This window comes from Apium graveolens, chromosome 5 (genome assembly GCF_009905375.1).
Source record: "Apium graveolens cultivar Ventura chromosome 5, ASM990537v1, whole genome shotgun sequence".
Classification (NCBI taxonomy): Eukaryota; Viridiplantae; Streptophyta; class Magnoliopsida; order Apiales; family Apiaceae; genus Apium; species Apium graveolens.
The window spans coordinates 55,700,284-55,772,372 of NC_133651.1; the positions used below are offsets into that span (position 1 = coordinate 55,700,284).

The following is a 72,089-nucleotide window of genomic DNA, read 5'->3' on the forward strand; positions in this document are numbered from 1 at the left end:
TCCTTCAACGAATGAAGTCATCAACGGATGAAAGCTTCAACGGATGTTCTGCTAATTAGCCGTTGATAAGTGGTAGTTGTACCTACAGACAGAGGCACATGGGTTGACAGAGAAAACTGAGATGTGGTAGCCGAATTTCAGGATCAACAGAAAAAGCAGCCGTTCTTCTTTAGTACAAAGATGCAATAGTCAATAAAGTACTTGAGTGAACAGGAAAAGAAGCAAGTGAAGAACTTATTTTACTATTGTAATTTTATATTGTTTTTCACTTGTACACTTGGTAATATATAAACCAAGAAGAAGCTAGTAATTAGAGAGAGATTTTCCAGAGCTGTTAAGAAATATCTTGAGAGAAAATTCATCTAGTTTGTACTAGGATGCAGCTGTGATCAACATTGTTGAACACAGATTTTCTAATATACCATCTCTGGTGGAACAACAAATCCACCAGAAAAGTTTTTAAAGTTTGTTGTGTTCTTTACATTTTGTGTTTGAATATATATCTGTCTGCATTAGCTCAAAGCAATTCATACACTTGTTCATCTAGAACACACTGCTTTAATAAACTTCTCAAAACTTGAAAAAGTTTTGAGATTTACATTCAACCCCCCCTTCTGTAAATCTCATTGTTAGTCCTCTAGGAATAACAATTGGTATCAGAGCAAGCTCTTGACACACAAAGAGTTTAAAGATCTTGGAATCTAACAAAGATGAGTAAGAAGGATATTGGAGTAAAGATCCCAGTTCTTGACAAAGACAGTTATCACCACTGGAAGGTGAAAATGCACCTTCATCTACTCTCCCAAGATGAAGGTTATGTAAACTGCATTGAGAATGGTCCTCACATTCCCCACAAAGTAGCCACAGTTGCTACGGCCACAATTGCTGTTGGTCAATCCATTCCAAAACCTAGAGCAGAATGGACAATGGAAGACACAGAAGAAGTCCACAAGGATAAGAAGGCTATGAACATTTTGTTTAATGGTCTTGACAAGGATATGTTTGATAATGTGATAAATTGTTCAACTGCCAAAGAGGTTTGGGACACAGTTCAGTTGCTGTGTGAAGGTACAGAACAAGTAAAAGAGAACAAAATGCAGCTTCTCATTCAACAGTATGAGTACTTTCATTTTGAAGAGAATGAATCTTTAAATGACACATTTAATAGATTCCAAAAGCTGTTGAATGGACTGAAGCTGTATGGTAGAGTGTACCAGGTGAAGGATTCAAATCTTAAATTTTTGAGATCCTTACCAAAGGAATGGAAACCCATGACTGTTTCCTTAAGAAACTCTCAGGATTATAAGGACTTTACTCTTGAAAGATTATATGGAATCTTGAAGACTTATGAACTAGAGTTGGAACAGGATGAGGTATTGGAGAGGGGGAGAAAGAAAGGAGGTTCAGTTGCATTGGTAGCTGAAAATGAGAAAGAATGCAGAAAAGAAACTGTGAGATCTAAATCAAGCTCCAAAGATGGTGTAAGAAATCCAGAATCAGACAAGGGTAAAGAGCAAGTTGCTGAAAATGAAGACAACTCCAGTCAAGATGACTCTGATGGTATTGATGAGCATCTTGCATTTCTGTCCAGGAGATTTGCAAAGATGAAGTTCAGGAAAAACACTAGAGCCACTAAACCCTATAAGAACATGGTGGACAAATCCAAGTTCAAGTGTTTTAATTGTGGTATAAGTGGACACTTTGCAAGTGAGTGTAGAAAGCCAACCTCTGAAAAGAAGAAATTTGAACAAGTAGATTACAAAAAGAAATATTTTGATCTACTCAAACAGAAGGAAAGGGCTTTCATTACTCAAGAAAAGGACTGGGCAGCTGATGGAGATGAAGAGGATGAAGATGTAGATTATGTCAACCTTGCTCTCATGGCTGATTCTGAAGAAAACGAAGTTAGTTCATCAAGCAATCAGGTAATCACTACTGATTTAACACAGCTTACTAAAGAAGAGTGCAATGATGCTTTCAATGACATGTCTACTGAATTGTATCATTTGCGTGTGTCTCTTAAATCTCTTGCTAAAGAAAATAGTAGGATCAAAGAGAACAATCTGTTTTTAAGTAATAGAAATACTGTGTTAGAAAATAAGTTGATTGACCTAGAGAAAACCAAATTGCATTGTATATCTGTTGAAAATGAACTAGCTGAATCTGTTAAGAAAGTAGAAATACTTTCCAATCAATTAGAGAAAGAGCAAGAGGTGATTAAAGCCTGGAAAACATCTAGGGATGTAAGTGCTCAAATTGCCAAAGTCCAAGGAATTGAATCATTCTGTGAAACTGCCTGGGATAAAAATAAAAAGAAACTGGAATTAATTGATGGACTGTCAACGGATGTGGAATCAACGGATGATGAAAGTTATCCGTTGAAGGAAGAAAAGGAACATCCGTTGAAGGTTCCTCAATTAAAACAGGCAGATGTTTCTAAAAGAGAAAATCTAAAGAAACTCAACAAAAAGTTTGGTTCAACTTCAAAGAACTTTGTCAAAGAAGAAGCAAGCACATCCAAAGATGTCAGAAAGGTGAATGTAGGGCACATGACCTTAGAACAGTTAAACAATAGGCTCAAGATGGTTGAGGATAAAAAGGAATCCAAAAGGAAATCCAACAGAAATGGGAAGGTAGGAGTTAACAAACATAACAATTACACACCTGACAAGTATGCTCCTAGAAAAAGCTGTGTGCATTGTAGTAGTGTTAATCATCTATCTGCTAATTGTAAATCTATTAAGAAATCTCCCATAACTGTACCCTCTTCCATGCCTAACATGTCTGTATCACCTCTACATGCTATGCCTGTTATGTCTCAACAAAATCCTTATGCACATTTTGCAAACATGCCATATTTTAACAATCCTTATCTTGCTGCATTCAGTATGCCTCAAATGCCATACAATATGCCAATGTGGAATAACATGTATGCACAATCCATGCCTAATAATTCTATAAATGTGCTGGATAATGTTGTGACTAACCCTACACCTCAACCAACCACATCTAAGACCAAGGTTGACTCAAACTCACCTAAGTCTAAAGATGCAGGAGGAATGAAGTCTAGGAGAAAGGCTAACAAGAATGGACCCAAGGAAACTTGGGTACCAAAATCAAATTGATTGATTTTGTGGTGTGCAGGAAAATAGAAGAAATCTATGGTACTTGGATAGTGGCTGTTCAAGACACATGACTGGAGATTTCTCCCTGCTCACAGAGTTTAAAGAGAGAGCTGGCCCCAGCATAACCTTTGGAGATGACAGCAAAGGGTTTACTATGGGATATGGCTTGATTTCAACAAGGAATGTCATCATTGAAGAAGTTGCATTAGTTGATGGTCTCAAGCACAACTTACTGAGTATCAGTCAACTATGTGATAGAGGGAATACAGTTTCCTTCAATTCTGAAGCCTGTGTTGTCACTAGTAAGGAAGACAACAAAGTGGTTCTAACTGGAGTTAGAAAAGGAAATGTGTACTTAGCTGACTTCAACTCTACAGATGCAGAATCTATTACTTGTCTCTTCAGCAAAGCAAGTTCAGTTGAGAGTTGGCTATGGCACAAGAAGCTATCCCATTTGAATTTCAAAACAATGAATGATCTAGTCAAAAAGGACTTAGTAAGAGGAATTCCTCTTGTTGAATTCTCAAGGGATGGTCTGTGTGATGCTTGTCAGAAAGGCAAACAAAGGAAAGCATCATTTCAGAAGAAGCTTGAAACAACAATTGATGAACCATTACAGCTGCTACATATGGATTTGTTTGGACCAGTCAATGTATTGTCAATAGCAAGAAAAAGATATTGCTTAGTGATTGTAGATGATTTCTCAAAGTTCTCATGGGTCTGTTTTCTTGGATCAAAGGATGAAGCAAGTGAAATCATTATCAATCACATCAGGCAAGTCAATAATCATCCTGACTTGAAGGTAAGAAACATCAGGAGTGACAATGGAACTGAGTTCAAGAATTTGACATTAAGGCTGTTCTGTGAAGAAAATGGAATCATGCATGAGTTCTCAGCTCCAAGAACACCTCAGCAAAATGGGGTAGTTGAAAGAAAGAACAGATCTTTAATTGAGGCTGCCAGAACAATGCTTGAAGAATCAAAGTTACCAACATATTTTTGGGCTGAAGCTGTTAATTGTGCCTGTTTCACTCAAAATATTTCTTTGATCAATCAAGCTAAAGGCATGACTCCTTATCAGTTGTTCAAGAAAAGAAAACCAACTCTAAACTTTCTTCATGTCTTTGGATGTAAATGTTTTATACTGAGGAATCAATCTGACCATAAAGGGAAGTTTGATGCAAAGGCTGATGAAGGAATATTTGTTGGTTATTCAGCTGGAAAATCTTATAGGGTCTACAATCTAAGAACCAACATTGTTATGGAATCTGTGCATGTTGTGTTTGATGATAAAAAGATTGATGGACTAACAGATGAGGGACATAATGAGAGACTCAAATTTGACAACATTGAGATATATTGTGATGATAGTGAAGAGGAGACTGATGGAGATGACACTTCAAAAGGGATTCAAAACATGCCCCTGGATAATGCACAAAATACTGCATCCATTGATAGAAGCAATGCAGTATCCGTTGAAAGACATAGTGCATCATCCGTTGAAGTACAAAATGAAGCATCCGTTGATCATAGTTCATCAACGGATAATCGATTTACATCATCAGTTGATAGAACTCCAAGTTCCCTGCAAAGGACCAACAACTCAGGGGGAGTTTCAACTAGTCAACACTCTGTCTCACATCATGACAATACTGAGGCCACCTCATCTAGAGCACATCTTCCACCACAAAGGAAATGGACCAAGAATCATCCCTTTGAACTGATCATTGGTGATGCATCATCTAAAGTGCAAACAAGAAGAGCTACTCAAGATGAATGTCTGTATAGTAGTTTTCTATCTCAGGAGGAACCTAAGAAAGTGGAAGAAGCTCTATTGGATCCAGATTGGATATTAGCTATGCAGGAAGAGCTAAACCAATTTGAGAGAAACCAAGTTTGGAAGCTGGTACCCAAACCAAAGAACAAGAGTCCTATTGACACAAAGTGGGTATTCAGAAACAAGATGGATGAAAATGGCATTATCATAAAGAATAAAGCCAGACTGGTTGCTAAAGGCTATTCTCAGCAAGAGGGAATAGATTTTGATGAAACATATGCTCCTGTTGCAAGACTTGAAGCCATCAGAATATTTCTAGCCCATGCAGCCCATGCCAATTTCAAAGTCTATCAAATGGATGTCAAGAGTGCATTTCCAAATGGGAAATTAGAGGAAGAAGTCTATGTAAGTCAACCTCCAGGATTTGAAGATCCAAATTTTCCAGACTATGTGTATTATCTGTTGAAAGCACTCTATGGACTGAAGCAAGCACCTAGAGCCTGGTATGAAACCTTATCAAAATTTCTTTTGGAGAATCACTTCACTAGAGGTACTGTTGATAAAACTCTCTTCTTTAGGGATGTTAATAGCTCTAGTATACTTGTTCAAATTTATGTAGATGACATAATATTTGGCTCTATAGATGATAAACTTTGCAAAAAGTTTGCTAAGCTAATGCAAAGTAAATATGAAATGAGCCTAATGGGAGAACTAACCTATTTTCTTGGTTTACAAGTTAAACAAGTTAGTGATGGAATTTTCATTAGTCAAACTAAATATATTCATGATCTTTTAAAGAAGTTTGACTTAATGGAATGCTCATCTGCAAAAACTCCCATGGCCACTGCCACCAAACTTGAATTAAATAAGACTGAAAGGTCTGTGGACATTACAAGTTATAGAGGCATGGTTGGTTCACTTTTATATTTAACTGCTAGCAGACCAGATATAATGTTTGCTACATGTCTGTGTGCTAGATTTCAAGCTGATCCTAGGGAGTCTCACTTAATTGCTATCAAGAGAATTTTCAGATATCTCAAGGGTACACCAAATTTAGGAATTTGGTATCCTAGAGAATCTGGCTTTGATCTAATTGGTTATTCAGATGCAGACTATGCAGGTTGCAAAATAGACAGGAAAAGTACAACAGGCTCCTGCCAATTCCTGGGAAACAAGCTTGTATCATGGTTTAGCAAAAAGCAAAATTCAGTCTCTACTTCTACAGCTGAGGCTGAATACATTGCTGCTGGAAGTTGCTGTTCTCAAATGTTATGGATGAGGAATCAACTCCTTGATTATGGACTTCATGTTGATAGAATACCTATCTTTTGTGACAACACAAGTGCCATAGCCATAACAGAGAATCCTGTGCAGCACTCAAGGACCAAGCACATTGATATTAAGTACCACTTCATCAGGGAGCATGTCATGAATGGTACAGTGGAACTACATTTTGTTCCAAGTGAACAACAAATTGCTGACATATTTACCAAGCCACTTGATGAATCAACATTCACAAGATTGGTAAGTGAGCTAGGTATGCTTAATTACTCTTAAAATTCATGTCTTCTTTGCAATTTGATGAGAAGCCTGAAATATATTAGTTGCTAGAACAAATTTGACTTTTAACAAAGTTTATTCCATCAACGGATGTTCCCTATCCGTTGAAAGTCAAAATTGCTCTATCAACGGATATTCATTATCCGTTGAAAGACAAGTATATCTCTGGAACTTTTATCCGTCAACGGATAAAGCTGAAGTACCTTTCAACGGATGACAATTTACATTATCCGTTGAAATGTCACATCAGACGTTTGAGGTGTTTCACAGCCGTTGATTCTATTTTCTTAACCGTTGATACCATACATACATCTGTATGTATTGGTTTTAAAGGTAGTTATTAGAATACTTACAGTTTATTCTTAAACGGCTGAAATTCACTAACACCTACTTATTGATTAATCCTTTATTTATTTCTTTTTCTTTGAAAGCATATAAGCCCTTCTGATTGTTCATTATTACTTTACGCTTTCTTAGAATTTCAAGCATTTACCATTTTCTCTCTGCAAAACCTTCAAGTTATTCTCTGCAATTTCTACTCACAACAATGGCACCAGTCGTGAAGATTATGTCTCAATCTGGGTTCATCTACGAGAAGAACAATTTCATAGCTCTGGTAGAAAAGAATGAAGCCCACTCAGATTATCACAAAATGATGGACTTCATCAAAAACTGTAAACTTAGCTATGCAATGCTGGAAGCCCCAACGATTTTCTGTGAAGTAGTTGAGGAGATTTGGACAACTGCTGAGTTCAACTCCATGGATATGACTATCTCCTTCACTCTCAAAGGTAAAAATCACTGTATTAACTGTGATGACTTACAAGCATGTTTTAAATTACCTGAGAACAATGCCATGACACCACACACTGATAGTGATGTATCCAGCATGTTAGATTCCATAGGTTACTCTCTTAACTCTGCTAATTTAGGGGGTATTAGACGAAAAGGCCTTAGGAAAGAATGGAGTTTTCTTGGGGATGCCTTCATAAAGGTTTTCTCTGGGAAAATTAGTAATTTTGATGCCATAACTTCATCTCTTGTTAATATGTTCTATATGCTTGTTTCTGATAGGTACTTTAACTTTAGCAACTATGTGATGCTAGAATTAGGTACTAGATTAGGTAACAAAGCTAATAGACCTAATAACATCTATTATGCTAGATTCTTTATGTTATTGGCTAACCATGTTGCTGAAGGTTTAGTCATAATCAATGAGAATAATAAACTCAAGTGCTGGGCACAAGAGAAAAGAGTTCTTGCAGACTTGAAGAGAATGGATCTTAACAGCAGTGTGCAATTGGTATATTTACCAATCATGAATGCACCCCAGGTAGGTGAGGTAATTGCTTCTACAACTCCTACTTCTTCCATCCCCTCTATTTCTTTATCTTCTAGTGTGGCCATGAAATCTGTGTCAATGCCCCAACAGATTTCTACCAAGGTCACCAAATCTAAACTTTCAAAATCCAAGACAAAGAAAACCACCTCTGTTGTTTCTCAAAAGACAACAGTTGTAACAACAACCATTAACCCTGAGGGAAGTGAACAGGGTGTGAGTGGTGAGGGGAGGGGTGAACATCAAAGAAACCCCCAGGATAAGGAAGGAGAGTTGAGTGCTTCCCAAGCTAGCCAAGCCCCAGTTTCTCAAAAAGCTGTGGTGGTTGAAAAGGTTTCTAGCACATCCCTAGTAGCATCCTCCCAAAAGGATGTTACTATTGAAAAGAGTTCCCAACCAGGAACACAGAACAAAAGAGGGAGGGACACTAAAGCCAAACACTCACCTACAAAAGCTTTTATTAGAAGAAAGAAGGCTAGAACCCAATCTTCTACACAGGGTGCACACACTGCACAGATACATCCATCTGTCTCTGTGCCTTCTCAAACTCAGTTTGATGTGACTCCAATAAATGTGGAGTCACAGCCCCATTCTCTCACAATAATCACACATCAATCACCAAACACTTCATCACCATCTCTGGATGTGGATATGTTATTCCCATCAATTCCTGATTCTCCCTCTTTACAACTCAGGGAGGAGCCCCACTCAAATACAGGTGATCATCATCTTTTAGATGATTTGTTGGATCACCCGCAAATTCTTTCAGATATAATTGAAGGATCTGTATCAACACATATCAAATCAATCTATACAGATTCAACAGTTATATCACTTTCAATTTCATCTTCTTTTCCTTCTTCAACGGATATCACTCATCCGTTGACAAGTGGTTGCTCTTCAACGGATAAGCTTAACAGCAGTTATCCGTTGATAACAACAGTTTCAACTTCAACGGATATTCCACATCCGTTGATAGTCTCTACACAAATAACTGAAATGATTCCAAGTGTAGAAGACATGAATACTGTGCAATCACTTTTAGGATTGAGGGCAGGGAGTGAAAATTTGAGTGAGAGGCTGGGTTGCTCCCAGGCAAAAGGAGAGATTGAGAGCACAAAAATGCATGCTATTTCTTCCAGCATGGCAAAAGTCAGTGAGTGGAGTACCACCTTAGAAGGTGAAGGTGAGGGAGTGAGATGTGTGAGCCAGGGGGAGCCCCTGATGCAAGAACATAGAGAAAAAGAGAGAAAAGCAGGTACAGTTGATACAAGGGTGGAACCAGCCATTGCTCATGAGTCAATGATTGTGGATGATGCTGAAAAGGAAAGACAATTTCAGCAACATTACAAAGCTGTAATTGATAACATTTCCTTGGATGCTAACACTTTTACTCATCCTGTGACAGCCTATCAAATGTTGGCTGCTCAGGGCAATGAGAAGGCAGAAAGGACACTACATCTAGTGCACTCAACAGAATCTCTTCAAAGGGATAAAGCTGCTATTAACAGGATGCCTTCTACAGCTGGTGAGCCATCTGAGGAATTTGGAGTAAATTCTGATGATGATGACTCTATTTCTTCTGATGGAAGCATGAACATAGGGGGAGATGAAGACCCTAGTTCCATTCCTAATCTACCTGAATGGGCCCTGACTAAGGAGCATAGAACAGGTGAATTCAATGTCCACTTGGTCAAACAAATCATCACTATTCAACAGGCCATTCAGAACACTTCAAATGCAAATATCAAGGCTATCCTCCAAGCTCACCTGGACTCACTGCATCTCATGAAGTTGCAGAAAGTAAAGCAAAATATGAGTCTAGATGATCTCAGGAAAGATATTGCTGACTTGAAATCCTTCACTTCAGAAAAATTGGATTCAGTCATGCCCTATGGTACTTTACAGGACTTGGTTTCGAGATTGAAAAAGGAATCAGTTACTGAACAAAGGCTGGCCAAGTTGGAAGACAGAGTTCAAGGAATTGAAGACTCTGTGGCCACCCTTCTTCTCAACCAACAATCTCAAACCAATCTCCTAATGCAGCTGGCAAAAGCACAAGGCTTGACCCCTCTCCTTGATGATAACAAAAAGGGGGAGAGTAAAAGGGAAGGGGAAGGAGAGCCCTCTACAAAAGTTAACATATCTAAAGTGCTAGTTCCTGCCATCACTACTTCTCCAATCATTCAAATCAAGGGCAAGCCTGATGGAATTGATTTGATTCAGCTAGCAGCAGCTGAAATTCAAGTGAAAGAACAAAGGAGGAGAATTGATGAAAGGTTGCAACTGTTGTTTGGTTCTACACAAGACAAATCAACATCTGTGAAATACAGCACAAAAATTGAACCAATCAACATGGAGCTCATGCCAGTAGGGAGTCATAAGGATGGAGAAGCTTCTTCCAAAGAACTACAAGCTATAATTCTCAAGCCCAATGAAAGATCCAATAAGGACTCAACAAAGAATCTTTTAAAAGAAGTGGACTTTCCTCCTCCAAAAGCTGATGAGAACAAGATTTTAGGCAAGAGTATTGCTTATCTCAAAAAGACCATGGATGAGGCTGTAAGGAGAAATAGAGCTATTATCATTAGAGAGGGAAAGAGCATATGTGTGATGCAAGGACATCCCAAATTCTCAATAGCCAAGAAGGAAGAAGACAAGCAATTAAAGGCTGACAAAAGAGCACAAGCAAAGCTTGAACAACAGCTAAAGTCAAGTCTAGTTGAAAAAGAAGAAGGGATTGAAGTCAGGGGTGAAGACAAGACTACAAACCTAGATGAGGTTTTAGGGAGTATATTTGGTGAGAGTGTGGAAGAAAGAGAGGAATGGCAGAAGGGAAACAGAAGAAAAGCCAAGGCACACAGAAGGAGTGAAGATAACCCTGAAGATACCAAATCTATATCTAAACCACTACCTTCCATACCTGAACCTTTTGTTGCTGATCCCTCTATAAATATCCATGGTGAACCAATCATTCCAAAAGAGGAACCTATTGATTGGGACAACATCACATTGCCTACCTTTTTAACCACTCTACCACTACCAAAGAAACAGAAAAGCAAATCTAAATCTACACCTCCCCTAACCTCTAAGAAATTCACTCAAAAACAAAAACCTAACCCTAAGCCACCCATTTCTAAAGATGATTATGTTCACATCTGTGACATAAAAGAAGCTTCAGACATTAATCTCTATCTGGATGAGCTGGAGGAAGTAAGGGGAATAGCTGCCTACAGACAGCTACCAGAGAGATTGGTGATCAGATATAAGGGAGCTGGGGAAAGAACATGGCCTCTCTACAGGATTCTAAATGAAGGCTACTCTACCTTGATCAGAGTCTTTTCAGCCATCAAAAAGGATTCTGGCTTTACCAGAACAGCCAAGACTGAAATTCTCAACAAGATTGCCAACATAAGGAAGACTTGGAGGGAACCAAATGCTTTGCCCAGAACCTTACTCATACAAGAAAGGGGAACTAAAATTCACAAATCACCTCATTGGTTGATGGAATTTAGAGATGACAAAGGAGTCAGAAGATTTTTCAGACTTGAAGACCAACTCAAGATTGCCAGCAATGAAACTCTCAAGGAAATGCAATCTAAGTTGGATATCAGTGATGAAGATGAAGCTGAATTCTTCAGAAAACTCCAACTCCAAATTGAGGAAAATGACAAAGGGCTAGGAAAGAAAACCAGGGAACAAAGAAGAAAATGATGATTTGCTCAGGCTAGAGGAGCACCCTTGGAAATACTGTAAATCTTCAATTACCTCCTAGTACATACACTTTTGCAGCACTTTTTATATTTCTACTTAGTTTCAATTCAAATATTTGTTAAGTGTTTTGTTATCATCAAGTTAACCCTGAATTTATGCCTACAGTTCTTATAGACATAAATAGGGGGAGATTGTTAGGAATATATGTGCATTAGTTTGATGATATGTTTAACAAAACACTTAAGTAGAAATTTAGTGTCAGTAGCCTCAACGGATAAGACCACTTTGGCTATCCGTTGATGGTGTAGCTTTACTTAGAAATAAGTCTAGTATTGTAGCATATTTCAGTCTCTGTATTTAAAATGTAATTCTTAGAAGTTGAGAGAAACTATGAGTCATGTTGACTACTAGATGATATGCAGATAGGAAGGCCAATTGTAAATATTTCATGCCTTGTAATTTTGTATAAATGAAGTGGTATCAACGGATGACTTAAAAACCTTCAACGGATGAGAAGCTAAGCTTCAACGGATGTCTCTAAAGCTTCAACGGATAACATCCTTCAACGGATGAGAGCATCAACGGATAAATGCATCAACGGATGAAAGCTTCAACGGATAACATCCTTCAACGAATGAAGTCATCAACGGATGAAAGCTTCAACGGATGTTCTGCTAATTAGCCGTTGATAAGTGGTAGTTGTACCTACAGACAGAGGCACATGGGTTGACAGAGAAAACTGAGATGTGGTAGCCGAATTTCAGGATCAACAGAAAAAGCAGCCGTTCTTCTTTAGTACAAAGATGCAATAGTCAATAAAGTACTTGAGTGAACAGGAAAAGAAGCAAGTGAAGAACTTATTTTACTATTGTAATTTTATATTGTTTTTCACTTGTACACTTGGTAATATATAAACCAAGAAGAAGCTAGTAATTAGAGAGAGATTTTCCAGAGCTGTTAAGAAATATCTTGAGAGAAAATTCATCTAGTTTGTACTAGGATGCAGCTGTGATCAACATTGTTGAACACAGATTTTCTAATATACCATCTCTGGTGGAACAACAAATCCACCAGAAAAGTTTTTAAAGTTTGTTGTGTTCTTTACATTTTGTGTTTGAATATATATCTGTCTGCATTAGCTCAAAGCAATTCATACACTTGTTCATCTAGAACACACTGCTTTAATAAACTTCTCAAAACTTGAAAAAGTTTTGAGATTTACATTCAACCCCCCCTTCTGTAAATCTCATTGTTAGTCCTCTAGGAATAACAATTGGTATCAGAGCAAGCTCTTGACACACAAAGAGTTTAAAGATCTTGGAATCTAACAAAGATGAGTAAGAAGGATATTGGAGTAAAGATCCCAGTTCTTGACAAAGACAGTTATCACCACTGGAAGGTGAAAATGCACCTTCATCTACTCTCCCAAGATGAAGGTTATGTAAACTGCATTGAGAATGGTCCTCACATTCCCCACAAAGTAGCCACAGTTGCTACGGCCACAATTGCTGTTGGTCAATCCATTCCAAAACCTAGAGCAGAATGGACAATGGAAGACACAGAAGAAGTCCACAAGGATAAGAAGGCTATGAACATTTTGTTTAATGGTCTTGACAAGGATATGTTTGATAATGTGATAAATTGTTCAACTGCCAAAGAGGTTTGGGACACAGTTCAGTTGCTGTGTGAAGGTACAGAACAAGTAAAAGAGAACAAAATGCAGCTTCTCATTCAACAGTATGAGTACTTTCATTTTGAAGAGAATGAATCTTTAAATGACACATTTAATAGATTCCAAAAGCTGTTGAATGGACTGAAGCTGTATGGTAGAGTGTACCAGGTGAAGGATTCAAATCTTAAATTTTTGAGATCCTTACCAAAGGAATGGAAACCCATGACTGTTTCCTTAAGAAACTCTCAGGATTATAAGGACTTTACTCTTGAAAGATTATATGGAATCTTGAAGACTTATGAACTAGAGTTGGAACAGGATGAGGTATTGGAGAGGGGGAGAAAGAAAGGAGGTTCAGTTGCATTGGTAGCTGAAAATGAGAAAGAATGCAGAAAAGAAACTGTGAGATCTAAATCAAGCTCCAAAGATGGTGTAAGAAATCCAGAATCAGACAAGGGTAAAGAGCAAGTTGCTGAAAATGAAGACAACTCCAGTCAAGATGACTCTGATGGTATTGATGAGCATCTTGCATTTCTGTCCAGGAGATTTGCAAAGATGAAGTTCAGGAAAAACACTAGAGCCACTAAACCCTATAAGAACATGGTGGACAAATCCAAGTTCAAGTGTTTTAATTGTGGTATAAGTGGACACTTTGCAAGTGAGTGCAGAAAGCCAACCTCTGAAAAGAAGAAATTTGAACAAGTAGATTACAAAAAGAAATATTTTGATCTACTCAAACAGAAGGAAAGGGCTTTCATTACTCAAGAAAAGGACTGGGCAGCTGATGGAGATGAAGAGGATGAGGATGAAGGAATGGACCGCCTTAGCGGAACTTCCAGGCCATTTGGGCCAATATAATAAGGCTGGGCCGGCGCTACTCGGCCACTTACGCCACTCCTAGTTCAGATGAAATCCATGACTCTGAAACGTAAAGCTCGTCCCCACTTTCCCCAAGTAGAAACTTGTTGATACGGCTCCACCAAGAAGTCGTATCTATTTGGAAAGGAGAACTCACCGATATTTCCCAGGTGATGCCTGTTAATGGATTAACTTGTTCCAAGAATTTTACTTCCCGAGTGTTGGGTAAGTAATCAATTCATTTATCAAAACAGCAACCTTGTTGCGAATATAAAACACACCACAGAGCCGGATCCCTCAGGTTTTGAGCGAGTATTTAAATCCCCTTAAAAAGGAAGATCTTAAATATAAAAATGAGTTTTGGGATCCGCTCTAACTTTTAAAAATCATTTTGAAGACTTGAAAACACTTTATAGAGTGTTTGGAGTAAAGCTGATTTAATGAAGTAAATCAGTCCCCAGAATATTTAGAAAATGACTGAATATTATTATTTAAATAATATTCCCATAAAGAATAATCTTTATAAAAATAATTGAAGTAGAAGTATTACAACTTATACTTGAAATGGATATCAAAATAATATTCATTTAATATAAAGGAGTCATACGCCTTCGAATAATATTCAGATAATAAAATAAAAGGAGTCATAAGTCCTCGAATGAATATTCAGAATAATATTCATTTAATATAAAGGAGTCATACGCCTTCGAATAATATTCGAAATAATATTCAATAATAGAATAAAGCTAAAGTTATCGAATAAGCCTTATTCGATTAATAGTTTTGAAAACTATGACCATATATATATATATAAATATATATATATATATCCATATATACAAAACCTACTCGGGATCCTCGACTCCCGGTTTTAGAAAATATTTTCACCTTTGGGTCCCTATACTAAGGGTATATGCAAATTACCGCTATCCTCTAGCATAGGTATTATCAACTGAATCAATTGAATCAACAGATATATATCAAGATTACGAAACAGACATGCATATATACCATATCAGCATACTCCAATATATCGTAAAATTTGCTAATAACAATCATGCACTTATCACAAGATAATGCATATACATATATTTACATCACAACAACAGTATAACGGGTAGAAAACTTGCCTGAGCGACTGGGGGTTACGAATGGCTCGGGACGAGTCTGGTAACCTATAAACAACAAGTAAGTTGGAATTAAACCAAAGTCACTTGTAAATCTATACTTTAACTAACTTAGACTCTAACGCTTGTTTTGCGCTTACTGATTCTCTTAAGTCACTCGAGTACCCTCGGCTCCACCATTTTTAATAATTTAACCTTTATGAGTTTTAAGGCGATTCCATCGCGAGTGTCTTACCAACTGCCTAACACACTTACCATAAATGTTTCATACATTAATTAACCCTTTTTGGTCTTTAACCTATGTTTCAAAGTAAGGCGAGGGGAAAAGTTTCGTTCGCGAAACGCCGTTACTTGAAACGGTCGTTTCTCCTAAACCGTGCATCGGAATCGAACGAACTACATATCAAAACGAAGCTCGTAACATAAGCTATCTAAACATGGCAGTGGTCATAATCTAGCAGGGGGTTCTCGGGTCCTAATACTATGCACAAAAACAGTCCAAAGAAAATCGGACGTTACGACGGCTATGTTTACGCGATTTCCAATATTTTAAACCATTCAAACCCATTCCAAATCAACCTCAAATCCAACATACAACCAACATCCATCCTCATCACATCATAACAACCCCAACCAATTCAATTTAATCATTCATACTTATGCCTAAGCTTAACTTTAATCATACTTAAGTTCTTTTCATCAAAACCTCAACATTTACCATTCCATTTCACTACCATTTCAAATCCCAAACTCTAATCACAACAACAAGCTACAATATCATCCTACTAATCAAAATCATCTTATAATATATAGGAATCTAGGGTTTGGAGATGGTATACCTTCCTTTGAGTGGTGGGAGGAGCTAGGAAGCCTTAAGAAGCTTTGAGAAGTCTTAAGAATGCTTGGATCTTCAAGAAAAACAAGAAAAACTTCAAGTTAAAAACTTGAAAACACTATTCATAGTCTTCTTCTTTGATTAAATGGAGAAGATGGAGAAGGAATTGATGTCTTAAACTCATGATATAGCCCTAACTAAGCATGAAGATGATTAGGGAATTAACTTACCAATTTAGGAAGCTTGGATCTTTGATTTTGAATTTCTCCTCCATTTGCAATAGTAAAAGCCGAGAGCAAGCTTGCTTGGATGAGAGAATGGTTTTTGTGTTTTGATGAAAATGATTTGCTTGGCTTTGGTTGGCTTGTTTTTGTGTTTGATTTAGTAAATTACCTAGTTGCCCTTGATTTTGTGTGGTTAAAAAGTCACCACATCTCCTTCCTTTCTTGTCATGCCTATGTCATCCTCATGATGTCATCCTCCCTTCCTTGTCCTCTTTCTATTGGTTGGATGACATCATTCCCACTAATCCCTTTGATTAACTTCCTAATCGTTTGCCTAATGACCGCTGATCTGTTATACGGTTCGCTTAACTTTCGTTCTCGTTTATCGTTTGAAGGATCATACCCGGGATCTTATTACTTAGGTTCCCTTAACCTTTCTCAATACATTATATTCCTTTTTATGATCCTCTATTATAATCCTTTAATTTAAATCCTTTTTATCCTGTTACCTTATACTCAATTCTCTCCGTATCTTGTGGATTTCCGGGAAAAACCAAAGTGTTCGGATTTGGATTCTGACGATCTTTACATACACTTATATCCCATATAAAGTACTAATAAAATCTCAGAATATCCATATCAGAACCCCTACATAGTGTGGCATGAAAAGTTTTCTCATTCAGCAAAAACACTATTCATAAGGGTTTCAAAAATTTCCCAAAAATTGGGGTTATTACAGTCTCCCCTCCTTAAAAGGATTCCGTCCCGGAATCAGATAGAAAATGAATAGGGATACTCTCTTAGCATTGCACTTTCTAACTCTCGAGTAAGTTTTCCCATATTGTGGTCCTGCCACCAAACTCTGCCTAGTTTGATAATCCTTCCCCTAAGCACTTGTTCCTTTTCACTCTATAACCCTTCCTGGTTGCTCCATATAGGTTACGTCTGGTTGCATGTCTATGCGCTCATACGCCTCTATTTATCTGGCATCTGAATTACACTTCCTTAACATTGATACGTGAAACACGTTACGACCTGCTACATGTTCGGGGGTAGGGCTAGCTCGTAAGCTAACTTTCCAATCCGTCTTAATATCTCAAAGGTCCAATGTATCTTGGGCTTAGTTTTCCTTTCTTTCCGAATCTCATTAACCCCTTCCAAGGGAATGCCTATAACAACATTAGGTCCCCTACTTCCCATTCCTTGTCCTTTCGTGTCAAATCAGCATACCTCTTATGTCCATCTTGGGTTACTACCAGCCGTCCTCTGATTAGATCTATCATATCCTTGGTCCTTTGGACCACTGCTGGTCCGAGCATCTTGCGCTCTACAACTTCATCCTAACCTAAGGGAGATCGACATTGTCTTCCCTCAAGGATCTCATAAGGCGATACCTCAATACTGACATATGATCTATTGTCGTAAGATAACTTAATCCGCGTTAAGTGATCATTCCAAATTCTTTCAAGTCTATTACACAGACTCTCATCATAGCTTCTAATCATTATAGCTTTTGCTTCTCAATACCCATTCTTTTCCAGTTCGTAATCGCTATCACCTTCCGTTCCTAATATTATACTGGTTATACTTTTGCTCGTTAGCGTTCTATAACCTTTTAATAACCACGTCAACCTTAGTATCACGAATGTGTTTCCATTCCGAATACTACCACAACTTTATTATCCTTTTTCAGTTGCTTCTATCTTCGAAAGCTTAATCCTTCATATAGAAGTAAAAGAATTTATTGAGAGATCACTATGATCATGAACACTTGTTATATCGCATAGTTAGTACAGAAGGTGGCCAGCCTTTAGTACTTGACAAGCAATTAAACAATAGATGGTATCCTACTAGGCTTCTATCACACAGATAGGTAGTCATTCGGCAATACCTCCCCTTTCTGGAAGGGTTGTTCTTCTCAGCTTACATGAAATGAAAAGAAGAGAAAAGAACGAATTGAAGAGAATTGTATATATGAAAAAAATATACTGCCACAAAATATCTGGCTTGGAACCTACCTCTGAACTATAGAGGTTTGTCATAGGAGAACAAAACATATATGTATTTATATCAACATCGAGTATTATCGCATCGCATTTCACAAGCTTAAATATTTTTGTTATTCCGTCCATTATTCTATGGACCCATGCTCTTCCTCGAGCTTATACTCAATTACCTATGAAACTCCCTCGACATCGAAAATCGAATCTGGAATCTCATTTTATACATCATCATTAATAGAATTCTATGCTTGCACCGCAACCTTCCTCGTATAGTAATACGACTCTCTATTGATAAGAAAGAATAATATTCAATAGGTAGATACTCTACTTAATTAGTCTATCAATGATAACTTATACACTACCACGACCCGATTAGTGGTACTCAATCTCAACACCCATTCCAATACAACTCTCACGGTTGTAATCAGCTCATTACTCGCAGAATCATTGCTGCCTTACTATGGTCCACCACTGACCTACTGTAGTCATTCATTATCCATGAAGTCTTAATAGCTAACCATACGGAGTCCATACATCTCGTATCTAATTCTCCTAAGGAGTTAACATAACCACCAATCACAATTCATGAAGAACACTCCAAACTCTAACGTACTTTCATGATATGAAGTAGATAAAATTTTAGAAGAGTTTCAATCAAAGTAACGATAGCAGGTTAATACCATTCTTAATCATATGCCTTCAATAGAAGACTTAACTCAAAGGTTCGTTTAGTCCTTTTGAAACATGGTCCAGGCTCATTCTCAAGATAGTACCTTCTAAGATAGATAGCCCGCTAATGGCGATTACACGAATTAAACCTTTACCCAACTACTATTACGGTTGAGTATTGCACAGTCATCAGAAGGAATGTCAATCTTCTGAACCGTAATACAACCTTCCCGGCTTCAACCATCATCACTGTAATCCTTTGGCACACGCGCCTATAATTATCCTCTTACCTTTAAAGTGTCGGCCACCTCTTTGGCCTTTCCTGATAGTAAAATTTCCTTACAGTCAATGTCATTTTAACCACCTCCAAATAAATTTTCTACCTTATTTCAATCACAGCTTATGTGAAAATGCTTTTCTTTAATATCTGATGAGTAAATAAATAAATAAAAATATCACCATTTTTCCATAAGTTATTGCCTCAATCTTTAGAGGTTAATCACTGTCACGACTGACTCTCAATCATACTTAGAACATCTTTTATCTTAGGTCCTAATTGCCCTGAATTTCTCCTCCATTTGCAATAGTAAAAGCCGAGAGCAAGCTTGCTTGGATGAGAGAATGGTTTTTGTGTTTTGATGAAAATGATTTGCTTGGCTTTGGTTGGCTTGTTTTTGTGTTTGATTTAGTAAATTACCTAGTTGCCCTTGATTTTGTGTGGTTAAAAAGTCACCACATCTCCTTCCTTTCTTGTCATGCCTATGTCATCCTCATGATGTCATCCTCCCTTCCTTGTCCTCTTTCTATTGGTTGGATGACATCATTCCCACTAATCCCTTTGATTAACTTCCTAATCGTTTGCCTAATGACCGCTGATCTGTTATACGGTTCGCTTAACTTTCGTTCTCGTTTATCGTTTGAAGGATCATACCCGGGATCTTATTACTTAGGTTCCCTTAACCTTTCTCAATACATTATATTCCTTTTTATGATCCTCTATTATAATCCTTTAATTTAAATCCTTTTTATCCTGTTACCTTATACTCAATTCTCTCCGTATCTTGTGGATTTCCGGGAAAAACCAAAGTGTTCGGATTTGGATTCTGACGATCTTTACATACACTTATATCCCATATAAAGTACTAATAAAATCTCAGAATATCCATATCAGAACCCCTACATAGTGTGGCATGAAAAGTTTTCTCATTCAGCAAAAACACTATTCATAAGGGTTTCAAAAATTTCCCAAAAATTGGGGTTATTACATGTCAGGTTTGGTGAGATTAAGGTATAAGAGTTTACCAATAATCTTTCTGTAAAGCTCTGGATCAGGAAACTTTGGCACATCTTTTGTGCTTAAGTGCAATCCTTTTGATAATGTAAAAGCAGTTGGAGTACATTCAGTAAGATGAGAGTCAGCCAACAAATCAAAAATAGGATCCCTTCTTCAGTCCACAAAACTTCAATGCCAAGGAAATATTTCAAATCTCCAAGATCCTTAATAGGAAAATTTTGATGAAGTAGCATTTTGATATTATTAATTTCCTGAATATCATTTCCAGTTACTAATGAATCATCAACATATACTATAATGGAAGTAAAGGAATCTCCATTATTTTTGAAAGATAATGAGTAATCTTAAAAAGATTGAATATAATTCTGACTAATAAGGTATACAGACAGCTCCTTATTCCATTTCCTGGAAGCCTGTCTCAAATTATACAAAGATCTTCTCAATTTGCACACAATACCTGGTGTGGCTTTAGAATAACCAGGTGGGGGTACATATAGATATCTTCAGTAAGATAACCATGCAAAAAGCATTATTTATGTCTAACTATTTTAAATACAAACCATTTGCTGCAGCTAGATCAATTAGAGTTCTGACTGTTGTAAATTTAGCTACAAGACTAAAAGTATGCTTAAAATACTTCCGTTTAATATGTTTATCCCCCCTTGCAACCAAACTAGCCTTGCACCTTTCAACACTACCATCTGGATTAAATTTTATTTTAAACACCCAATTACAACCAATGGAATGCTTATCAGGAGGTAATGTGGTCAGTTCCCAAGTTTGGTTGTCCTCAAATGCTTTAATTTTTGCATTCATGGCAGCAACCCAAACAGGATCATGTCTTGACATTTTATATCATGAATGTTCAACAAGAGATGTAAGAATATTATTTAGACTGACAAAATAATCTGTTATTTCAGCATTAAGAATATATGAAGGTTTAGAAATGATATAGGAATCAAATTTCTTTGGCAAAAAAGGGACTCTAGTAAACCTTCTTAAAGCAAGATTAGTCTGAGGATCAATATTATGAACTGAATTATTTGTGTTGGACTCAGATGATGTTGAAAGTTTAATACCAGAAGTAGATGATTCTAGCAAAAAGACATGAAAATGAGGTGTAAAAACCGATGATTGAGAATAAGATGATGCCTCATGATTTGAATTTTGAGAAACTATTATTGATTGAATATGTGACTGTGGCCAAGGGTCAATATCAGCAGGATTAACCATGGGCAAAGATGTAACTAAATAATGAACACAGGATTCAAATTGTTTATCTGAAAGTTTGAAAGGAAATTGTGTTTCTTTAAAAATAACATCCCTGCTAATAAAGGTATCATGTGTTTCCAGATCATAGAGCTTGTATCCCTTTTGTGCATAAGGATAACCAAGTAGCACACATTTCCTTGCTCTTTGAGCAAACTTATCACTAGTTTTCACAGCAGCAAAACAAAGGCAACCAATAATTCTTAAATGAGATATATCATGTGGTTTCTTCATGAGAATTTTATAAGGAATTTTCTAGGATAACACTGAGCTAGGCATCAGATTTATCAAATATGTAGCATATAATAAGCAATCACCCCAAAATTTCATGGGAAGATTAACATGTAATCTTATAGCTCTAGCAGTGTCTAAAAGATGCCTATGTTTCCTTTCAATTCTTCCATTTTATTGAGGAGCACCAGGTAAACTTTTCTGGTGAACAATGCATTTTTAAAGAAATAAAGAAGTACAAAATTCTTTTAAAATTTCAGTACCATTATCACTCATAATGTTCTTGACAGTAGTTTTGAAATGGTTTGACACATAAGCTAAGAAGGCAGACACAATGTGACCAACTTGATCCTTAGATGGCAATAAATGTGTCCAAATAACTCTTCTAGACAAATATTTGCAACCTGAAGATATTGAAATCCTATATGGACCCCATAAATCTATATGCAACAGATTAAACACAGCAGGAGCTCTAGAATGTAAATTAGTTAAAGGCAATTTATGATGTTTAGCAAGAATACAAGATTCACAATTTAAATCATTCGACACATTAGAAGTAAACATGTTCATATGTTGTATTTTTCCAATAGACAAATGCCCAAGTCCGTCATGAAAAACATCTACATTTAGAATAGTTGTAGTACTAATACAAGAATTTAACATAGTCTGAGAATAATTAGACATATGCTGAGAAGAAAATCTATATATTCCAGCAGCTCTTGTTCCAAATAGCCTGGATTGTATCACTCACAAGGTCCTGAAATAAACAGGTTTCCTTGTCAAATTTAGCAACTAAAGAATTTTGATCAAGAAGTTTGCCAACAGATAACAAATTATGTTTGAAATATGGCACAAAAAAACATATTTCAAAGTAATTTGTGGTGCCAAAATGGCATCTCTCACTTGTGTGACACTTTTAACATTCCCATCAGGAAAGCAAATTATGATAGGTGTACTAATGTCATAAATCTAAAGATGCATTAAAAGCCATATGATCACTAGCTCCTGTGTCTATAATCCAAGATGCATTAGAATTATGTGATACAATAGAGTTAGCAGATATAATACCTGCAAAGTTCACAGATGATTGAGGTGTGCCTGACAAAGGAGAGAAAAACTGTTGTTGTTGCATCATTTTGAGCACATCCTGATAAACAACGGCCACCATTTTGTTATCAAACTATGGTGTCAAATTGCTAGAATCACCAGACACAGAGTTTGCAACAGAATTATTAGAATCAGACACAATATTAGCAGGCATCCTTGGAGAGTTCTTGCTTTTGTTATACCATTCAGGATAGCCTACAAGCTTGAAACATTGATCAGTACGTTTCCTTTTACAATGATCACAAATCAAGTCTAGCTTAGATTTCTTAAAATCTTTTCTGAAGTTTGGTTGTCCTTGCCCTCTACTATAACCACCAGATCCAGATCTTTGACCGAATAATGCACTAATTTCAGACCTAGAGCCAACCAAAATGATACTATTCTGCTTCTCAATCTGTTATAGAATATGATATACCTTCAGAACACTAGGAAATGGTTCCATGCTTAATAAATTTGTCTTAACAGAGTAACACTGCTTGTTTAATCCACAAATGAATTGAATAAATTTCTTAGTTTCTTGAGCATCCATTACTTTCTTCAACAGATTACAAGTACATTTGTTCATAGCAGAGCAAGTGCATACCAAATTACCTTCAAGAACATGAAATTCGTCCTAAACTGACTTCATCTTTCCAAAATACTCAGCAACACTCATATTATCCTGTTGAATCTTGATGAGAGTATTATATATAACTCATAAAGCAAGGGAGCATTCGACTTGCCAAATCGATCAGCCACATCAGTCCAGAGTTCATATGCAGAAGTAGCGAAGATAAAACTATCAGAGATTACCTGATCCATAGAGCTTGTTAGCCAAGACATCACCATATAATCGTTTCTAATCCATTTATTAAGATCAGGAGAATTCTCAGAAGGTTTGCTTAAGGATCCGTCAATGAATCCAAGCTGCTGGAGAGAATTAATATCACCAGAAGTTAGATAATATGGATCGTTATAATTCACAGCTTGATTATATGAATTAATCAACATCTCGTTCGTTTGTGACATTTCAGCATATGAATTCGCCATAACAAGAACAAGAGATCGAGAGATTTGTGCAAGAACTGAAACAAAAATCAAGAAAACACGAACAATCGATCGAAAAATGCGATGAAATCGATCGAATAACAAGGAGAATTGAATTGAAAACAAGCAGAAATGAAAATGATTAACGGAAAAGATGAATCAGAAATCAAGATCGAGTGAGAGTTATGGCTCTGATACCATGATAAGAGGTTGTGATTCTAGCTTCTATCATTGTGAACAAGAGATGAGTAAAATGTGTAAACTGTATTGATTCCTTCTGTATAATGAGATCAGTTGCTTATATACAAGAAATAATTGAGAAAGATTATAACTAACTCCTAAAAACCTCACAACTAAGCAATGTATAGCTGGAATATCTATTTATTTCTATTTACAAATAATAATTTAGCTTAATATATTTATATTTTATCAATTTAAACGTGTATACTTATTTTTGTGTGCCATTTAATTACGGATATGTTTGTGATTGTGCTAGATTTTTTATGTTCGAGCTGAATTCCACGTAAATTTATAAAGTTTTTTTTAAACAAATAACAATAAAATATTTGAGGTGTTTAAAATTTCTTAGACGGAGTTCTATTAATTATGAGCGCGGAGAGATATATTTAAGAAGAATGAAAAAAATGGGATGCGGAAATTTTCAATGGCTATGGTTATGTGTAAAATGAGCAGGAAATAGAACCGAGTCTTCATTTATAAATTGGTGTGATTTTCTGTAATTCAAGTTGTTCGGATTTTAAATAAGAGTTGGCGAGAGAGAACAGAGCATTTATTCATTTTCAAATTGGTGCGTTTTAACTGTAGTCCAAGTTGGTAGGAATTTAGATAAGAACAGGTTATGTATAAATACATGTTTCATTTCTTAATCTCGAATGAAATGTAGCATTACATTCGGAGGCGGATCTGGGGGTGGCCCCCCCTAAATTTCCAAATATATTTAGTGTAGTAGGCTCAATGCATGACTAGTTGCTATAGGTTGGATGGTTTTAAGTAGTGTTATTTTCACCGGACACCACGGTTCGAAACCCCTTCTTGTCTATATGCTTTTCTAGACTTATGCATTCATTTGTTTTCCTTATTTTTTTCCTCGGTCTTAATTTTTTCCTCCCCCTTAGTCTTCTAATTTATATATGTTAGATATTCTAAGGATGATAGGGGTGATGCATAGAGACTATTTTTAGAATATTATCATTTTTATTATGTTTTTTTTTTAATTTTCCTGAAATTTAATGAAAATAAAAAAATTTATAATAAAAAAATTTCCGGAGCCCCCTAAAAAACTTTTCTGCATGCGTAAGGACCCCCTAAAATACTTTTCTGCATCCGCCACCGATTACATTAGTGTGTACGTTAGTAGCAAGGGTAGATTACGGACTATTAATAGAGTTAAATAAAGTCAGTTGGATTACCTTGCATTGGAAACATAATGGCAATTGTACAGGAAGAACTATTTTTATTTGGTTAAAACTTAAAAGGTTTCGTGTAATTTAAAAGTGATAACTCATAGGCTGTTAGTTATTGAACATGTAATTCTGTCTAGGACTTGGCGGTAGACTGGTAGAGTCTGTATAAGCATAAGTTTTAGATATAATGGGACAATGGTCTTAAATTTAGCTCGCACGCTAGCTCTATTTTTTTGGAACAGTTTTGTTAGAGCATGTTGAATGGTGTGCTATATCTTGTATTATCTATATTCTTTATTAATATAAGCGAAATTATGTATAATTTGGTGCAAAAAATATCGAAATACCAGTACCAAATTTTGGTACTTACCTTATATAAGTTGATTTCTATTCTCAATACACTTTGTTTTAACACAAATCGACTTCTATTTTTTTAAAAAAATTTCTTTTCTTTTCAGTTAGTGTTCATCCAATCGTCTATATATTTTATAAAATAAAAATATTTTTAAACAATTTATAAATTAAATTAAAAATTTATTAAGTTACGTTAAATTAAATAAAATAACTTATATTTATTTTTAATTTTATAAAAACTACACATAAATTAAGTAAATTACTAACACGAATTGACTTATATTCTCTGTAAATTTTATTTATTTATAAATTATATTAAAAATTTATTAAGTTAAGTTAAATTAAGTAAAATAACATATATTTACTTTTATTTTGAAAAACTACTAACTACAAAATAAACTATTAACACGAATTGACTTATATTCTCTATAAACTTTATTTTCCATAGTATTATTTTAAAAATAATTAAGTGATAGCAAATGACTTTAGTAACATTTATTAACTTTTAAACTGAAAATTATTGATTTACCGATTGTATTTGATACTGTCCATTACAACGTTTATTTACTTTAAATTAAAAAATATATTTTAACAATAACAAATTTTTGGGTTGTATTTAGATTATATTAAGTAATATTAAATTAAGTTTAATAACATCTATTTACTTTTAATTTATAAATTAATTTTTATCGATAATTAATTAATATTAAATAAACTATATTGAAAAGGCTAATTATAATTTTTTTTAACTACATATTTTAACAGCATTTTCTATATTATATTTAAATATTTTGCACCGATTATGAGTTTCAGTTTTATGTAAATAATAATGTGATACTATTATTTTTAATTCTGGACCCGTGCTTGGCACGGGTTACCAACTAGTAGATATAATATAGAACAAAAAGAGTAAAAAATCTCGATTCAATGATGTGCTAAAATTTGTGCTAAAATAGTACAATGCTATAATTTGTGCTAAAATAGCACAATGCTATAATTTGTGCTAAATTTAGCACAAAATTTAGTATTGTGTTATAATTGTCAACCCATCATAAAGTGAAAAAAGAGAAGAAATGGATGAAGTTAGAAAATTAAAAGTGTGGAGTACTTGGAAGTTAGTTAAATTTGTAATCAAAAGTGTAGTATATTTTGGAAGTTATCTAAATTTGAAACAAAATTTAGAACAAATCATTGGAGACGTGGTGTTATTTTAGCACCAAAATATATTTTTTGGTGCTAAATTATGACAATAGCTACACTTATATTCAGCAAACCATTAATTTTGCTCTGAATTAGAATTGTTACCCTTTCCCTTTTTGAGTAGATTGTGAGAATTTGGTATTGTGTGTAACCGAAGCCTATTAGAAAATGAACAAGTAAATGATGGATTAGAGAAGTTGAACTAAGAATTTTGTACTTCTAATGTTGTGTTTGGTTGGGGTGAATGCAATGTAATGGAATGAAATGAGATTTTAAGTAGAAAATGATTAAATTTTTTTAATTTTTTTATTCTTTCATTTATTACATTCCTAACCACCTACATTATAAATAAACACCCCTAATTTGAGATGAAATGCTTCATTCTTTATTAACCTTATTTTCTTCACAATTTTTATCATAACAATTTTGTCCATCTAATTATTATTTTCAAATTTTTCCTCCAATCTGGATATAGAAAACGAACCTCAATCAATCTGGTATCAGAGCTAGAAAATAGGCCGAGAAGATGAACAGTAAATTACTGTAGCAAATAGTAGTAAAGTACAAAATTTCGGAATGAATAGTAACCAATGAATAGTAACCGATGAATAGTGAAAATTGAATAGTAATTATGAATATGAATAGTAAAAAACGAAATATCAATATTAAAATATAAAAATTAAATGAGACCTCCAGCAAAAATACTAAGAGATAATAATAAAAGTTATAAGTCTAAAATAATAGCAAATCTATTAATTTATTTTATAGTAGAAAATAAAGAAACAAAATAAATGTGTAAGAAAAATCTATATAGACAGTTAATATATTTATATAAATAAAATAAATAAATATTTGATTTATGGAAGATTATAAGTTAGAAAGTATTAAATTGATAGCAGATAAAAACTTTACTTTTAATAAAGATATAAATCAACATATTGAAAGTTGTAAAACAAGTATGCAAATAATAAATGAAAAATTAGATATTATAGCTAGGTTACGAACAATATTGGAAGAGAGAGATGAAAAAATTAGAAGACTGGAAGAAGAAAATCTTTTAATAAAACGAGAAAAATTTATTAAAGAAACTAATTTAGAAATTCAAATAAAAGACTTAAAAGAAGTATTAACTGAACAATATAAATTAATAAATGATTTAAGGCAAAAAATTAAAAAATGAATTGGATAGATCCAAATGCAATAACTAGAAATAATAGAAAAATAAAAGAATTAATAAAAAATCAAGAAAAACTAGAAATAGAACTAGATAAATTGCAAGAAAGAAAAAATGAAATTGAATGGACAAGAGAAAATAGGGATGAAATAATAAGATGTTATCAACAACTTGGAAATATGATAATAACATTTAGAAATAATAAACTAAGAATACAAGGACTTAAAAGAATAATTTTATCAAGTAATATAACTGGATAATAATACAGTTTAAAAAAATGTCATTAGAAAAATCAAGTGAAAAACAAGATGTATATTATCAAATGGATGAATACGAAGAAGGAACATCACAAACTCTAAGTTTTAAACCGGATATATATAATCAAATCCAAAGTGAAACAGAAGAACTAACAATAAAAAAGATATTCAAAACATCATATTTTGAAAGAAATAAAGAAGTTAGATATATAGCTCAAAAATATGAAAATGTAATAGACATAGATACGATAAATGAAAAAACAAAAATAAATTTAATAACAGATGGTTTGATAAAAAGAGAACTATCTAAATTAAAACAAAAAGAAGCAAATAAACTAAAAAATATTTATTTTGGAGCAATAGAATTTACAATAAAAGCATATTTTCAGAAAAATATTGATACTCCTATACAGATATATATACTAGACGATAGAATAACAGGAAATATACAAGATTCATTAATAGCAGTAGTAAAAGGAAACTTAATATATCAGAAATTAAAGTTTATAATACAGCCTGATTTTAGCATATCATTAAGAGATGAAAATAAAGAAAGATCTTTAACATTATATTATAAATTAGATGGAATAAAAATGCAAAAGGGAAGTAAAGTAATTAGTATAGAAACTAAAATAGTATATGCTATGACTGGAAACCCTCATGTAAAGAAACAAACGGAATTAGGAATAATATTACCAAAATTATATAATGATATATTAGAAAAAATTGAACATAAAGAAGAATCTCAAATAACAATCCCAGAAGAATTTACAATAGACTTTAGTAATAGATAAATAATTCCAACACAAAGAATTAAACCAATATTGGAAGGATCTAGATTAAATTTTAGAAGAGAACAAAACCCTGTAAAATTAGTTAGATCAATGAGTATGACCAGTAGAAAATTAGATTTAATAAAATTACCGTGTTATGAATCAGATAAATTAAGAATAAAAACAATAATATTTAATGAAATATTTGCCAAAGAAGTCATAACAGAAATAAATACTGGAGCAACAAAAAGTCAAATACATATAACTGAAGTTGACTCAAACAAATGTGAGGAAATAGAACCTCAAATAATAACTGAACCAAATAGTTCGAGAGAAACAATAATAACAAAAGGTATAAAATTAAGATTAAAAATTTTAGACTTAGAATATAATATAAGTCTAGGAGTGATAGAAAATGACGTTAGTTATCAACTATTATTAGGAATGGATTTCTTAAATGAAATAAAATATAATATAACGAATGAAGGAATAGAAATAAATGATCAGAATAAATTAAGATTTATAGACAGAATATGAACCCTGAAAAGGAGATAAACGAGAAGAAAGATGAAATAGAAACTATTAATAAGATAATAAAAGAAACATTAATTATGTCTCAAGAAAAGAACTACAATACTTAAAAGAAAAAGAAAAACTAGAGGAAGAAGTAAAAGAATTAGAGAAAATAAAAGGTAAGAAAAGAAAAACATGGATAATTGAAGGAGAATGGAGAAAACGAGTTTATAAATATGAATAATACTGAAAACCAAATAAAAGATATTTGGAACGAAATATTTATAAAAGAAAGTTTAAACGCTATATTAAAAAAGATGGAAGAAAATCAAGAAATTAATAGAAAAATAATTAAGGAAGAAATAACAGCGTTATGGAATATGTCAGAAATCCCAATCTTTAAACAAATATTAGATAAGTTAACCATTATACAAAATAGTTTAGAACAAAATAAAGAAAAGAAAATAATTAAAGACGAAACAGAACTAGAAATAGTACATATAACAGTAATAGGAAGAACTAAAGAACCTATATTAATGGATATAAGCAAATCGAAACCGAAAATGACTATAGGGGTTAAAAGAGCAATAAATGGTTTAGCAGAATTTCATAAATCAGGAAAATTCTAGAAAAATGTCTATAACAGAACATAGTGCTATAACATTTCTTAAAAAACATGGAAAAGAGTTAATGAAAAAAGAAAGACAAAAATATGAACCTATAAAACAAGAAATAAGAAAAGATGAATTAGAAGAATTAAGAAAAGAAAATGCTAAATTAAAAACTAAAACCAATATAGAATGGTTAAATAAATATAAATTTTATAAAAAAAAATATAAAACATAAAAGAAAGAATTAAAAGAAACAAAGTTAGAAGTAATAAATGTATTAAAAGAAATAGATAATTTAAAAAATGAGATTAATCAATTAAAGATAGAATTACAAGGAAAGGAAATTATTAAGTCTGACGATAGTGATCCAAAAAACGAATAAAGAACAAGGTGAGAGTAGTAATACAAGTGAATCAGATAGTAATCTAGGAGAAGAAGGATTAAATTACTTAGAAGAATCAGATAATGAGAAAAATGAAATAATAATAAAAGAAAATAAAGAAATATTAGAAGCCCTTGAAAAAACCGTAAATGCAATTATAACAAATGAAGAAAAAAACGATGAAAGTGATATAGAAAAAAGAGAAACTTCGCATAAACAAACAAATTATGAAACTGAATCAGATAATATAATGGATGAAGATGCATACCCAGAAGAAGAAATAGAAGATTATATAATAACTAAAAATAATATTAAAATGCCAGGAAATATACCTATAGGACAACAAAATGAAGTACAAGATTTCATAGGATCAATAAACCAAGGAATAAATATAAATGAATATTTTCTAGATTTAGATAATGTCTACGACGATCAAAAAATAAGTAGAAGAATAAAAGATTGGAATTTAGGGATGTATATAGCCTTAATGAATTCAAAAAATATAGAAGATCTGGATTATGTTTTTGAACTAATATCAAAAATAATTGTAGGAAAAGCAGCATTTTGGTTAGAAAATATTATTTATGAATTAAAAGGACAAGTAAGAACGTATGCTAGAAGCTGGAAAGATACGTTAAACGCATTTGATATATTATTAAAAAGAGAATTTCTAGGAGAAAGATGGTTTGTAGCTCAAGAAAATATAACAGTAGAAAGAAAATTAGAGATAACAATGTATCTAAATAATATGAAATGTTGTAGGATTAGTAAATTACCAGAATATACTATAAGTTTTACTAAATTCTTTTATGAAGCTAAGTTTTTACCTAATGAAAGCTTAGTATATCAACAACTGTATTATGATCATTTACCTGCACCTTATAATACCGAAATAACTAAAGAATATAATAATCTAGAACCTAAGGAAAATATATTAGAAGAAAGAATTAGATTATTAAGAGCATATTTAACTCGAAAATGTGAGGAATATAGAATTCAACAGAGAATTAAAAAGGATAAAAAACAAGGATTAAGAGAAATCTGTAATTTCACAGAGAAAAAATTAATATTTGGATGTGATAATCAAAATTATAAAACTAGAAAGAAATATAGGAAATATAGAAAACCAGATTATAATAATCAAAATGAATATTATAAAAAACAAAATAAAACCTATAGACCTTATAAACCATTTAATCGAAGATTTAAAAGAAGAAAATTTAAAAAATATAGAAATACTCCTGAAAATAGAAAGAGATTTAGATATAAGAGAAAGTTTAGAAAAAGAAATAAAACAAAAATAGCAGATTGTAAATGTTGAAACTGTAATGAAAAAGGACATTATGCAAATAAGTGTCCTAGATTACAACAAAAAGGAGTAAAATACATAGATACTACCGAATTAATAATGAAATTAGAATACATAAGAGAAGATAATAATAACTGGTATAATGAAGAAGTATTCTATATAAGTGAAACGTAACCAGAAGAAATAAATTATATAAATGAAAATGATAGTAATGATGAAAGTTTAATTACTGAATAGAATAAAATGGTAGCTATATATATTGAAGCACAGGTAGAATATAAACCTACTAAATATATAAAATAAAAGATATTTATAGATAGCGGAACAGATATTTGTTTGGCTAAAGAAGAGGTATTTACTCTAACACAAATGAAAACGTACTAAAAATAGAATAATAGTAACAGGATTCAATAACCATAAAAAAGAGATAGATATAATAGCAGAAAATGTAAGATTTATATTAGGAAAAACAAGGTTTAGGTTACCTATAATATACCAAGAAAATAATATGAAACAACAAATGTTACTAGGAAATAACATTTTAGATTCTTTTAAAACTCAAATAATAAAACAAGATAGGATAAGTTTGTTAACACCTTGCGAAAAATGGATAGTATTAAAAAGAATAGTACCTGTAAAATCAATAGAAATAAGTAATATTAAAGAAGAAAGAAAAACTAATTTAGAACTATTAAAACAAAAATATTTAAAAGCCTTAGAAATAAATTTTGGAGAACATCCAATGAAGCTATGGGAAAAAGAAAAAATATACGCTGAAATAAAACTGATAAATCCTAATGATATAATTAGAAACAGACCAATAAGATATAGTCCAACAGATCAAAAGGAGTTAGAAGTTCAAATAAAAGAACTATTAAACTTAGGACTAATACAAGAAAGTAAAAGTCCGCATAGTAGCCCAGCGTTTTTAGTAAGAAATCATAATGAAGTAAAAAGAGGAAAAGCTAGAATGGTAATAGATTATCGAGAACTAAATAAAAAGACTATATTTGATGGATTTTTTTTACCATATAAAAGAAATTTAATAAACCAAACAAGTAATAAAAAATGGTTTAGTAAATTTGATTGTAAAAGCGGATACTGGCAAATAAAATTAACAAAGGAATCTAGATGTTTAACAGCATTTAGCATTCCACAAGGACATTATGAATGGATAGTACTACCATTTGGATTAAGAACAGCCCCACAAATATTCCAAAGAAGAATGGATAAAATATTTAGAGAAATGAATGATTTTATTCTAGTATATATAGATGATATATTAATATTTAGTGACAATTTTACAGATCATTCAAAACATCTAGATATATTTATTCAGACTATTAGAAAACACGGAATCCTATTATCAAAAAAGAAATCAGAAATATTTAAACACAAAATAGAATATTTAGGATATATTATAGATTCTGAAGGAATTCAGTTACAAGAACATATATCAACAAAAATAAAGAATTTTAAAGAAACTTTAGAAAATAAAAAAGAAGTACAACAATTCTTAGTGATAGTAAATTACGCTTCAGATTATATAAAAGACTTACCAAAATTAAGAAAACCATTACAAGACTTAATAAAGAAAAATAAAACTTTAGAGTGGAAAGAAGATCATACAAATGCAATAAGAGTACTAAAAACAAAGTTAGAAAATTTACCTAAACTACGATTACCCAAAGATACTGATCAATTAGAATTATTTACAGATGCTAGTTATATAGGATGGGGAACAGTATTAGTAGCTTTTGAAAAAATGATATTGATAAAGAAAACCCTTTAATATGTGGATATGCAGCTCGAACTTGGAAACCCAATGAAAAGAATTATCATATTAATGAAAAGGAATTATTAGCGGTAAAATTAGGAATTAAAAGATTTCATTATCATTTACTACCTGTAAAATTTGTTGTAAGAACAGATAACACTCAAGTAAGATCATTTATATTCAATAAAATTGACCCTTTACCAGAATTAAATAAGAGAAGAAATTGTCAAGCATTCTTTACTTGTTATGATTTTATTATCAAAAATTTATCAGGTACTAAAAATATTCTTGCAGATTTTCTTAGTAGAGAAAATGGAAAGGGATAACAAGAATATTCAACCGATGGAAATGATACTAGAAGAAATCAAGAGGAAGAATGAACAAATTGCAACCTTGACCCAAGAAGTCAATAACCTTATAAAAAATCTTGAAGGAGCTATAAAGCTTACCAAAAATATTACACCCCAAACTTTTGTATCAAGACTAACTACAACTCCTACAATATCAACCCTTACCCAAACAGAAATATCCAAACCAGAACAACCAAAACCTCAAGTTTCTATATCAAACAGAATTAAATATCCAAAAGAGTATATAGAAGCCTTTGAAAAGATAACAAAATTTTATGGCTACAAGTCCAATAATACCATCCTCAGAACTGGAAAGTTTAGTAAATATCCAAGGTACATCTGCAAAGAAGACGCTGATCCTAAAGTGGTAGAAAGCTTATTAATGTTGGGATTTATTGATAAAATCATAGTTGATGAAACATTAAGAAGTATATCAAAACTTCCACCACTAATAGTTGAAAGCGTTAGTGCAATGATGCAATCATATGGACCAGGAGGAATATATGGAGTGCATGTATTTGATGCTTATACCGACTTTGTAGGAAAACCAATAATAATATGTCAGATATTCAAGTATGGAAGGAATACTACTATAGAAGGCGATAATACTAGTCTCAAGTCCCCTATGCCATGCACAATAGAAGGATTTCAAGAATGGATGTCAAATAAAAGAGCAATTGGATTATCAGTTCTAAAATCCAAACTTGAAGATCTTATAAAAGGAAGGAAGGCATGCGTATTAGGAACAAGTACAAAGGGAGACATAGAAGAAATACTAACATTATATTATAATAATGATGTTTTGAAAACAGATACAAGTGATTTAGCAGGTATGCATAAAAGGATAACAGGTGGAAGTTACAATCATGCACCAAAAACCAAGGAGTTTTTCAAGGATATTATTACAGGACAAAGAAAGAAGACTGTAGTAGTTTTAAAACCCTTAGTAAAGGAAGGAGTATGTTCTAATCCTTTCGAGTAAGATTGTAATAACTCCTGTTATTTCAACATGCAATATTATAGTAATCTTATGGCCCAAACGAAGTTTGGTGACCATAACATATTAGAAAATATTTTTACGGCCCAATAAAAATTGGTGACTGTAATATATTATTCTACGGCCCAATAAAAATTGGTGACTGTAATATATGATTCTACGGCCCAATGAAAATTGGTGACTGTAATATATGATTCTACGGCCCAATGAAAATTGGTGACTGTAATAAAAACAGCCAAAAAATTATGGAATTCTAGACAAAGACAAAAGATAGCTGGCATCAAAAGGAGTGGACGAAATAAAAAGAGAAAGCAGAAAGAAAAAGAAGACTAAAGACAAAAGAAGACAGAAGAAAAAGTGGCAAACGTTGAAAAAGAAGGCAGAAGAAAAGAAAAAGAAGACAGAAGACAAAAGAAGACAGAAGAAAAGAAAAAGAAGACAAAAGAAAAAGTGGCAAACGTTGAAAAAGAAGGCAGAAGAAAAGAAAAAGAAGACAAAAGACAAAAGAAGACATAAGAAAAGAAAAAGAAGACAAAAGAAAAAGTGGCAAACGTTGAAAAAGAGGGCAAACGTTGAAAAAGAAGACAAAGAAAAAAAAGGAAGGAATGAAAGGAAAGAAAAAGGAATATTATGTCGGGAAAGCATATGATGTAAGAAAAATCTCTCCCTCTATAAAAGAGGAGAATTGTAACAAAAAGAGGATCAGTATTTTTATCAGTTTAAAAAATCCATCACTTGCTTAATTGTTTTCTCTCTGAGTTTTCTTATACAAATTTCTTTTCTATATACATTAATGGCAAGCTAAAAACCTCACATCTCCAATCTATAACAAGATAACATACAGTTTATATATATATATTTAAGCTGAAATTCATATAGATCAAGTACCTAATAAACATCTACTATTATAATAATTATAAAGATGAAGAAGCAAGGAACGGTAGATAGTCCGTTGAGATGCCTGAAGTTGCAGAGCCCAAGATGACGGGGAAGTCGAAATAGGGCATAACATTCACCAGGGACTCCGGTGAGCTGTTCTTGATTCATCAACTCTATAATTGTTTAAATGGTTTTGCTTATTTGGTATGCGATTAATATGATAGGATACTTAAATATATAGAAATAACTGTTATGTTTAAATTGTTATGGATTGTAGAAAAATTATAAAATCATGTTTTATAATTTATATATCTGTGTGCCTTCCCTCTTTAGAGTTATCAGATATAGAAAACGATCCCCAATCAATCTGATATCAATATTAAAAAAAAGAGCGTGCGGCATCTAATTATTATTTTCAAATTTTTCCTCCAACTCCCATTTTATTCCTTTAATTACATTCATTCCGTTCCATTCACTCTAACCAAACACAACCTAAGAGTTTCAATAGATTCTATACTTGAGCAATTAGTAACTTGTTGTGTGAATCCATGCATTATTGGCCATGATTTTAAGTAAATAATAAAATGTGTCGACCTAATAACTATGTTAAAAATGTTGACTTTTGTTTAATGCAAATCTTCTGGAAGTTTGTTTCTTGTTTGGCTTATATGATAAGGATTGAGTATTTAATATTTTATCAATTGAATCTACGGTACGCACATAAATTTGTAGCATCTTATGCCCAGTAATATATCTTCTTAGATTATACAGCTGTTTGAGTAATTTACTTAGAATTTTGATTTATTCCATTAACACTATAATTGCACGTACAGTTGACAGCTCCGAATTTCTGATTTTGTACCCGTAAGATCACAAAATTTTAGAGTCCTCTTCATTTGCATAGTCTTTGTTATAATATTATTGTATGACTCTTGACTTTATAGATGTCCTTTGACCTTTCACCTTTATCCCATTAATTGATACAAATTTTTAGTTTTTCACTTATCAAGTAACCTATATTTTAGAAACTTATAAAAGATTTGTATGTACATTATTTTATAATATCAACAAACATGAAATCTTAAATTCTTTCTTATTCTCTCTATTTTTATAATATATATTACATAACACGTTATCAGTACGAAAGTACTCTAAGCGGGGGTCGTATCTTTTCGTTATCTTGTCGAGAAGGAAAATAAGTTGCGAGCTTGTGGCAAAAAAGATACACAAGAAGACATTTTATTTCAAATAGCAACACAGTCTCACTGTACCTTTTTTCTTTAAAAACTAAGGTACATAGTACATAAACTACTCTCAATACTTATTTATGCTTATGTTGTCTTTATAATTTGTTTTAAGGTGTTTTGTATTGCCTTCTTAGTCAACTTTATCTTTATATCTTATTATCTACATGATAATTAAAAATAAATTTTGTAACAATTTTATATGTTGTGATTATATGCCTGTACTCTTTACCCCAATCAAACTGATTATACATGTTACAATTTTATGTCTAATTGATAACTTTGATAACTTTATTGCCTTGCCTCACTCGACTTATCAATTTCATTATTTTACAATTATATATTTTTGTAAAATATTTTTTTTCTCTTTGTGATATATGCTCGAAACCTAATATTAAAAAAAAGGGATTTGCTATTATTCTGTACATGTTACTCTTTTAGACAGTTTTAATTGTCTTGCTTTGTATAAAATAATAGGAATAAAATAGTTGAGATATTCGTTAATTTTGTATTAATAATAATTAACCAAGTGTTGCATGACCTGATTAATATGTGGATAATTTAAAGTCATGTTTACCAATTTTGATAATTACGTGTTCTTTATACTCGTAGTATTGTATTAAAATATGAAGAGACTAAAATTACTTTTGATCATAAGACTTGCATAAGGTGGTTATATGATATGTTTGTGGTCTTGTTAATTTATTTGCTTATACATTTCAATTGGGTTACTTTAGGTAGTTTAGTTTTTATAAGTTTTATGTTTGATTTTTACAAAATTTTCTTTTTGTGTCAATATTGAATTTTGTGACTTCTATTTTTTATTGAAATATTTGTTATAGTTCAATTGGATTTATTTAACAATAACATAAAAAATCATTTATCCAATAATATCGAAACTTGCGCTTTAATACAATATACTTTTCTTTTATTCTTCTGTCCTATATGATCTCGAAATATATCTGATTAAACAAACATGCATGATTTTGTTCTATATTTCACTTATATGTTGAAACTGAGATCCTTAAAGTAGTTATACAATATATTAGAATTATATCTCTGTTAATCATTTTTAGTGCTAATTTGTGCAACGTGATATGATTTTAAAATTTTTATGAACTCTAACGTATATGCCATGACTTTATTTGATTAAAATATTAGTTTCTATGATTACATATATGCTTAACTAGCTTTATACACGTGCATCGCACAGATGATTTAAAAAAAATATAATTTTTTTATAATTTTTTATTTTCATTTGAAAATTATTATGTTTGTTAATTTATTTTTAGTGGTGGTAATATATATATATATATAATTTTGTTTAGTTATTTTAGAATGTGAATTTGATGTATTTTTATATTTTTGTAATTGTAAAATTAACAAAATTTGTAGTTTTTTTTTCTTTCTTAGTATTATTGTTATGCTGTATAAAATAATTTTTCTGTTTATTTTAGTGAAATTAATTTTTTAAAACTTGTTTACAACTATATTTTTGATAAATATTAACTTCAATAAATCTAAATATCAATTTTTTGTATAATTTTACATTCTATTTGTTGATATTTGTTTAATTTTTTAGCTTAAATATTGGGAATATTTGTGTAGGGATTTTGAAAAAATACTACATTTATTTGTCATAGTACTTTTAAATGTATTTTTTTAGATTTATATTTCAATTTTGAATTGTTATATACAAATTATTAGATATATAATAGTTTAGAATAAATGAAATAAATATATTCTTTAGCAAAAATGAAATTATATATTCAAAAATATTTATGTACTTTAGCACGTGCAACTACACCAAAAACTATTATACCTACTTAGCAAAATAAGTTACATAATTATACTTATATGCACCTTAAAATATGTGTCGGAGAATCCGTAATTTTGAATTTTTTTATTTATTATGATTATATTTATTCCTCATTTTTATGTTTTATAGGAGTCATGTGCTCTAAATGTTTTAGAAGACAATCCGTAATTTTCCCCTTTTATAAAATGAAACAAAAAAATATAATATTTGTACTTAAATATAATCTAAATATTTTCCTTATTTTATAAGAAATTAAAGAAAATTATCTATTCAAAAATATTTTAAATCAAATTTACCCATTTCAATATTTTTTTTAAAAAATGGTATTACTTTAAACCGATTATAAATGATTTGTTATTTGTTACTTATATTTATTTTTATTAAGATAATTGTTGCTTGTATTATATATATAATATAATATTTTTAATATTATTTATATCATTTAGGAATATATAATTATAGTTCATTTTTTTTAATTAATTAACTATTGTGTTTGTTATACATATTATTAAATATTATGGTATAATAATATAATAAATGAATAAATATAGTTTCTATTATACTATACTTTAGCACGTACAACCCACCACCTTAGGACGAACAAACCATACCATCCATACCCCCTTACTCCAATTATATATATGATATAATTTATTTGTGATTATTATATAGTGATAATGTCAAACCTTACCAAACGTGAGTTCACCGCACTTGATGTCACCAGAAAAAATTACTTCACATGAATTTTGGATGCGGAAATCCACCTTAGTGCTATGGGCCTCGGTGACACAATAAAGGAATGAAATAAGGCCTCCGAGCAAAGGCCATGATATTTCTCCGTCATCATCTTGATGAAGGATTGAAAACAGAATATTTGGTTATTAAAGATCCAACAACCCTTTGGAAAAACCTGAAAGAAAGATATGATCACCAGAAAACAATCATACTTCCTAAGGCTCGCTATGATTGGCTACACTTGCGGTTGTAAGATTTTAAAAGTGTAAGCGAGTACAACTCTGCAATGTTTAAGATTACTTCTCAGCTGAAATTATGTGGTGAAAATATATCTGATAATGATATGTTGGAAAAAACCTACTCCACTTTCCATGCCAATAATATGCTCCTGCAGCAGCAATATCATGAACGGGGATTCACAAAATATTCTGAGCTTATATCTGTATTGCTTCTTGCCGAGCAAAATAATGAACTTTTGATGAAAAATCATCAAGCTCGTCCAACTGGTTCAACACCATTCCCTGAAGCGAATGTGATGACTAGCAATGAATTTGGACGAAATAATCAATTTGGGCGTGGACGTGGACGTGGGCGTGGACGTGAATTTAGACGTGGGTGTTCCCGTGGACGTAGTTTTGGACATGGTCGAGGTTCTACTCATCGAACTTACTCGAACTTTAAAAGGAAGCCTCACCACCAGAAGTGGACAAAAAATGAGGGACAAATCAAAGGAAATACGATGGAGAAAAGGGTTGAAAGTATTTGTAACCATTGTGGAATAAAAGGTCATTGAAGCCGTACTTGTCGTACCGCTCAACATCATGTTGACCTTTATAAGGCCTCTTTAAAGAATGTTAAAACTAATTTTACCGAACAAAATGACCCATTGGGAATTGCCCATCTAGAAGCACACCTTGGAGGTGGAGATCAAGTGGGTTCTTCGGGCCTTACTCACATGGAAATCGGTGATTTTTTTTAAGATGGCAATGTTGACGTAACCGCATTTGATGGCAACAAAGGCCATAATAATTAAATATGTGATAAGACCTTGTTTTGCTTGTTAAGTTTTTTTTTGAACTCTAAGAAGATCTTATTTTACTTTACGCATGCAATGTAATCTTTTTCTATCGTGAATGAAATGTTTTGATATATTATATTTCTAAAATCTATTTATACATTTTGTTTTGTGAAGTAATATGGCCAGAATCCTCTCAATATGTGCTACAAAAGAAGATGAATCACTTTGTTTGGCGGATAATGCAACAATTCATACAATTTTAAAAAATAAAGAATATTTTTCGCATCTCATATTAGCTAAGACAAATATAAACATAATATCGGGTGTGTCAAATCTTATTGAAGGCTCCGGAAGAGCAAATATAGTGTTACCCAATGGTATACATTTACTTATCGAGAATGTAATATTTTCCACCCGATCAAAAAGAAATCTTTTGAGCTTTAAAGATATACGCCATAACGGCTATCATATTGAGACATATAATGAAAATGACGATGAATATCTATGTATCACGTCTATAGCCTCAGGGATGAAGCAAATTCTAGAAAAACTCCCATCATATAATTCTGGATTATATTATACTTTTATAAATCCAGTTGAATCACACATGGTGATAAACCAAAATTTGTCAGACCCGACAGATTTTCTAAAATGGTATGATCGTTTAGGTCATCCGGGTTCAACAATGATGCGAAGAATAATAGAAAATTCAAATGGGCATACTTTAGAGAATAAGATTGTTCCATTGTCCAAAGATTTTTCTTGTGTTGCTTGCTTTCAAAGAAAATTAATAACAAAACCATCGCCTCTTAAAGTTGCGATTGAATGTCCATCATTTTTGGAACGAATTCGAGGAGATATATGTGGACCTATTACCTCATCAAGTGGACCTTTTCAGTACTTTATGGTACATATAGATGCATTAACGCGATGATCACATGTTAGTTTACTGTCCACTCGTAATATGGCATTCGCGAGACTCCTTGCTCAAATAATTCGGTTGAGGACACAATTTCCGGATCATGTAATTAAGAAAATTTGAATGGATAATATTGGAGAATTTATATCCCAATATTTTAATAATTATTGCATGTCAATTGGGATTGAAGTAGAATATATGGTTCCTCACACGCATACCCAAAACAGTTTAGCATAATCATTTATAAAGAGGCTACAACTGATTGCTAGACCTTTACTCATGAGAACAAATTTTCCAAATACTTCTTGGGGACATGCAATATTACATGATTCATCATTAGTTCGCTTAAGGTCGACTGCCTATCATAAATTTTCCCCATTTCAGCTTGTGAATGGTCAAGAACCAAATATTTCTCACTTAAAAGTTTTTGGATGTGCGGTTTACGTTCCGATATCTCCTCCCCAACGAACAAAAATGGGCCCCCAAAGAAGATTAGGGGTATATGTTGGGTTTGACTCTCCCTCAATTATAAAATATTTGGAGCCCATGACTGGTGATTATTCAAGGCAAGATTTGCCGACTGTCAATTTGATGAGACAGTTTTTCCTACATTAGGGAGAGATAAGACAAAATTGAAAAAAGCGTGACAAGAAATTTTGTGGAATGCAGTCACTATGTCTCATTATGATTCTCGTACAAATCAGTGTGAACTTGAAGTTCAAAAGATAATCCATCTACAAGAAATCGCAAATACATTGCCCGACTCATTTACTGATGTCAAGACTGTTAGATATATTTGATAATGTCATGACTAATATGATATATGTTTAGTTTTCAGATCTTACTTAAATAGGACAAATCAGTACTTAACTGAAATCAGCACTTATACTGAAGTCAGAACTTAAGTTATCAGTACTTAAGGTTTAGGAGATATTTATCAGAAGATAATATCAGGACTTAAAGGAAACTTTCAGATAAGGAAAACGGCTGATTGAAAGGAAAGAAGAGCAAGACAAACGTAAGAAGAGATATGCATGAAGAAGGAATTCTATGAAGAATGGAATACTTGGAAGAAAAGATATCTGATTGATATATTTTAGGAAGCAGAATTATATTCCATATCAATTAGCGATTATCTTGTAACTGTGTAGTATATAAACACAGACATAGGGTTTACAGTATAAGTGTTATCATTATCGAGAATATTATTCATTGTAACCCTAGCAGCTCTCGTGATATTTGTTCATCACTGAGAGAGGACAGTTCCATATTGTAACAGAGTTTATTGCTTTGAATAAAGTTTGTTTTCTATTACTTGTGTTATTAGAATTGGATTTGATTGTGCTATACACTGTATTCAACCCCCTTCTACGGTATGTGTGACCTAACAAGTGGTATCAGAGCCAATCTGTTAACACACAAACAGTTAAGATCTAAAAACAATCATGTCTAAAGCAGAAACTCCAACCAAACCCACCAAAACTGAAGAACCTCCAAAGACTCAAATCTACAGTCGATATGAGACCATTAGAGTTCCAATACTGAAGCCATCTGAATATCCCATATGAAAGGTGAGGATGACTATGTTTCTGGAAGCTACTGATCCTGAATATCTTGACAGAATCCATGAAGGACCTCACAAACCAACCAAACTCGTTGTTGCAGTTGCAGGTGAAGCAGCAAAGTCTGTACCAAATGAGAAGAGTGATTACACTGCTGAAGATATTGCATCAATTGCTAAGGATGCTAAGGTACGATATTTGCTGCATAGTGCCATTGATAATGTAATGTCAAATAGGGTAATAAACTGCAAGACTGCAAAGGAGATATGGGATGCCTTGGAGACAAGGTGCCAGGGAACTGATTCGATTAAGAAGAACATGAAGACAATACTCACTCAAGAGTATGAACACTTTGACTCAAAGCCTAATGAGTCATTGACTGATTTATATGACAGATTTGTCAAACTCTTGAATGATTTGTCACTAGTTGATAAGGAGTATGATATTGAAGATTCAAACCTTAAATTCCTGTTAGCTCTTCCTGAAAGTTGGGATTTGAAGGCAACAATTATAAGAGACAACTATAATCTTGATGAAACAACTCTTGATGAAATCTATGGGATGCTCAAGACTCATGAACTTGAGATGGAACAAAGAAACAAGAGGAAAGGAGGAAAGTCAAGGACAGTTGCTCTTAAGTCTGAAGAAGAATCCCCCAAGGCAGCTACCTCAAGGAAAGGCAAGGGAAAAGCGCTCATCACAAAGTCTGATACTGAGTCATCAAGTTCTGATAGTGACGATGACTCAGAAACTGAAAGCTTGCCTGAGATGGATGCTGATGAAGAGATGATGAAGCTGTGTGCTCTTATGGTGAAAGGAATGACAAGGATTGCATACAGGAAGTTCAGGAAGGGAAAGAAGCTTTCCAGGAAAGGTGCAAGTTCTGATAAGAAGAATTTCAGAAAATCTGAAGGCAAAGGAGGGAAGTCTGACAGAGGAGATTACACAAATGTCAAATGCTACAATTGTGGTGAGAAAGGCCACATATCTCCTGATTGCAAGAAAGTGAAGAGTGACAAAGACAAGACTCTTGTCACAAATAAGAAAAACTGGACAGACACTTCAGATTCTGAAAGTGAGGAGAACTATGCCTTGATGGCAAATGCTGAAAACAGTCCTGAAGCTGTTGAGTTAAAGGTACCTCAAACTACTTATGCCTTTCATACTGATGATATTAATGAGTTGAGAAGATATCTTAAAACCATGTTCATTAGTCATAGAGATCAAACTTTAACATGTGAAAGATTAACTTCTGAAAATCTTGCTTGTAAAAAGAGGAATGATTATTTAGAAAAAGAGTTAGTCATGTTCCATCAAACTCAGAAAGATAGAGATGATGCTTTTTATGTTAGGGATGAAGTACTTAAAATGAATGAATCTCTAAAAACTGAGTTAGAAAAGGAAAGAGAGATTATCAGGACTTGGACTAACTCTGGCAGAACAACTCAGAATTTGTTAAGTAGTGGAAACTGGAAAGAGGGCTTAGGTTATGGTGAAGATAAGAATGATAAAGGAACTGTAGAAATTAAGCCTATAGTTGTTAAACAAAAGCCAAAGTTAAAACCTGTTAAGTTTGTTGCTGTAAAGTCTGATACTGAGAAATCAGAAGTTAAAGAGGAATTAACTTCTGACAAACTAAAACAGGAAAAGATAAATGAAGTTAACATAGGCTTAATGACAAAGAAGCAGCTTAAGCATAAGCTGAAAGATATTAAGAATGTAAACAGGGTACAATCACCTAGGAAAAATAGGAATGGAAAGGAAGGTGTGAATAAAAGCAATGATTATAAGCCTGTTCCTAATGCTCCTAGAAAAACATGTCATAACTGTGGAAGTTCTAACCATTTGGCTTCTTTTTGCAGGAAGAATAAGAACATAAACTCCTTACCTTCAAAGTCAGGAGTTAAGAGGCAGTTTGTTAGATATAAGCCACAAAATCCTTGTTTTCATTGTGGTAGTTTATGGCATTCCATTTATACTTGTAAGGAATATCATAGGTTGTACTATGATTATTATCAAATAAAATCTTCTTTAAAGAAAGTTAGCATTGTTCCTTCTAGTGTAAGTTCTGATACAAAGTCTGATAGTGTAAATGCTGATAAGAGAAATGTTAACATAAACTTTGATGCAAAATCCGCTGCAAATGTTAACAAACTTAATAAGGCCACAGGATCCAAGCAAGTTTGGGTCCTTAAAACTAATCATTAGTGGTCTTTGTGATTACAAGGCAACAGGAAAAACATCTTAGTTCTGGACAGTGGATGTTCAGGACAAATGACTGGAAATAAAGCCCTGTTATCAGATTTTGTGGAGAAAGCTGGCCCAATTGTTTCTTATGGAGATGGCAATATTGGAAAAACATTGGGATATGGCAATATCAATCTTGGGAATGTCATCATTAAAAAAGTAGCTCTGGTCTCAGGACTTAAACACAATCTGCTGAGTGTTAATCAAATCTGTGACAGAGGTTATCATATGGATTTCTTTGAAGAACACTGTGAAATTGTAAGCAAATCTAAAGGCAAAGTTGTTCTGAAAGGATACAGGCATGGTAACATATATGAAGCCAAGCTTTCAACAAGTACTGATGGTTCTGCAATCTGTCTGATGAGTAGAGCATCAATTGAAGAAAGCTGGAACTGGCACAAGAAACTCTCTCATTTAAATTTCAATAATATAAATGAACTAGTCAAGAAAGATCTTGTGAGAGGACTGCCAAAGTCAGTATTTGCTCCTGATGGCCTTTGTGATTCTTGTTAGAAGGCTAAACAAAGAAAATCTTCATTCAAGAGCAAGACTGAATCATCAATTCTTGAGCCATATCACCTATTACATGTTGATCTATTTGGTCTAGTGAATGTCATGTCTATTGCAAAGAAGAAATATGCTATGGTCATAGTGGATGAGTTCACCAGATACACATGGGTGTATTTCTTGCACACAAAAAGTGAAACTGCATCTATCTTGATTGATCATGTCAAACAACTGGATAAATTGGTCAAAGATTATGTGAAAATAATAAGAAGTGATAATGGCACTGAGTTCAAGAATTTGATAATGGAAGAGTTCTGCAAAGACCATGGAATCAAGCAGGAATTTTCTGCTCCTGGAACTCCACAGCAAAATGGAGTTGTTGAAAGGAAGAATAGAACTCTCATTGAAGCTGCATGAACTATGCTTGATGAAGCAAACTTCCAACCTATTTTTGGGCTGAAGCTTTGCAGACTGCTTGTTTTACTCAGAATGCAACACTCATTAACAAGCAAGGAAAGACACCATATGAGATGGTGAAGAAAAAGAAGCTAAATCTGAAGTATTTTCATGTATTTGGATGCAAGTGTTTTGTTCTTAAGACTCACCCTGAACAGCTGTCCAAATTTGATTTAAAAGCTGATGAAAGAATTTTTGTTGGATATCCACTTTCCATAAAAGCCTTCAGAGTCTACAATTTAAGAACAAGGGTTGTCATGGAATCTATCAATGTCTCCTTTGATGATAAGAAGATTACTGGACTTGAAGATTTCAATAATTATGATGAGCTGAGATTTGAAAATGAAGACTTAAATTCTGATACTGCAAATCCTAACAGTCTAAATCCGGATACTGCAAACTCTGATGGATTAAACTCTGATGTTATTGAAACTGTGGTGACTATGCCAAAGGAAGATGCACCTGTGCAGGGGGAGCATACTGAATATACAACCACATCTCAAGAAGCATCAGAACATACAACTGGCTCTTCAAGTTTTGATTTATCAAGTTCTGATAGTTCTGAAAACTTAAATTCTGAAGGATCCAACTCAGAGAGCATAGTTTCAGGGGGAGCATCAAAAAATATTGATGAAGATAGCATGGATCATGGGGGAGCATCCAGTTCTAGAGAAAACCTTCCATCTCCAAGGAAGTGGACTAAACCACATACACCTGTCTTAATTATTGGAAATCCTGATGCAGGTGTTAGAACTAAAACAACTACTTCAAGTGAATGTCTTTATAATTCTTTTCTTTCTCAGACTGAACCAAAGAAAGTGGAAGAAGCTCTTCAAGATGCTGATTGGGTGCAAGCAATGCAGGAAGAGTTAAATGAATTTGAAAGAAACAAAGTCTAGACCCTAGTGCCAAGACCAAAGAACAGATCTGTTGTTGGTACAAAGTGGGTGTTCAGAAAAAAAACTGATAGTGATGGCATAATTACAAGGAATAAAGCAAGGTTGGTTGCAAAAGGATATTCTCAACAGGAGGGAATTGATTATGATGAAACATTTGCACCATTTGCTAGATTGGAAGCCATAAGGATATTTTTGGCTTATGCTGCTCACAAAAAGTTTACTGTCTTTCAAATGGATATGAAAAGTGTTTTTCTCAATGGAGAATTGGAAGAGGAAGTATATGTTGAACAACCTCCGGGCTATATAAATCCCAAATATCCAAATCATGTCTACAGGCTTGATAAAGCACTTTATCGCCTTAAGCAAGATCCAAGAGCATAGTATGAGACTTTAGCTCAGTTTCTTCTGGAAAGTGGATTCAGCAGAGGAACTATAGACAAAACATTGTTCTACCTCAAACATGTAAAGGACTTACTTTTGGTTCAGATATATGTTGATGATATCATCTTTGGTTCTACAAATGACAGACTTTGCAAGAAGTTTGCCAAACTGATGCAGTCAAGATATCAAATGAGTATGATGGGGGAACTTAGCTATTTTCTGGGCCTTCAAGTCAAGCAGAATGAAGAAGGAACTTTTATTTGTCAAACCAAGTACACCAGAAATTTGCTGAAGAAATTTGGAATGCAAGATTGTTTAAGTGCATCCACTCCCATGGCCACAACAACAAAACTGGATAATGATACTAGTAAATCAGTAGATATTACTGATTACAGAGGTATGATTGGCTCTCTACTCTATCTAACTGCTAGTAGACCTGATATCATGTATGCTATCTGTCTTTGTACAAGATTTCAAGCAGATCCAAGAGAACCTCACTTAACAGCTGTGAAAAGAATTTTCAAGTATCTTAAGGGAACAGCTGATCTGGGATTGTGGTATCCCAGAGAATCAGACTTTAAACTAATAGGTTACTCAGATGCAGATTTTGCAGGTTGCAAAATTGACAGGAAAAGCACAAGTGGAAGCTGCCAATTTCTTGGAGGCAGATTGGTTTCTTGGTTTAGCAAGAAACAAAAGTCAATTTCCACATCAACTGCAGAAGCATAGTACATTGCTGCAGGAAGCTATTGTGCACAGATTCTTTGGATGAAGAATCAGTTACTGGATTATGGGTTAACATATTTTAAAATCCCTATTTACTGTGATAATCAAAGTGTTATTGCTATGACAGGTAATCCAGTTCAACACTCAATGACAAAGCACATCAGCATTAGGTACCACTTCATAAGGGAACATGTGGATGAAGGTACAGTGGAATTGCACTTTGTTCCAACAGATCAACAACTAGCAGATATCTTCACAAAATCACTGTGTGAAGCTACTTTTACAAGATTGGTAAATGAACTTGGAATGGGTTCAGGTTCTTTCTCTAAATCTGCTTAGCTTTTGTTCTGATGCATCAGACTTTATGATCAGTATTTACAGATATTACTATCTTTGTGTATTATGTGCTTAACTGAAAATTACTTAAGTACTGATTGTTGTCTGATGTGAATTTCTAAACTCGATAGTGACATGAATGTTTCTGTGATTATTCAATCCAATGAGGATAAATATGCTAAATGCTGACCTAGTAGTCTTTAATATACTAACAAATCCCATGTTAGAAGTAATTATTTATGTGGAAATCTATTGACACAAGCAAATTCTGATATTTAGCTTAGTTAAGTTTACTTTGTCTATCTTATTACTAAGTCAAAAACTAGAATAATGCTTCTCATTTATTAAGTTCTGATGTTAGTAAATCTGATGAATGTACTATGTGCTGATAAGCCTCACTTATCAAAAGAAAAGGAAAAGAAAAAGAAATAAAAATCAGGTACTCCTTTGAGATCTAGAGTAAAAACTATGGAAGGGAAGATCCAAGTGCATTGCTGGTATTAAGTAATATGCATCAGAAAAGCAAAAATAAATATTTTTCTTGGTGACTTTTTACACTCTATGATTACTGGAGAAATACTCTGATAATAGCATAAATTCTGATAAGCAGTCGTGACTCACTTACACTGAGAAGCCACTGTAAAATGGAATTTCAAAAGATGCATAAAATGAGCACAAAACAGTTGAGGTGGACTCATGCATGAACTCATTCTAAAGTAGACTTCAGAATTATGACAGATTTTGAGCAAAGTTCTTAGTTATGCCATATTTCTAAGATGTACTGAAGTAAATCAGACTTTAATCCTTATCTGATATTTAGCTTTCTGCACACACATACACTCCATATGAATGATGAAAATTACTGTGGTGATAAATGATGTTTTAGATGAACAGTTTATGTGTCAGATTGCATAAATTTTGAGGACAAGTTATGATGGAAGTTCTAATGATTAAGTTCTGAAGAAATGAAATCAGAATTTGTGTGAAGAATTACAGAAATAGGTATTTACTTTTCGAGTTCAGAAATCATTTTCTGATGACTGTTAAGTTCTGATATAAGTCTAAGTTCTGCTATTACACTCTGATCCTTTACTTGACTTATTTATCGATAACATCTGAAACAGTCTTATTTAAAATCAGATTAGGTTTGGGTGAAATATTAACAGTCAATACAATGAGGGTTAATGGTACATGTCTATGCACAGTAATTCTTACTTGTTTCATGTGCGCATTAAATCCTGTTTTTCACTTCCAATGACTGTTTTTATTCTCATCAGTCTAGGGAGACGAGATATAATTTTTTTTTCTACCTATAATCATTAAAGTTACCTTGCGTCTTCTGACATTCCATTGGTTATATAAACCAACACTTCATTCCAGCCAGCACATCTATTATTTTCTCCCATACTCACTCTCATCTTATTCTTATCATCAAAAATGGCTGCGTTTGGCTGGTTTTACAATTATGGTACTGAGACCGTGCATGTCTTTCTTAATGGAATTCCAACTTCATATCCTATCGACAACATCCCTCACAATCTCTGGATTCAATTTCCAGAGATTATTAAACGTGATCTGTTGACAGTTCGAAGAGAACTACATCTCCGTCGTCTTCGACAACAGGAGCGAATCATTCGTCTCGCTATTCTTTTTGTTGAGAGTAGGAAGAACAAATAGTTTCTGCTCCCTGTTTCTCTTCACCATCAGCTTTGTCAGGCTTCTTAGTTTAGGACAAAAGCTGTTGATGTTAGGATTTGTAGCTTAGGACAATCTTGTATTTTTCTGATGTAATTTAAATTTCATGGAATGTATTTGCTCAATATATTAATGAAATTTTATATTTTTGCAAGATTTTGTCTCTGAGTCGTTTGATATTCTGATGCATTTATAAATCCTGATTTACCCATATTCTGATGACCATTTTAACTCTGATACAAATCAAGTTCTGATTCTGACGTGTAAATATTTGCTACTTGGTTTCCTTATGGTCATTATATCATTGGTCATATTTTTACAGAATATTGGTCTCGCAATAACAATAATTTATTAAGTGGGAACAGTTTTAAATTTTAAATTAAAACTGAACTACCTTAATTAATGGGATTACTTGGTAAGTGGAACAGTTTTTCCTTGAAATACTGCATGTGATAAGTAATGATTACTGTATTCCCGTGCCCATTAATTATCCTTTACTGCTACATGTCTGACAGGTGTCCAACGGTTACTTTTTCTACCGTGTAGAAGTAAAAAAGAGAGAAGATTGTAAAATCTTTTATTTACTTTCACACTTTATCTCTCTTTCTTTACTTCTATTCTCTCTCATCTCCTGACTTTTTTTTTCATATAGACATTTTATCAAACACCTTACAGGCAACCTTATTTCTCAATTTTTCTCATGGCACCTAAGGATTTGATTATAGATGGAGCCAAGTTTGTACCCAACAACTATGCTGCAATCTTAAACCATGCTGAAACTCCATCTGATTTGCACTTTGTACAAGATCTTCTAGCACACAGTGAGATTGGGTATGCGTTGACCCAGCCTTAAGTCATTTCCAACCAACAAGTTCTGACGTTCTGGCGGACTGGGCATTTTGATAATGGTGGTGCTACTGGTACTCCTATCATTATTTTTGAAGTAAATAATGTTGAGCATGTGGTAACTCCTGGAGCAGTTCGTAAAGCTCTACACTTACCAGAAGGCTGCATTTTCTCAACACCGGAGGGACCCGTTCTCCAGCAGCTCATGGCCAATTTGGAGTATGAGAAGAGTTTGGCCAAGCTTGGACAGTTGAAATGAGCACATATCAGAAAGGAATGAAGCTTTTTCTTCGACTGCATCACGCATCACTAAGGCATTCGCCAATAAGTGTTCCAACTTTGATGCCATTCCAATTATGAGTCAACACATCGGGTATGCTATTATTCACCAAACTCATTTTGATTTTGCAAGTGTTGTGCTAGGCTTTATAGGGGATAGGATGACAGAGGATAGGAATATCGTATACTTTGCTAGATTCTGTCACCTTATATATACTTTTTGTTGTGCTGATGACCATCAACTAGCCAGTTCTTTATTTCCACCCTTTAAAATGATCTGGTAAATGCTGACCTTAAGAAAAAGGTAGTTAGACCCTTACAGATACCTCAGTCTGTAAAACAGATCCTGGTAAATGCTGATCCTCAAACCTACAGATCTGTTTATCCTAATGTTCAATCCACCAACACATCCCAGACACCACAACAACCATCAGAACATACCATATATACATCTCAGCCTACTCAACCCTCTATCAGAACATATATCAAACCTTCACAGATATCTCAACCTTCATCATCAACACATAATGTGAGGCCTTCATCTTCAAAGCCCAAGAGGACAAAGACTGTACCTCAGACACCACAGAAGAGAAGGAGGATTGTTCTGAGAGATGAGTCAGACAGTGAGGAACAGGTTCCTGTGTCAGAACCTGTTGTCAAAGTAGCTGAGAAGGTTTATTCTCAGAAGGATACTGGAATTGGGGGATCTAAGCTTCTCAAAAGGCTTAGAAGGATGTATTTAGATGAAACTCCCAAGGAATCTCCACCTTCAAAGAGATACAAGAAACAGAGAGCACAAAGGTACATGGCTGAGTCAGTTTTAGAGGATGAGGAAGCAGCAGCTAAGGAAGGAGATCAGGAATCTCTGATCTCAAAAGAGCCAGAATTTGCTGAAGCCACTGCATCTACACCTCCATTGTCACCAACTCAGGAAACTGCTCAAGATAAAGTATCAACACCACCTGTGTCTCCTGTCAATGAACCAGTATCTACTACAGACCCAGGCACAAGTGCTGAGATTGATATTCATAACCTAATTATGCCTGAGGTTCTCTATTTAGAAGCTCCAACAGCTCCAATTAATCCATCAACAACACCAATTACTGATGCTAATGAAATTCCAGAATTGTCTACAACACCTTCTCTGCATCTAGACATTGATAATCAGATTATAGGTGAGCATCAGAATATGACTGTTGATCAGAAGTTGGAAGCAGATCAGCACTTAGAGGATGATGTTGAAGCCTCAATAGCCTCTCATACTGTTCTTTTATCAGAGGATGTTGACTCTATAAGTTCTGATGCTGCAAATGCTGATGATACTGGTGATGCTGCTACAAAAGAAGATGCTAATACAGCTGGTCCATCAGGACATGCACCTCAACAAACTGTTCACAAAAGTGAGATAGTCAAGAAGTTTGTAACAGGGGACGCACCAGTACCTTGGAGTTAAACTCCTAGAGGACAGGAGTGGACTAAGGAGTGGAACAGTCACCTTTGTTCCATCTGAGAAAATTCTTGCTGAGCACTTGGCAAAAGCTGATGAGATGCTGATTAATGATGATTTCAAGACACAGCTACGAGTTACTGCATTGAGTACTAGACATCTTCAAGGTCTACATTCAACAACTCATGCCGAGGTGCATAAAATTCAGGAAGAATTACTCAAGCAAGAAATGACTAAGAAAATTGAAAAGAAAAGTTTTTTCCAACCTACCTTTGACAGAGTTGCTTCCATTGAGAAAACCCAGGAGAAGCAACAATCTCAGATTGATGAAATTTTGAAAAATAAGCTTCTCAGCAATCTCAACTTGATGAAATCCAATCCTCAGTGGAATTACTTGTCTCTCTTCTTTTACCTGCTGATGCCAAAAAGGGGGAGAAAGAAATTAAGTCCAAATGCAAAACTGTTAAGACACTGAAGGGGAAGGATGATGAAAAAGATGACCAGGGAAACTCTAGAATGGGTGGAGGTCATGGTCAAGGTAGAAGTCTCTCATCAAGAAGAGCTGGAACTACAAGTCATAGAACAAGTTCTGATACTGGGAGAAGAATAACCTCTGATACTGGTAAAAGGATAAGTTCTGATGAACTTTTGGATCTTGATGAAGAAATTTCAAGATAGTTATATCTGAAAGAAAATCCAGGAATGGACTTTGAGAGTCTAATGGAAGAAGAAGCTAGACTTAAGTCAGAAAAAGTCAATTCTAAATCTGAAGCTTCTGTTGGTAAAAAGAAACTTCCTAAGGCCAAAGGCATTGTGATAAAAGAAAGGACAAATCTTGAGACAACCAAGGCTAAATCACAATTGCAGATAGATCCAAGGTCCAAGGGCAAAGAAAAAGTTGGTGAACCTATAAAGGTTTATGTGCCTCCTATGGATGAAGAAATTTATGTTGAAGATGTTGATCTAACTCTGACTTCAAGAAAGATTTCTAAGACAACCTCTAACATGGTTCAAGTTATTCAGAGTCAAGATATAGTGAGTTCTGATATAACTATGAAGCAAGCAACCTCTGACATAGCTCAAGTTGACTTGATATCAGAAGATAAATCAAAGGAAACCTCTGACATTGTTCATGTTAAATCCTCAAGGTTACTCCTACCAGGTTTCACTAAAGCCAAATAGACTCAACCTTTGAAGACTGCAGCAAGTGGTTTTGAAGCAAGAGTGGTTACTGGAAAGGAAGCTAGAGATAAATCTGGATTGGGTAGTGTTGATGAAAGAAGAGTACAGAACACAACCAATGATCCAACTTCATTAAGTGAACCAGGTGTTGGAGCAACTCCTGAAAGATTGAATCAACTAGAATCTGTACAAATGGTTTACCATACTTACTTGAAAGAACACATCTTGTTATATTTCATGACAGATGGTAGGGTTTACCATATAAGGGAAAATGCTATTCCACTGAAGTATTTTGAAGAACTGGAACATGTTTTATTTTTACTTCAAGTGAATGACAGAATAACAGAAAGTGCTGCAAACTATTTGAAGACTCAAATTCAGAGACAGAAAAGACTTTATTCTGTAAAGTCTGACAACACATATCTTCCAAAGTACAGAGATCACAAGGGTGATATTGTTGAGATGAAGCCTAACTCTGCTAAGATTATAACTATCTTTCTGGGTTATAAGGCTGTAGAATTCAATCTTGAGTCTGACAAGGCATATTTGATCAGACTGGATCAGGACATAAGGCAAGCTAGAATTAATGATCTCAGGGCTGCTATCTTCCAAACTGGTGAAGATTCTGTAGAACTCAAAGATGCTAAAAGGAGGATGATTGATGAACTCAGATATGCTGAGAGATGTTTGTTAAAGAACTATCTCAGAACAACTCCTGATATCAAAGAGATCAGAAAGTGAAGCCAAGTCAAGATCTACAACTACACAAACTCTGATATATATACATACTGAAGTTGTTATCAGAAGTTAAAGTTGGTAAAGCTTTAAGGACTGTAAGTTGTAGTTATCTAGTCAATTTATCATGCATTTGTACTTAATGTTTTTGACATCATCAAATATCTGTTAAACTTGTATATTATGCTAATTTACAAGTTGGGGGATGTAACACCCCCAAATCCGGGGTCGGGGATCCGGGTTGTCACGAGTTCCATTTCCCTTAATAACACCCAATCTTAATAATTAATCAACTACTCTATATTGTGACCCCACAATAAACACACACACCACACGTTATAGTCTCAGAGATGAACATCCAAAAATAATCACAAGTCATTTTATTCCACAATTATCTGCCAATACACCTTAAAAGGTTTTCTGAATAAATTTACATTTCTTTGCCATTATTACAATTCATAATTATACATAAGTCTGGTACATCATAAGTTGAAAGCCTAGCCTATTGGTAGTTTCTACCTCAGCTACAGCGACATCAACGCCTATAGGAAACTGCGGAATGTTTCCTATCCGCTCGCGAATCGGGAGCTTGGTCATGTTCATCTTTTCTATCTGTTGTTGTGTGATGAAAGAAGAAAGCAAGGGTGAGCAGCAAGCCCACCAAAATAATATGTATAATGATTAACAATATATGAGCCTTCTCATAGTACTCATGAAAGTCTTGGTCAAAATAAATGAACCAAGTTGATATCTTAATGCGATAAAGTCGCAAAATATTCAGTATATATACATATATACTTTTCAAAATCTTGGAAGTCCTCTTCCATGCATAATATACACAGAGTTCCAGTTTATAACTGTATAAAAATATCGTTGCAAGGTGATCTCATATATCTAACCTTGTCTCAACGTTTTTCTGAAAATCTTTGTCATGCATAAGATAATCATTTACTAGATATAAGTTTAAAAGATGAAGTTACAAGATACTCCAATATACTTATATCTTTTCCAAATACTACTTGAACTACCACCGTTCAAGTTATAATTAGTTTCAAAAGTTCATCACACTGATGAGACTACAAGATAAGACTTGAATATATTCAATCTTTGAAATATTTTGAAGGAAATGAAGTTATGATATACTTCATTAAGTCCCGATATATATATACACCTCTATATATACATACGTTTCCTGAAAACCTCTGTCATGTAAAGTATGAACAGAATTGTAATATCCAATAAATTTGGAAAGGAAAGAATTTTGGCATAAACCTGATATCTTGCTGATCAGGCAAAGATACCAATAAGTAACATTTTCTACTAGTAGATGGACGAATTCCCCACTGGTCATCACCCTGGTCGCAATAGGACCTTATGTTGGACTGCCACTCAGCCACTTATGCATTTGATAGACTCCCACTGAGCCACTTACACTATCATGGACGCCCACTGAGCCCATGTTGCTTATGCTGACTCAAATAGATGGACTTACTTCCCGAACGTTGGGTAAGTAATCAATTCATTTACCAAAACCGCAACCTTGTTGCGAATATAAAATACACCACAGAGCCGGATCCCTCAGGTTTTGAGCGAGTATTTAAATCCCCTTAAAAAGGAAGATCTTAAATATAAAAATGAGTTTTGGGATCCGCTCTAACTTTTAAAAATCATTTTGAAGACTCGAAAACACTTTAAAGAGTGTTTGGAGTAATGCTGATTTAATGAAGTAAATCAGTCCCAATATTTTTAGAAAATGTCTGAATATTATTATTTAAATAATATTCCCATAAAGAATAATCTTTATACAAATAATTGAGTAGAAGTTGTAAGACTTATACTTGAAATGAGTATTAAATAACCAAAGATATACTTATACGAAAGTACTATCTTTATTTGAATAATCGAAAATAAGTTTGATTATCGACACCTTATTCTTTAATAAAATAAAGAATATATTTCAGTAAATAATCGGAGTCATAGGTCCTCAAATGGATATTCAAATAATATTCATTAAATAATATAAACTGAGTCATAAGTCCTCGAATGAATATTCGAAATAATATTCATTAAATAAAATAAAAAGAGTCATAAGCCCTCAAATGAATATTCGAAATAATATTCATTAAATAAAATAAAAGGAGTCATAAGCCCCCGAATGAATATTCGAAATAATATTCATTAAATAAAATAAAAGGAGTCATAAGTCCTCGGATGAATATTCGAAATAATATTCATTAATAAAATAAAGTTATCGAATAAACCTTATTCGATTAATAGTTTTAAAAACTATAACCACATATATATATATATATATAAAATCTACTCGGGATCCTCGACTCCCGGTTTTAGAAAATGTTTTCACCTTTGGGTCCCTATACTAAGGGTATATGCAAATTACCGCTATTCTCTAGCATAGGTATTATCAATTGAACCAACAGATATATAAATCAAGAATATGAAACAGGCATGCATATATACCATATCACATGCTACAATATATCGCAAGAATTTGCTAATAACCAATATGCATTTATCGCAAGATCATGCATATACACATATACATCACAACAACAGTTATACGGGTAGAAAACTTGCCTGAGCGACTGGGGGTGATAAGAGGCTCGGGACGAGTCTGGTAACCTATAAACAACAAGTAAGTTGGAATTAAACCAAAGTCACTTGTAAATCTATACTTTAACCAACTTAGACTCTAACGCTCGTTTTGCGCTCATTGATTCTCTTAAGTCACTCGAGTACCCTCGGCTCCACCATTTTTAATAATTTAACCATTACGAGTTTTAAGGCGATTCCTTCGCGAGTGTCTTACCAACTGCCTAACACTCTTACCATAATTGTTTCATACATTAATTAACCCTTTTTGGTCTTTAACCTATGTTTCAAAGTAAGGCGAGGGGAAAAGTTTCGTTCGCAAAACGCCATTACTTAAAACGGTCGTTTCTCCTAAACCGTACATCGGAATCAAACGAACTACATATCAAAACGAAGCTCGTAACATGAGCTATCTAAACATGGCAATGGTCATAATCTAGCAGGGATTTTTCGGGTCCAAATGTTATGAACAAAAGCAGTCTAAAGTAAATCGGACATTATGACGGCTATGTTTACGCGATTTCCCAAATTTAAACCAACTCAAAACAACCACAATTCAACCCCAATTCACAATCCAATCCAAACTCCATCCAAAATACATTACAACATCCCCAAACCAACTCATTATAATCCATTTACTTACTCCTAAAACTTGAATTTAAACTATACTACATTCTTTAACCAATCTTAAGATTTTAACAATTCAATCACCACCATTCCAACCCAAACTCTTAAACAAACATGCTTCAAGCTACTCTTTACCCTAACAACCAAAATCAACCTAGTATACAAATTAAAGCTAGGGTTTGGAGATGATATACCTTCCTTGAAGTGGTGTGAGTAGCTAGGAAGCCTTAAGAAGCCTTGAGGAGTCTTAGGAAAGCTTGGATCTTAAAGGAAAATCAAGAAAAATAAAGTTAAAACCTTGAAATCACTATTCATTGTCTTCTTCATTGATTTATTGGAGAAGATAGAGAATGAATTGGTGGCTTAAACTCATAATATAACCATAACTATGCATAAGGAACACGAGGGAATTATCTTACCAATTTAGGAAGCCTTGATCTTAAGTTTTGAAAATTTTCCCTTTGAAATTGGCAAAAAGCCGAGAGCAAGCTCTTGTTGAATGAAAGAAATGATTTTGTGTTTTGCTTTGATTTGTTTTGGTTGGTTGTTTTTGTTTTGTTTTAGTTAATTACATTATTAACCTTGGACTTTGTGTGGTTCTACTTCAACCACATCTCCTTCCTTCCCATGTCATGCTTATGTCATGATATGATGTCATCTTTCCCTCTTTGTCCTCTTCTCATTGGTTGGGTGACATCATCCTCTCTAATCCCTTTGATTAACTTCCTAATTGTTTGCTTAATGACCGCTGATCTGTTATACGGTTCGCTTAACTTTCGTTTTCGTTTATCGTTTGAGGAATCATACCCGGGATCTTATTACTTAGGTTCCCTTAACCTTTCTCAATATATTATATTCCTTTTATGATCCTCTCTTATAATCCTTTAATTTGAATCCTTTTTATCCTGTGACCTTATACTCAATTCTTTCCGTATCTAGTGGATTTCCGGGAAAAATCAAAGTGTTCGGAATTGGATTCTGACGATCTTTACATACACTTATATACCATGTAGAGTACTAATAAGATCTCAGAATATCCATAACAGAACCCCTACATAGTGTGTCATGAAAAGTTTTCTTGTTCAGAAATTTCAGCAAAAACACTATTCACAAGGGTTACAAAAGGTTCAAAATTTTGGGGTTATTACAGTCTCCCCTCCTTAAAAGGATTCCGTCCCGGAATCAGATAGAAAATGAATAGGGATACTCTCCTAGCATTGCACTTTCTAACTCTCGAGTAAATTTTCCCATATTGTGGTCCTACCACCAAACTCTGCCTAGTTTGATAACCCTTCTCCTAAGCACTTGTTCCTTTTTACTCTATAACCCTTCCTGGTTGCTCCATATAGGTTACGTCGGGTTGCATGTCTATGCGCTCATATGCCCCTATTTATCTGGCATCCGAATTACACTTTCTTAACATTGATACGTGAAACACATTATGAACTTGCTACATGTTCGGGGTTAGAGCTAGCTCATATGATATCTCCCCAATACGTCTTAATATATCCAAGGGTCCAACAATTCGTGGACTTAGCTTTCATTTCTTTCCGAACTTCATCCTTCCTTTCCAAGGAAATACCTATAACAACACTAGGTCCCCTACTTCCTATTCCTTATCCTTTCGTGTCAAATCAACATACTTCTTATGTCCATCTTGGGCTACTACCATCCGTCCTCTGGTTAGGTCTATTATATCCTTGGTCCTTTGGACTACTGCGGGTCCGAGCATCTTGCGCTCTACAACTTCATCCTAACATAAGGGGGATCGACATTGTCTTCCCTCAAAAATCTCATAAGACGACATCTCGATACCTGACATATGATCTATTGTCGTAAGAAACTCAATCCGTGTTAAGTGATCATTCCAATTTCTTTCAAATCTATTGCACAGACTCTCATTATAACTTTTAGCATTAGAGCTTTTGCTTCTCAATACCCATTCTTTTCCAGTTCGTAATCGCTACTACCTTCCGTTCCTAATATTATACTGGTTATACTTCTGCTCGTTAGCGTTCTATAACCTTTTAATAACTACGTCACCCTTAGTATCACGAATGTGTTTCCATTCCGAATACTACCACAACTTTACTACTCCTTTTTCAGCTGCTTCTATATTTGGAAGCTTGATCCATCGTATAGAAGTAAAAGAATTTATTGAGAGATCACTATGATCATGAACACTTGTTACATTGCATAGTTAGTATAGAAGGTGGCCAGCCTTTAGTACTTGACAAGCAATTAAACAACATGTGGTATCCTACTAGGCTTCTATCACACAGATAGATAGTCATTCGGCAATACCTCCCCTTCTGGAAGGGTTGTTCTTCTCAGTTTATATGAAATGAAAAGAAGAGAAAAGAACGAATTGAAGAGAACTGTATATATGAAAAAAATATACTGTCACAAAATATCTGGCTTGGAACCTACCTCTGAACTATAGAGGTTTGTCATAGTAGAACAAAACATATATGTATTTATGTCAACATCAAGTATTATCGCATCGCATTTTGCATGCTTAAATATATATATATATATATATATTGCTATTCCGTCCATCATTCTATGGACCCATGCTCTTCCTCGACCTTATACACAATCACCTTTGAAACTCCTTCGATATCAAAAATCGAACCTGGGATCTCATTCTAGATATCATCGTTACTTGAATTCTATGCTTGCACCGTAACCTTCCTCGTATAATAATACGACTCTCTATTGATAAGAAAGAATAAATATTCAATAGGTAGATACTCTACTTAATTAGTCTATCAATGATAACTTATACACTACCACGACCCGTTTAGTGGTACTCAATCTCAACATCCATTCCAATACAACTCTCACGGTTGTAACCAGCTCATTACTCGCAGAATCATTGCTGCATTACTATGGTCCACCACTGACCTACTGTCGTAATTCACTTTCCATGAAATCTTAATATCTAACCATACGGAGTCCATACATGTCGTATAGAATTCTCCTAAGGAGGTAACATAATTACCATTCCTGATTCATGAAGAACACTCCTGATCCTGACATACATACATGACACGAAGCAGGTAAAATTGCAGAAGAGTTTCAATCAAAGCAACGATAGCAGGTTAATACCATTCTAAATCATATGCCTTAAATAGAAGACTTACTCAAAGGTTCGTCTAGTCCTTTTTGAAACATGGTCCTGGCTTATCTCAAGATAGGACCTTCTAAGATAGATAGCCCGCTCATGGCGATTACATGAATTAAACCTTTACCAACCACTATTACGGTTGGGTATTGCACAGTCATCAGAAGGAATGTCAATCTTCCAAACCATAATACAACCTGCATAGCTTTAACCATCATCACTGTATTCCTTTGGCACAAGCGCCTATAATTATCCTCTTACCTTTAAAGTGTCGGCCACCTCTTTGGCCTTTCCTGATAGTAAAATTTCCTTACAGTCAATGTCATTTTAACCACCTCCAAATAAATTTTCTACCTTATTTCAATCACTGCTTTTGTGAAGATGTTTTCCTTAAAATCTGATGAGTAAAAAAAAAATATCACCATTTTTCCATAAGTTATTGCCTCAGTCTTTAAAGGTTAATCACTGTCACGACTGACTCTCAATCATACTTAGAACATCTTTTATCTTAGGTCCTAATTGCCCTGAACAATTTTGACCTTTACTGGTTCGATCCATACTTTCTCGTGGTTTAACACGTGCCTACTTGGCATTATTATACTTACGTCACATTTCCTTTATCAAAATTTCTATTCTGAGAACTTGGAATATTACCTTTCTCCTTGTAAAACCTCTAAGGTTATCCTTAAATCGTCCCTCCTGTATTCCCTAGATACAGGGCATATCAAAATACCATTTACTAATACTAGAACCATTGTCTATGTACTTCTGAAAAATTTCTCCACTGATACTTAAAGGTCATCATTACCTTAATATTTTCCAATTCATACTGTCAAAACTCATATTATCCCTATTAAGGGTGAAATGCCAACCTTCATGCATTCCCCTATGGTTCATCTCAAGTTATCGAAGTTATATCCTTAATTCCACCTTTAAAAGGTACCTGCATCCATCCATGGATAAATCAAGTCATATATCCTTGATAGATTATCTTATTCAATCATTCCCACCTCGATAGTCTATACCAATTTCACAATAGCATCCTTATTCAAACTGAGGTCAACCCATATGGCCTCCAAAAGATAACAATGTTTACCCGCTTTCCTTTCCTAATTTGGTAACGATAACAAGGATGTTCTGGAAGATATTGGTCGTGTTCACGTGAACATCTTCTTAATAAATCCTCATTTTCTTTTGTTGTTTATCTCAACAGTCACCTCAATGTTGGGATATCTCTCATACCTGGCGTTTCCCTTTCTGGGTATCAAGCCATCGGTCTTACACTTCATATTCTTGAAGGTCACTTCCTTCATCCAATTTTCCTAATTTCTTACTTCCTTATCTCCTCAGTCTATCCGCGTCTCATTATTTATCCTTCGAATTACCTCAAGGTTTCCTCGAATCCTCCCAACTTACAGGGGATAAATTATATGTATCTCTTATTCCTTCAACCATCAATTTGAACTCATGGTGAATCACCCTCATCCTGACGATTACATACCTTTCTATTTCTATTGCTACGAGTCTTTAGGGTTTCCTCATACCCAACTCTCTTATCATTCCTCAAACTCTATTGCCGTTATATTCCTTTCCACTTCAATTTCTTTTTATTTTCCTTTCTCTTATCATTATTTAATGAACCAACACAACATAAGCATTGATTTCAAACATCCCGTCATTCTGGATTCGTGCCCTTAGAACGAATCTTGACAATTTTTACAACTTAGATTCACAATTCATCATACTCGTCTGCCTTTGTTCTGGCTCTAAAGCTTTTACACTATCTCCATAACCTTGGGAATTACTTTCCCGAAAACAATTGACTGAACTTTAATCAGTTTATTCTAACCTCTGGCTCTGTGCCTTTCTTGGTCTTTCACCAGTGGGTGGTCTCTCTCTTAGGAGGGTAAGTGACAAAAACACTCTTTTGTGATTCGTCAATCATTTAGAATCTCAAATGATTCTTGTATTTCCTTTAGCCAGGCTCTTGCCTCGACTGGGTCAGCTTGTTCCTTAGAACTCTGAGAGCTTAGCGACTTAAAGAACCTGAAAGAATTTCTCACCGCATTGTTTCCTCAGGGTGGTGGTAGGGATAATAGTATAAGTTATGTTTAGGCAGGTCCATGAATTGCCCAATAGGAGTACCATCCTGATTCTCCCTATCTTGTTTAACTTCTGTTTTCTCAGTATGAAATGTTCCAACCTTCTCCCATAATCGGGGTTATCTTATACGTTAAAAATCCTTGTTTTCCACTTCATTGTGTTATGGGTTCCTTCTATCTTGATGTCGACCTCCCTGACTATCACGTTCAGGGTTTGCTCTAAATCTTATTCCTCAAACTAGCTTTCATCTAAGATCTCATCTTTAAGTTCTTGAACATTTGGAACCCAAATTCTGTAGGAATGCCTCATTATTCCCTTATCATATTTCTCGGTATTAATCTCTTATCTATTTGTTGGCTTTCTGCCTTCATTCATCACTTTTTCTGGCACAATATGTTCTTTTGCAAAAATTCGGTCTGTATTGCAATCTCAAACAGCTTTTCGGTACCGGCTCCGGTTACCTTCACTTCTATTTCCATTTTCTCAAAATCTCTTATAAACTCTCCCAAAGACATTATTATCTTGAGTCTCTCCTTTTTACTAAGGGCATCAGCCACCACATTGGCTTTCCTTGAATGATAAAGAATCTCCCAATCATAATTCTTGATTAGCTCTAACCACCTCATTTGGCGCATGTTGAGCTCTTTCTATGTGAAAATGTACTAGAGCACTTAGGGCTTGTGTAAATCTCGCACTTTTCTCCATACAAGTAGTGCCTCCAATCTTTAGGGCAAAACTATTGCCACGAGCCCAAGCTCATGGGTGGGGATATCGAATTTTATATTCCCTTAATTGTCTTGACGCGTACACGATTACCTTGCTGTGCTGTATAAGAAGCACCCTAATTCCTTATGCGAAGCGTCACTACACTTCACAAAATCTCATTTTTCCATCCGGCAATGCCAACATAGGGGCCATCACCAATCTTTGCTTCAGTTCTTGAAAGCTATTCTCGCGTTTCTCTGTCCATTCAAACTTCTCAGTCTTACGAGTAAGCCGCGTTAAAGGGGCTACTATCTTTACAAACTTGAACGAACCTCTGGTGGTGACCGGCCAATCCTACCTCTAGTAATTCCCCGAACCATGGTCATCAATTCCTCAGTGGTCCTTTATTCATTCTTGTCAGGACCCTCCACGGGATTCTTCTCAGCAACAATCCCTTCTAGGACAACATCCTCAACCGCTACATCCTCAATATGAACATCATCCGGTCCCTCATTAGGGTGTTCCATTGGATCCACAATCTGATCTCCAATAACTAATAAAACATCATCGCGTTGTTGCTTCTCAACCTCAGGGTTCGGAGTCCCGTTACCATATACGATAACGAACTACGCTTATATCATGATATTTATAAGGATTCCCCTAAGGGTTTTAACTGTCAGTACTACATTAGGTAGTCCGACTATGAACTTGGCAAGAGTTCATATTATCTTAGTGAACTTATTATCTTAACGTCACATCATCTCTGAGGTTTATAACGCTTAGCTCTGATACCACTTCTGTAACACCCCCAAATCCGGGGTCGGGGATCCAGGTTGTCACGAGTTCCATTTCCCTTAATAACACCCAATCTTAATAATTAATCAACTACTCTGTACTGTGACCCCACAATAAACACACACATCACACATTATAGTCTCAGAGATGAACATCCAAAAATAATCACAAGTCATTTTATTCCACAATTATCTGCCAATACACCTTAAAAGGTTTTCTGAATAAATTTACATTTCTTTGCCATTATTACAATTCATAATTATACATAAGTCTGGTACATCATAAGTTGAAAGCCTAGCCTATTGGTAGTTTCTACCTCAGCTACAGCGACATCAACGCCTATAGGAAACTGCGGAATGTTTCCTATCCGCTCGCGAATCGGGAGCTTGGTCCTGTTCATCTTTTCTATCTGTTGTTGTGTGATGAAAGAAGAAAGCAAGGGCGAGCAGCAAGCCCACCAAAATAATATGTATAATGATTAACAATATATGAGCCTTCTCATAGTACTCATGAAAGTCTTGGTCAAAAGAAATGAACCAAGTTGATATCTTAATGCGATGAAGTCGCAAAATATTCAGTATATATACATATATACTTTTCAAAATCTTGGAAGTCCTCTTCCATGCATAATATACACAGAGTTCCAGTTTATAACTGTATAAAAATATCGTTGCAAGGTGATCTCATATATCTAACCTTGTCTCAACGTTTTTCTGAAAATCTTTGTCATGCATAAGATAATCATTTACTAGATATAAGTTTAAAAGATGAAGTTACAAGATACTCCAATATACTTATATCTTTTCCAAATACTACTTGAACTACCACCGTTCAAATTATAATTAGTTTCAAAAGTTCATCACACTGATGAGACTACAAGATAAGACTTGAATAGATTCAATCTTTGAAATATTTTGAAGGAAATGAAGTTATGATATACTTCATTAAGTCCCGATATATATATACACCTCTATATATACATACGTTTCCTGAAAACCTCTGTCATGTAAAGTATGAACAGAATTGCAATATCCAATAAATTTGGAAAGGAAAGAATTTTGGCATAAACCTGATATCTTGCTGATCAGGCAAAGATACCAATAAGTAACCTTTTCTACTAGTAGATGGACGAATTCCCCACTGGTCATCACCCTGGTCGCAATAGGACCTTATGATGGACTGCCACTCAGCCACTTATGCATTTGATGGACTCCCACTGAGCCACTTACACTATCATGGACGCCCATTGAGCCCATGTTGCTTATGCCGACTCAAATAGATGGACTTACTTCCCGAATGTTGGGTAAGTAATCAATTCATTTACCAAAACCGCAACCTTGTTGCGAATATAAAATACACCACAGAGCTGGATCCCTCAGGTTTTGAGCGAGTATTTAAATCCCCTTAAAAAGGAAGATCTTAAATATAAAAATGAGTTTTGGGATCCGCTCTAACTTTTAAAAATTATTTTGAAGACTCGAAAACACTTTAAAGAGTGTTTGGAGTAATGTTGATTTAATGAAGTAAATCAGTCCCAATATTTTTAGAAAATGTCTGAATATTATTATTTAAATAATATTCCCATAAAGAATAATCTTTATACAAATAATTGAGTAGAAGTTGTAAGACTTATACTTAAATTGAGTATTAAATAACCAAAGATATACTTATACGAAAGTACTATCTTTATTTGAATAATCGAAAATAAGTTTGATTATCGACACCTTATTCTTTAATAAAATAAAGAATATATTTCAGTAAATAATCGGAGTCATAGGTCCTCAAATGGATATTCAAATAATATTCATTAAATAATATAAACTGAGTCATAAGTCCTCGAATGAATATTCGAAATAATATTCATTAAATAAAATAAAAGGAGTCATAAGCCCTCAAATAAATATTCGAAATAATATTCATTAAATAAAATAAAAGGAGTCATAAGCCCCCGAATGAATATTCGAAATAATATTCATTAAATAAAATAAAAGGAGTCATAAGTCCTCAGATGAATATTCGAAATAATATTCATTAATAAAAATAAAGTTATCGAATAAACCTTATTCGATTAATAGTTTTGAAAAATATAACTATATATATATAAATATATATATATATATAAAATCTACTCGGGATCCTCGACTCCCGGTTTTAGAAAATGTTTTCACCTTTGGGTCCCTATACTAAGGGTATATGCAAATTACCGCTATTCTCTAGCATAGGTATTATCAATTGAACCAACAGATATATAAATCAAGAATATGAAACAGGCATGCATATATACCATATCACATGCTACAATATATCGCAAGAATTTGCTAATAACCAATATGCATTTATCGCAAGATCATGCATATACACATATACATCACAACAACAGTTATACGGGTAGAAAACTTGCCTGAGCGACTGGGGGTGATAAGAGGCTCGGGACGAGTCTGGTAACCTATAAACAACAAGTAAGTTGGAATTAAACCAAAGTCACTTGTAAATCTATACTTTAACCAACTTAGACTCTAACGCTCGTTTTGCGCTCACTGATTCTCTTAAGTCACTCGAGTACCCTCGGCTCCACCATTTTTAATAATTTAACCATTACGAGTTTTAAGGCGATTCCTTCGCGAATGTCTTACCAACTGCCTAAAACTCTTACCATAATTGTTTCATACATTAATTAACCCTTTTTGGTCTTTAACCTATGTTTCAAAGTAAGGCGAGGGGAAAAGTTTCGTTCGCGAAACGCCGTTACTTAAAACGGTCGTTTCTCCTAAACCGTACATCGGAATCAAACGAACTACATATCAAAACGAAGCTCGTAACATGAGCTATCTAAACATGGCAATGGTCATAATCTAGCAGGCAGTTTTCGGATCCAAATATTATGAACAAAAGCAGTCTAAAGTAAATCGGACATTATGACGACTATGTTTACGCGATTTCCCAAATTTAAACCAACTCAAAACAACCACAATTCAACCCCAATTCACAATCCAATCCAAACTCCATCTAAAATAAATTACAACAGCCCCAAACCAACTCATTATAATCCATTTACTTACTCCTAAAACTTGAATTTAAACTATACTACATTCTTTAACCAATCTTAAGATTTCAACAATTCAATCACCACCATTCCAACCCAAACTCTTAAACAAACATGCTTCAAGCTACTCTTTACCCTAACAACCAAAATCAACCTAGTATACAAATTAAAGCTAGGGTTTGGAGATGATATACCTTCCTTGAAGTGGTGTGAGTAGCTAGGAAGCCTTAAGAAGCCTTGAGGAGTCTTAGGAAAGCTTGGATCTTAAAGGAAAATCAAGAAAAATAAAGTTAAAACCTTGAAATCACTATTCATTATCTTCTTCATTGATTTATTGGAGAAGATAGAGAATGAATTGGTGGCTTAAACTCATAATATAACCATAACTATGCATAAGGAACACTAGGGAATTATCTTACCAATTTAGGAAGCCTTGATCTTGAGTTTTGAAAATTTTCCCTTTGAAATTGGCAAAAAGCCGAGAGCAAGCTCTTGTTGAATGAAAGAAATGATTTTGTGTTTTGCTTTGATTTGTTTTGGTTGGTTGTTTTTGTTTTGTTTTGGTTAATTACATTATTAACCTTGGACTTTGTGTGGTTCTACTTCAACCACATCTCCTTCCTTCCCATGTCATGCTTATGTCATGCTATGATGTCATCTTTCCCTCTTTGTCCTCTTCTCATTGGTTGGGTGACATCATCCTCTCTAATCCCTTTGATTAACTTCCTAATTGTTTGCCTAATGACCGCTGATCTGTTATATGGTTCGCTTAACTTTCGTTTTCGTTTATCGTTTGAGGAATCATACCCGGGATCTTATTACTTAGGTTCCCTTAACCTTTCTCAATATATTATATTCCTTTTATGATCCTCTCTTATAATCCTTTAATTTGAATCATTTTTATCCTGTGACCTTATACTCAATTCTTTCCGTATCTAGTGGATTTCCGGGAAAAATCAAAGTGTTCGAAATTGGATTCTGACGATCTTTACATACACTTATATACCATGTAGAGTACTAATAAGATCTCAGAATATCCATAACAGAACCCCTACATAGTGTGTCATGAAAAGTTTTCTTGTTCAGAAATTTCAGCAAAAACACTATTCACAAGGGTTACAAAAGGTTCAAAATTTTGGGGTTATTACAGGGGAGATTGTTAGATATATTTGATAATGTCATGACTAATATGATTTATGTTTAGTTTTCAGATCTTACTTAAAGAGGACAAATCAGTACTTAACTGAAATCAGCACTTATACTAAAGTAAGAACTTAAGTTATCAGTACTTAAGGTTTAGGAGATATTTATCAGGAGATAATATCAGGACTTAAAGGAAACTTTCAGATAAGGAAGGCGGCTGATTGAAAGGAAAGAAGATCAAGACAAACGTAAGAAGAGATATGCATGAAGAAGGAATTCTATGAAGAATGGAATACTTGGAAGAAAAGATATCTGATTGATATATTTTAGGAAGCAGAATTATATTCCATATCATTTAGCAATTATCTTGTAACTGTGTAGTATATAAACACAGACATAGGGTTTACACTATAAGTGTTATCATTATCGAGAATATTATTCATTGTAACCCTAGCAGCTCTCATGATATTTGTTCATCACTGAGAGAGGACAGTTCCATATTGTAACAGAGTTTATTGCTTTGAATAAAGTCTGTTTTCTGTTACTTGTGTTATTAGAATTGGAGTTCATTGTGCTATACACTGTATTTAACCCCCTTCTACAGTGTGTCTGACCTAACAAAGACAGTGACAAGGTCACATATACCAGCTGTAAATATTCCTTGCAAAATCAAAATTTCGGATGAAGAGAATAAAGTTTTGCTAGCAAACGAGTCTAAAGCCCGCCAGAAGCGTGGCAGACCTATTGGATCCAAAGATAAAAATCCTAGAAAATCAAGGAAACTAGATAAGTAAGTTGGTACATCAAATGACATCATTTTTAAAGAAATGGACATGATCACCGAAGAGACGTCTTCAAAGGATGATCAAATACATGAAATTGATGATAATGAAGAGATCTCAATAAATTATATCATTTCAAGTAAAAGGTGGAATAGAAAAGAAATTGTCATGGATGAAATTTTTTCATATGCGGTTGCTCTTGACATTTCTAAAGAAATTTAGGATCATGAACCTAGATCGATCTATGAATGTAAAAGAAAAGGTGATTGGCCAAAATGGAAAGATGCTATAGAGGCAGAGTTGAAGTCACTTGAAAAACGTCAAGTTTTTGGACATTGTCCAAACACCTGCATGTGTAAAACCCGTTGTATATAGATGGGTTTTTGTGCGCAAAAGAAATGATAAAAATGAAGTTGTGAGATACAAGGCACGTCTTGTTACACAAGGTTTCTCACAAAGACCGGGAATTGATTATGAACAAACTTATTCGCCAGTAATGGATGCGACAACATTTAGATTTTTACTAAGTTTATCAATTCTAGAAGGGCTCCGCATGAATTTAATGGATGTTGTGACTGCTTACTTATATGGGTCACTTGATAATGACATATACATGAAAATCCTGACGGATTAAAAATGCCTGAAGCATACAGTTCAAGACCCCGAGAGATTTATTCAATTAAATTATGAAGATCATTGTACGGGTTGAAACAATCAGGACGTATGTGGTATAATCGTCTTAGTGAGTACCTTTTGAAATATGGTTATACTAATAATGTTATTTGTCCATGTGTTTTTATTAAAGGGACAAAATTGGGGTTTACTATCATTGATGTCTATGTTGATGATCTAAAAATCATTGGGACCCCAGATGAACTTCATGAGATGATTGAATATTTGAAAAGAGAATTTGAAATGAAAGACTTGGGTAAAACGAAACTTTGTCTTAGTTTTCAGGTTGAACATTTATCTAAAGGAATCTTTGTCCACTAGTCAACTTATGTTGAAAAGATCCTTAAGCGATTTATAATGGATAAATCATATCATGTTAGTACTCCTATGAAGGATCCATTCCGTCCAAGAGAAAAGGGAGAAGAACTTCTTGGTCCAGAAGTACAATATCTTAGTGTCATTGGTGCACTAATGTATCTTGCCAATTGCACACGTCCTGATATTGCATTTTCTGTTAATCTATTAGCAAGACATAGTTCTGCTCCAACTCGAAGATATTGGACTGGTGTGAAACAGATATTTAGGTATCTTCGAGGAACAATGGATATGGGTTTATTTTATGCTAAAGACTCACAAGTGGAATTAGTTGGTTATGCAGATGCAGGATATTGGTTTGATCCTCATAAAGGAAGGTCACAAACAGGTTATATATTCATGTATGGTGATACTGCAATATCTTGGCGCTCAACAAAATAGACTCTTGCAACAACTTCTTCAAATTATGCTAAATTATTGGCCCTTCATGAAGCAAGTCGAGAATGTGTATGGCTGAGGTCTCTTGTTCACCATATTCGAGACTCATGTGGTCTTTTAGTCAATAAAAGAATTCCTACCACGTTGTATGAAGAGAATGAAGCTTGCATCATTCAGACACGTGAAGGCTACATTAAAGGAGATCAGACAAAGCACATTGATCCAAAATTCTTCTTCACCCATGAACTTCAGCAAAGGGGAGAGATTGATGTTTGTCAGATTCGTTCATGTGAAAATCCAGCAGATTTGTTTACAAAATTACTTCCTGCTTCTTCGTTCGAGAAATTGGTGCACAAAATTGGAATGCGAAAACTTCGAGATCTATGTTGATATTCGTAGTCATGTCAAAATGAGGGGGAGATATAATACACTCATTATTACACGAGCAACACATGTACTCTTTTTCCTTCACTAGGGTTTTTCCCACAGGGTTTTTCCTAGTAAGATTTTAACGAGGCATGTAGTTGTACGAGTCATCCAAGGGGGAGTGTTATGATATTATTGTATGACTCTTGACTTTCTAGATGTACTTTGGCCTTTCACTTTTATCCCATTAATTGACAGAAACTCTGGCTTTTCACTTCTCAAGTAACCTATGTTTTAGAAGTCTATAAAAGACTTGCATGTACATTATCTTGTAATATCAACAAACATGAAATCTTAAGTTCTTTCTTATTCTCTCTACTTTTATATTATATATTACATAACAGTCTTCATTATATTTTGCATTTTAGGAGGTTATACCCATATCATCTACTCTTGTAGCTAATAACAAATAAAACATATATGAATCATGTATTAGTTGT

General features: G+C 33.9%; 2 protein-coding genes across 9 annotated transcripts; one reads left to right on the top strand and one right to left on the bottom strand.

Annotated features, from left to right (window-relative positions):
- Positions 1-22,226: 22,226 nt before the first annotated feature.
- On the bottom strand, positions 22,227-24,156 carry LOC141724040 (uncharacterized). Of its 8 annotated transcripts, none has more exons than XR_012576459.1 (4): positions 23,597-24,150; positions 23,396-23,465; positions 22,766-22,844; positions 22,227-22,454 (listed from the first exon to the last, which is right to left on the bottom strand). XR_012576459.1 is itself a non-coding variant. In XM_074526024.1 (4 exons), the coding sequence occupies exons 1-4, from the start codon at positions 24,060-24,062 to the stop codon at positions 22,441-22,443; spliced, it is 399 nt and encodes a 132-aa protein (XP_074382125.1). In that variant the 5' UTR covers positions 24,063-24,156; the 3' UTR covers positions 22,227-22,440. The 8 variants fall into 8 exon arrangements, 1 of the variants encoding a protein (XP_074382125.1); XM_074526024.1 differs by lacking the exon at positions 23,396-23,465 and having other exon boundaries at positions 23,597-23,868; positions 24,029-24,156; XR_012576458.1 differs by having other exon boundaries at positions 23,388-24,147.
- Positions 24,157-39,914: 15,758 nt separating this feature from the next.
- Positions 39,915-40,421, top strand: LOC141660082 (uncharacterized). The gene has a single exon (XM_074467043.1). The coding sequence runs from the start codon at positions 39,915-39,917 to the stop codon at positions 40,419-40,421; it is 507 nt and encodes a 168-aa protein (XP_074323144.1).
- The last annotated feature ends 31,668 nt before the right edge of the window (positions 40,422-72,089 follow it).

Bases quoted from the DNA above. Each gene is read 5' to 3' on its own strand.
- LOC141724040 (XM_074526024.1), bottom strand. From the start codon at position 24,062: ATGATAGAAGCTAGAATCACAACCTCTTATCATG. The intron at 23,869-24,028 runs GTATCAGAGCCA...TTTTTGTTTCAG, and splicing joins AATCACAACCTCTTATCATG to TTCTTGCACAAATCTCTCGA. The intron at 22,845-23,596 runs GTAATCTCTGAT...GTTGTTTATCAG, and splicing joins TAACAAGCTCTATGGATCAG to GATGTGCTCAAAATGATGCA.
- LOC141660082 (XM_074467043.1), top strand. From the start codon at position 39,915: ATGTTTAAGATTACTTCTCAGCTGAAATTATGTGGTGAAAATATATCT.